This window comes from Crinia signifera, chromosome 12, assembly GCF_055691185.1.
Source record: "Crinia signifera chromosome 12, ASM5569118v1, whole genome shotgun sequence".
In the NCBI taxonomy this organism is placed as follows: Eukaryota; Metazoa; Chordata; class Amphibia; order Anura; family Myobatrachidae; genus Crinia; species Crinia signifera.
Window position 1 is genome coordinate 65,578,572 of NC_139228.1, and position 72,089 is coordinate 65,650,660.

Genomic DNA, 72,089 nt, shown 5'->3' on the forward strand with positions numbered 1-72,089 from the left:
GAGACAATAGACGATGCGCTCAGAGTTATCCCATGACTTGGGATACGTAACGACACACACGTGGATCCCAGGCATTTAGCATGCCGCCTGCAGGGGCCACAGAGATGATGTGACAAAACAAGTTGACCCTGGCAGGGTGTACGTAGCATGAAAAGAAAGAGTTTTACAACTACAGGTTAGATGTTGCCAATCTGATTCTGCCAGCGCGGGTCAGGGATGCCTGCTTGTGACAAACGCAGTACGGTTGCGGGGCTCAGCCGTAGTGCCCCCTGGTATTTGTTCCTGGTCAGGCTGCCCGAGGGTGACAGAAGTGGACTTTGCACTTGCTTCCATGCCAGTGCACAGCCCGACGTGGTAGGCGGAGGGCACATTGACAGGACGTGGCTGTGAGGAAGGCCACGCTGGTTCCACTTCATCTAACACAATCACAGTTATTCTGCAATGAATGAATGCCACCCTGGGGGACTGTACAGTCTGAGAGGATGAAAGCAGAATTGTTCAGCATAGAATATCTGCCATAGAGTTATTATTACTGCTGCAGTGCAGGATGCAGATCCCTAACCTAACCCTGTGTGACAGTGGGCACAGCACTGTACCAGGAGGAAGCACCCACCTGTGTGCTAATAACCTGTATTCAGTATGGATCGCATATGATAAGCTGTTTGCAGTAGTTATCGTATGCAATCGTTAGCAATGCAAATGCAAGAGGAGGCGCATACTGCCTCCCTACCACCTCCTGCCTCTGTACCATCCCCTGCCTCTATACCATCTGCCTCCATACCACCTCCTGCCTCTATACCATCTCCTGCCTCCATACCACCTCCTGCCTCTGTACCGTCCCCTGCCTCTATACCATCTGCCTCCCTACCACCTCCTGCCTCTGTACCATCCCCTGCCTCTATACCATCTGCCTCCATACCACCTCCTGCCTCCCTACCACCTCCTGCCTCTGTACCATCCCCTGCCTCTATACCATCTGCCTCCATACCACCTCCTGCCTCTATACCATCTCCTGCCTCCATACCACCTCCTGCCTCTGTACCATCCCCTGCCTCTATACCATCTGCCTCCATACCACCTCCTGCCTCCCTACCACCTCCTGCCTCTGTACCATCCCCTGCCTCTATACCATCTGCCTCCCTACCACCTCCTGCCTCTGTACCATCCCATGCCTCTATACCATCTGCCTCCATACCACCTCCTGCCTCTGTACCATCCCCTGCCTCTATACCATCTGCCTCCATACCACCTCCTGCCTCCCTACCGCCTCCTGCCTCTGTACCATCCCCTGCCTCTATACCATCTGCCTCCATACCACCTCCTGCCTCCCTACCACCTCCTGCCTCTGTACCATCCCCTGCCTCTATACCATCTGCCTCCCTACCACCTCCTGCCTCTGTACCATCCCCTGCCTCTATACCATCTGCCTCCATACCACCTCCTGCCTCCCTACCACCTCCTGCCTCTGTATCCCCTGCCTCTATACCATCTGCCTCCATACCACCTCCTGCCTCTGTACCATCCCCTGCTTCTATACCATCTGCCTCCATACCACCTCCTGCCTCTATACCATCTCCTGCTTTCATACCACATCCTGCCTCTGTACCATCCCCTGCTTCTATACCATCTGCCTCCATACCACCTCCTGCCTCTGTACCATCCCCTGCTTCTATACCATCTGCCTCCATACCACCTCCTGCCTCTATACCATCTCCTGCCTCCATACCACATCCTGCCTCTGTACCATCCCCTGCTTCTATACCATCTGCCTCCATACCACATCCTGCCTCTATACCATCCCCTTCCCCTATACCATATGATGCCTCCATACCACCTCCTGCCTCTATACCATCACCTGCCTCCATACCATCTGATGCCTCCATACTACCTCCTGCCTCTATACCATCCCCTGCCTCTGTACCACCTCCAGCCTCCATATCACCCATGCCTCCATACCATATCCTGCTTTCATACCACCCCCTGCCTCCATACCACCTCCTGTTTCCATACTAACTCCCGGCCTACATACTACCTCCTGCCTCCATACCACCTCCTGCCTGCATACAACCCCCTGCCTCCATACCATCTCCTGCCTCCATGCCACCTCCTGCCTCCATACCACCACACATCTCCATATCACCCATGCCTCCATACCATCTCCTGCTTTCATACCACCCCCTGCCTCAATACCACCTCCTGCTTCCATACTAACTCCCAGCATACATACTACCTCCTGCCTCCATACCACCTCCTGCCTGCATACAACACCCTGCCTCCATACCACCTCCTGCCTCCATACCAACCCCTGCCAGGTCCGGCAACAGGGGGGGTCAAAGGGGACAGCTGACCGTCACACAGATGCTGGCCTGGTGCTGCTTGAGCAGGAAGAGAGGCTGCTGGCCTGCTGCAGTTCCAGGAAGTTCCAGGCAGGGATGCCCAGCAGTAAGACTGCACCCTGCTGGTGTTTTTGAGGTAAGAGTAAGTGGTGTGTGTGCATACATGTGGGGTGGGTTATTGTTAGGGGGGTGGGGGGAGGTAAGGGTAAGGTTACACTGCCGTTACAGCATACCAGGGTTGGCACTAGTGATGAGAGTCAGGATTAGGCTGCAGGGGGGAGGGGGGGTGGTTATGGAGCATGTCATGTAATAGAGCACAGCCCGGGGCATGAGGGACTGCGTAAGTATGAGAGCAAGAGCCGTGTGGAGGGAGCGCATCAGTGTGATAGAGCGCAGGCTGCAGGGTGAAGGAGTGCATCAGTGTGATAGAGCGCAGGCTGCAGGGTAAGAGAGCATGTCAGTGTGAAAGAGCGCAGGCTTCAGGGTAAGGGAGTGGGTCAGTGTGATAGAGCGCAGGCTGCAGGGTGAGGGAGCGTGTCAGAGTGATAGAACGCAGGACGATGGGTGAGGGAGTGCGCCAGTTTGCTAAAGCGCAGAGCACGGGGTAAGAGAGTGTGTCAGTGTGATAGAGCACAGGCTGCAGGGTAAGGGAGCGTGTCAGAGTGATAGAGTGAAGGATGCGGGGTGAGGGAGTGCGTCAGTGTGATAGAGTGCAGGCTGCAGGATAAGGGAGCATGTCAGAGTGATAGAGCACAGGATGCGAAGTAAGGGAGCTTGTCAGAGTGATAGAGTGCAGGATGCGGGGTGAGAGAGTGCGTCAGTGTGATAGAGCACAGGCTGCAGGGTGAGGGAGCATGTCAGAGTGATAGAACGCAGGACGCTGGGTGAGGGAGTGTGTCAGTTTGCTAAAGCGCAGAGAGCGGGGTGAGAGAGTGCGTCAGTGTGATAGAACACAGGCCATGGGCGAGTGAGTGCGTCAGTCTAAAGTGCAGACCGCGTTGTGAGGGAGCATATCAATTGATAGAGCGCAGGGTGAGGGAGTGTGTCAGTGTGCTAAAGCGCAGACCGTGGGGTGAGGGAGTACATCAATGTAATAGAGCACACCAGTTCAGTAATGGGCATGCACTTCCAGTATATGTCCCAGCAAAGGGGGGGATTGTGTTTGAGGGGGCCCTCAGAGATATCAATGTATTGGGCCCCAAAATTTCTGTTGCCAGACCTGACCCCTGCCTCCATATAATCACCTGCCTCCATACTACCTCCTGCCTTCATATCACCCCTTGTATTCATGCCACCTGCAGCTTGCATACCACCCCCAGTCTACATGACACCCCCTGCCTGCATACCACTCCTTTCTGCATACCACCTCCCGCCTGCATACCACCTCCTGCCTCCATACCAACCCCTGCCTCCATACCATCCCCTGCCTCCATACCACCTCCTGCCTCTATACCATCCCCTGCCTCCATACCATCTGATGCCTCCACACCACCTCCTGCCTCTATACCATCCCCTACCTCCAGCCTCCATACCACCCCATGCCTCCATACCTCCACCTGCCTGCATAACACCTCCTAACTCCATACCACCTCTTGCCTCCATATCATCCCCTGCCTCTGTACCACCTCCTGCCTCCGTACCAACCCCAGCCTCCATACCACCCCCTGCATACAACCCCCTGCCTCCATACCACCCATTGCCTCCATGCCATCCCCCGCCTCCATACTACCTCCTGCCTCCATACCACCTCCTGCCTCCATACCACCTGCTGCCTGCATACAACCCCCTGCCTCCATACCAACCCCTGCCTCCATACCATCCCCTGCCTCCATACTATCCCTGCCTCCATACCATCTTCTGCGTCCATGCCATCTCCTGCCTCCATACCACCCCATTCCTCCATATCACCCCTGCCTCCATACCACCTCCTGCTTTCATATCACCCCCTGCCTCCATACTACCTCCTGCATCCATACTAACTCCCAGCCTACATACTACCTCCTGCCTCCATACCACCTCCTGCCGCATACTACTTCTGCCTCCATACCAACCCCTGCCTCCATATTATCCTGTCTCCATACTACCTCCAGCCTTCATACCACCCCCTGCATTCATGTCACTTGCAGCTTGCATACCACCCCCCAGTCTACATGCCACTCCCTGCCTGCATGCCATCCCCTGCCTGCATACCACTCCTTTCTGCATACCACCTCCTGCCTGCATACCACCCTCTGCCTCCATACCAACTCCTGCCTCCATACCATCCCCTGCCTCCATACTACCCCCTGCCTCCATACCACCCCATGCCTCCATATCACCCCTGCCTCCATACCACCTCCTGCTTTCATACCACCCCTGCCTACATACCACCTCCTGCTTCCATACTAACTCCCAGCCTACATACTACCTCCTGCCTTCATACCACCTCCCGCCTTCATATCACCCCTTGCATTCAGGCCACCTCCAGCCTGCATACCACCTCCTGCCTGCATATTATCCCCTGGCTGCATACTAATTCCAGCCTCCAAACCACCCCCTGCCTGCCCACCACCCCCTGCCTGCATATCACACACTGCCTGCATACCACCCCTGGCCTGCATACCACCTCCTGACTTCAAACCACTGCCTGCCTGCAAACCCCCCCAAAAGAACAAATATTAGCAATGGCTTTGGGGGGGGGGGGGGGGGGTGTCACTGGTGGGCGTGACTTCTAGACTAAAACGAGGCCTAACAAGATTCAAATTTCTCCATAACTAGCCCCTTAACAGTATATACCACCAAATAACATAAAAGGATAATGCTCAACCAATCAATAAAACAACCAACAATAATCTACATTAAACATAATCAACATTAATCTACCTATCAACAGGTTCCTTCCAACTTCCTAACAACTAAGCAATCGCATTAAATTAGGGCTTCATGCCTATTCAGCATGAGCTAATCTCATATAAATGCAGAATATTTTGCCTTTAGTCCACCCAGCAAAGCCAGCTGACCTGGGGAAAGGGGGTGTGGCCTCACATGTTTGCGGATATGACCTTTTAGTATGCGGGGCATATCCAAGGGACCCAAACTCCCATTTTCAAAGCTGCAGGGGGGGGGGTCGGAGAGATGCAGGTTCCCCCCGCAGAGTTTCTTGGCTGCAGTTTAGGCTTCTACACTGTGATAGAAGCCAAGTGCAGCAGTTAATGTTACTGGGTAGCACATGGCTCCTGTCACTGAGCAGAAGTTGACATTGTGGTGTCACTCCTTGGACGGTGAATCCTAGGTGCGCCCAGCATCCACCTAATGATGCAAATCCAAATTACAACCCTCAGTCGGTACTTTAGTTTAGTTTATTTTGCCCATGGTCAGAAATACAGTAATTATTAGTATAAAAAAATATAAAAAACCCAAAAAGCACAAATATAATACAAAGTAAGTTCTGTCTCTTTAAAAGGCTAAACATGAAATCATTTCCCCAGTATTTGATTTAGCGCCAAAGCAGACGCATGGAAAGAGAGAAAATTATATTTTCCGTAATTTCAAATTACTGGGTTTATTTGGACATATGTATTAGAATAATTTGAAATAATTCATTACTGTTGTCTTATTGACCAAATTAATTATATCCTTTGCAGTCCAGTATCACGAGGAAAGCCCTTGTTTGTATTACAGATGTATTAGGATGAAATTTAATTTTTAGTGTAAATGTATGCTCTCCAACTCAAATTAAATGCCCTCTCTGTAATCTCCCATTTGTTTATTGCTTTCTGTGTCAGTACAATTACTTTTGTTCCAGAATTTGTTTTCATAGTGAGGACTGTGATTTCTCTGAATGAACGGCGTTAAAAGTTTGTTAAAAAAAAAAAAGGATTTTTAATTAATTTAAAAAAAGTAAAATAGCAAATTCTGAATCAGGGAAGCATAAAATTAGGCTTGGACATTAGTGAAAATTGGTCACGTGATCCAGAATACACACGGGGTAAGATTCTCAACCCACTTGCGAGATCATTACCTGGATGGAAAAATATTTTCATTATTGTACATTGCAGAGTGTAGTACGCACATATTCAGGATGGCCACACTTATGCTAATGTGAATATCCATTTAACTAGTTCTAGATTTAAGCCTGTGCAAGTAGAAATTTGTGGTTACATTGATTTTATGCTGACCTCCAAAACCATTAGTTGCAACTGCCCTGTGCTGGGCGCAAGAGATCCATCAGAAATACAGTAGGTGCCCGGCCCTGCCCCCTTCTCTATAGAGTGAGGATTTCTAGCTACACGCCCACAGCCCTCTTTATACACCCCAACAAGGAAGAGTAGTTCCATGGGATTGCATTGTCACCTCCAGCCAGTAGCACACGCAGGTGGGGTTTCTGAGTACCCAGAAACCCCCCCAGGAGTCTAAGGGCCCGAGTCTGAAAGCTGAGGGTCCCCTCTTTCCATGGGTACAAGAATTTTAAAAATCGGCCCTTGGGAACCAGATATATCTGACTTCAAAACATTGGTCCCCATCCAAGCCTGTTAATTCCTCTTCCCAGTCAGATATTTCAGGTTCTGTCTGACTTAAAGTTTTTATGAGGGTAAATTCCAAAAGCTGGGACTCTCCCCCTTTGATGGACACTAGTACTTGGTCTCTACTTTTCCCAGAACCAGAGATATCAGCCTTCGAGCAGCTGGTTACTGCTCCAGCTCCACACACCTGGTATGTAGTTTTATATACTCCTTGGCAGATTGCTCTGCCTCCTGAATTCTGATCCCATAGTCCCCAATACCATTTGGTAGGTGGGATTCTCTAGTTTTTAATTCCATTAAAATACAAGAAATCTATTTCTGGGAACTGGAGATATCTGCAGTCAAGCAAGCTGTCCTCCCACCAGAAAATTATGAATAATAAGCCCACTCCACTATACACCCCTCCTATGCATATTGAACATCCTCTACCACCCTGAAAGTTATGTATCAGGGCCCCTTCATTCAGCCCAATGTCCCTTCTCCCACCCCATCTCCCACCATCTGTGCAGTAAAGGGGTAATTAGTGGAAATTACTGATCCAGGCCCTACATGCTGAGCGGTTGATATAATACCCCCTACCACCCGCGGGACATCAAACCTTCCCCTACCCCTACCGCTGGAGGATCGGTAGAGGCCCCAATACATTGCTATGCCCAGGGGTCTACACTGCTGTTATATATATATATATATATATATATATGTGTGTGTATTATTATTATTATTGTTATTTATATACATTTGGTCTATCTATAATACTTTAACTGACCCGGCATATACTGGGTCACCTAAGTGTCCATCTCCGTGCTTTGCTCCGCCCCTCTGGAAACCCCCTTATGAAAATCCTGCGTTTGACACTGCCAGCTCCTTTACCAAAAGCCTATTTCATTCAATAATAGATCTTGCCCAGTGCTTAAAGTGGTTTTGGAGAGGTGGGGAACTCAGTTCCCTCTGCCACCTAATTACCACTCTCTCCTCCCCTCATTAGGCAGAGCCAGAGCCTGTGGTAGGGTATTTGGCACCCCCCTTGCAAACTTTAATGCTCCTCTGTTTGAATTACTGCGCAGGGCCAATGTGGACATTGAACTAGTTCCACCTCACCATCAGAGGTGGTGGAACTTAGTTCCACCCTGTTCCCCCATGCACACTTTAACCCCTGATCTTGCCATATTTTGTTGGAATCAGAGGAGATAAACAAAAGACAAGACAAGACCCCTAAAAAATAAGTCAATCACACAAAGGGGTAAATTTACCAAGGTGAGAGCTTTTAGAAGTGTGACATGTTGCCCATAGCAACCAATGAGAATCTAGGTATTATCATCTAGAAGGTTCTAGATAAAGGATAAGTAGAATCTAAATGCTAGGGGCAAAATCTAACACTTCCAAAAACTCTCACCTTAGTCAATATACCCCTAAGTTCTCTCTCTGTGGACAGGATGCATCAATAGCAAAAATGCAGTCAAACCTCTGAAAATGCCAATGGTGTGACCCCGTTCCTAATATGCACCAAGCTCCAGAAAGCAGCTCTTTCCAGAGCTTGGACCCAATAGGCAATGTCATCTATGGATGGCCTTGCCTAAAAGATGCCCATGGGCTTCTCTCCACATTGTATCTGAGAGGGATCCAATAGGATTGTTTTGCATTGCTGCAATTTGCCACACCAAGACACGGAGAGCCCAACACTCAGGAGGTGGGCAAGAAATGGGAGGCTTGACTCTTCACCCTGGAGTCTGGGGGAGCTCCCTGATGTTTGGGAAACACCCAGACATTTTGGCGGAGTAGACATGTACGACGATATTGGCCGATTTCACATGTACCCGACGAAACGGGCAAAGAAATCGATCGAAGTTGGATGTGTTTGATGTCCCTGCGGGTCCAATGTGTGGCCCCGTGCGCATCAGACCTGAGTCGGAGGTCGGACCTTCGACTCTGACCCCCCTCCCGGCGGCAGGGAACAGGGAGTCACATTCGATACATCACATGTGACCGCATATGATGAAGGTCCCGGGCGGTTCATGGGGGGATCAGATGGCCATACACTGCTGAGAAACATTGCAGTAGTTTATGGCCAGTTTAATGGTAACGTTAATGGTCAGTACTCCTGCACATGTGCCACGAACATATAAAAGAACACATTATTTAAATTTTCCAGTTAAAACTCTAATCCGGTTATAAGAAAGAGACGTTCTGCGGTCTTACAGAGCAGGCCTTTTAGGGTTGAAGGAGATGGATGTAGCCAGCCAAATCTATGAGTCAATGACAATTGGGCAATTGAGCAGTTGTCACGTGTTAGTTGACACATAATCGAGAGATGTTGCCACGTAATATCCTCTTTATCTAAGGGAACGTCTTTGAGGGCTAATCCTTCGTGCTGCTGCATTGGATAATGCTCTGGAGCTGGGGGGGCTCTCACCGGTTTATCTTCTATAACACAATAGCTAGATTTCAGCAGTACCATCACGCTGATAATACCTAAATATCTGCAACCTCCAATGGCACTGCTAGTACGTTCCTTGTTCCATAGGTCTAGCTTTGTCGCTCTTATATTATTAGGAGAACTCTGGTGCCCCTTTAAGGAAGAATATCTACACTGCTTTCATATTCAACAGCGCCGAAGCCGTGTTTGCAATCAAGGCATATTTCCCTTTTGTGGAAAAATAACAGATGTTGATGGAAATAGCCATTGGCTTTGTAAAGAACCCATTTCATGTGTCAGGATAGTTGTGCCTCTCTTATAGGAAATGTCAGAAGCAGGCAGATATCTCAATGTGAAATGACCTTAAGAAAAACCCGACCTCTTCAGGGATGACCTTTTTTCAACAAGAAATATTAAAATTACATCCGTATTCCTTGCTCTAGCCCTTGCAACAATTTGTATATTTTCCTGAGTGTCGTTTTGTCTCATTTTTTTTATCCCTTGCAAAACATGTTCCTTCTTGCGCTGTCTATTAGGCTTTGTCTGCCCAGTCCGAGATACACAATAAGGGCCTAATTCACATTGGCGCTGCTTACGGAGCACTGAAATATCGCACCGCAGAACAATGCAGGATTGTGTCTCCTATCTCATATCTTGTGCGCTGGAGGGGCTCAAGATTAGAAGCTGCAGCACAGTTCAAAATTTAAATAGGGGAACCACACCTATCTCGCTGGCAGTTGGTGTTTCAACAATGCGTTTTACATTAATGAATGTTTGAAAACCAGCGTGCGGTGGATGTACTGCACAGAGCCTACGCACAATGGCGCTTTTGGGATCGGTCAGAAATGTAGCGGAAAAGGTATGGACATTCCTGGACGGTGACTGAGGCAGTGGATGCTGAGTGTGGTCATCCTGTCTGTAGAGGAACTTAGAACATGTATGCGGAGCAGTTCTCCAGAAGTTTGAATCCAACAGAATTTTGTGGATCGAACTGAATTAAAACCCGGCCTGGATTCGGCGAGAAGACCTGCTCCACCGCGAGTCCCTATACAAATCTTCCCGCTGTTTGGGATTTATATTTTTAATCCAAATTTTGGGTTTCGGATTGCAAAAATCACATGATTATTGCTGATGTTATTGATTACTATGACTGATTATCGCGTTTTTATCGAGTTTAAAGCAAACTGAAATCTGATCCGAAACAAACCACTTGAAGTCGGTTATGCCAAAACTGAAGCGGGATGATAAAATAGAACAAAATAAAAAACAAATCTCTAATCTGGAACTACAGGTGTCTCTATGGTGGGGAACATTTACTAAGAGCAACCAATCAGATCTACTTCCTGTTTATTTAGCACCTTCTAGAAGACAATAGAAAAAGTCTGATTTACCCCTATGTGTACGCTTGTCTAGCTAGACTTCGTCTATGTAAAAATACTGTCGGCTGTGTTACGCGTCGTGCAAAAAATGTATTTTCTGCAAACAGTCATGCATTTTGCTCCACATCATTCGCCCTATGTGGTCACCCGGTAGAGGTAACACAGTCATTTACTTAGTAAACAGCTGCTATTTGCACTTTTAGTTGAGGACTGTTGTTGCCCCAGGTGATAGAAATACCTTCGATAAACATAGGTACGGGAAAGTAGTATGTAATCACAAACAGGTGCATCCATAAATAAGTATACAATGTGCATTTTCTAATGAATTGTGACTGCTTACTCCATACAAACCCCTCCCCAACATTTCCCCCGGAACGCCTGTACAACTCTTCCCCCAATTAAACCTATCTGTCACCGAAACCCTTTTTCCGCAATTCCCAGACCCACTCCTGCGTTGAACATCCATAAAGGGATATACAGTGAGACAGAAACATCATAATTAAGGGATTATTTTAGGAAAAGGTTTTTTTTTATTTTATTTTTTATTTGAAGTCATAAAACACCCCATGGCCTTTAAAAACATAAGACGGATCCCTGCAAGCCAGGCTTTCAGTGACTTTCTCCAACATGCCTAAAATATTGCCGCGGAAAAGTCAGAACTCGTCTTTAAAAATCAGCACAGAAGCTTTTAAATTTATTCAGTCTAATGAGGTAGTCTAAAATTTGAGAATGCTAATTCCGTGCAGCCAGGTTCTGTGGTGGGGGGAAACAAAACAAGGATGTCACTCGATGTGAACAAAGTGAATTGCTTATATGACTGACAGTAGAGATTTCTTTCAACATCAGTAAAGAGGACTGAAATGACAGGTAAGGGGACAGATGCCGTATTGCGCTTCGCTCTTACAGTTTGTGTACGGTAACTAAGGGACATGCTGACTTGATATACCAACTTAATAAGCTCAGCAGGGGCTAACTGAGAAGATATACTGTATGCATCTGTACAGCGGTAATCAGTCACCCACTGTATATGGTAACTGCACCAAAGGAAGGTGTTGAGAAAAGAAAAATAAAATATGGGGCAGGGGGCAATATACCTACACGCGTAATTAAATAGGTTTTATCCCAGTGAATTTTATTTCAGATTTTTCGGATATTCACAAATGGAAAACTTCAAATTTCAGATTTTATAGAACCACCATATAACACAGTGGTGTACAAAGGATGTTTATCATTCCCATCAGTCGCGGCCTTGGTCGAGCTTAGAGTATTGTGGGTGGGATGTGTCAAGCCGTTGGGAGAGATAAGGTGGGGAGAGATACAGTACCAACCAAGCAGCTCATAACTGCCAATGTTAAACACAGACTGGCGCATGGGAGTTAGGAGCTGATTGGCTGGTGCTCTTTTTCTCTCTGTGTTATCGTTATTCAAGATTTGAGACATCTCCCCCCTAGGTTGCATTTTACTCAGCAGGGGACCGGAGCACCGAGAGGAAACCCAGGCAAAATTGGGAGAACGTACAAACTAAACTCTACACCGATGGGGTCCATGCCTGGAATCAAGGCTAAGGGGTGAATTTACTAAGATGGGAGTTCTAATGAAGATGGGATGTTGCCCATAGCAACCAATTGGATAACAATATCTTCTAGAAGGTGCTAAATACATAAGGGGGGGGGTCATTCTGATTGACTCGATAAGCTGCCTAGCTCGCCGTATCCACTCCCAACCATGGGAGGGGATGTGTTAGGAAGACACGTCCTCTCGCATGTGTCCACAGCAGGAGAAATCATTCGATGGTCGGCGACAGTCGGCGAAGTTGAGAATGACTTATATTTGCTGCCGCCGGGATGAAGGCAGGGCAGGTGGCTGACGTCATGTGACGCCAACTGCCCGCCCCTGGCCCACCCGCATACCAATGGGAACATCCAGCATTTCCATGGGGATGCCCATGAAATGCTGGCCATTCCCATGGCCGCAACGCCCCTGTCCCTCCCTCTCCTCTGTGAACTGCCCAGCGAGTGAGCAACTCACCGCGGGCATTGGCAGCCAGGGTTTGCACATGCGCAGAAATGCGCTTGTGCTTGCACAAACCCCCCGACCATCAGGACAGGGGCCAAATTTGGTTCACTGCGTGAATCGGCCCCAAGAAATAGAATCCGGATGCTATGGGCAACTATCCCATCTTCAAAAGAACTCTCATCTTAGTAAATGTACCCCAATGAGCTCCGATCAGTGGAGATGTTTGGGGAAATCATGCATGTCAAATCTCAAGACAATATGTCACAATGCACTATACATGCCATAAGGAACTTGGCCCACATTATACTGTAGGTCACCCACCTTGTTCTTGGATGACACATTCCATCTGAAGCACCATTAAAAACATAAGCCAGTTGACAGATGGGCTTTAAACCAGTTACAGATGCGACAGAACTCGGCTTGCATTTAATTGCTTGCCATCAAAGTTTATACCATTGGTGTAATTAGAATGGGTGCAAGGTGTCAATGGCACCCTACACCACACCCATATACTTACCTCTCCATTGTCCTGCATCTTCCGTTACTGAAATAGCTGAGAAAATGATGTGGCAGTTTGGCCAAGCGTAATAGGGAAGTCCCCAGGTGCTATGTTCCCAGAGACCTGCCCAGCTCTTTGCTGGACCCCAAAGAGGAGGGGTCCAGCATAGATCTTGAACTTGAGCCTTCTCCTCTCTTAAGCCGCCTTTGGGTGTCATGGAGACAGTCAGACTCTTCTCATTGATGATCCCAACAATGAAGGCTCCAAACACATCCTCCCCTCATGTCCTGGGCCCTGTGCAGGGGATGTATAAATGATATACAGTACACAAGGGAGGGGGGGGGGGGGGGTGAGCAGCCGTTGTTGATGAAATAAGCACAGATATATATAACACAGGCAGGTGGTCTTATTGGGCAGGGTCTTCACTAGTTGTGGGACTATAAGTTCCAGCATGCCCAAAGGTGGATCTGCAGGGGTTGAACTCTGGTGTGTGGTATGAGGTGGCTCTGGGCTGTAGGGAGTTAAGGCAGATAAAGGGGCATAAGTGGGCTCATCATATAAAGGACAAGCCTACTATGGCTTAAGTCCCGGCTCATGGTCACACCCTCCTCTCCGGGAATCTGAAAATGAAAAATTATTAACCATTGGAATAGCGAACAACAGTGTATAATACGTACTTCCCAACCACTCAGATTTTGTCGGTACAGTCTTGATCAATGTTGGAAGGCATGTGAGGTTGTGGGTCCGATTCCCACCATGGCCCTAACGGTATTGAGTTTTCATATTCTCCCCATGCTTCCGTGGGTATCCTCCTGGTACACCGGTTTCCTCCCACAATCCAAAAATATACTGGTAGGTCCATTGGCTCTAAATATGAACCCTAGTGTGTAAGTGTGGATGTACATGAGTAGAACAGAAGGGTCAAGTGGTTCTTATTTCCCATCACAATCTACAGTATGTGCAACAGCAAAAACATAATGATGATGTACAGTAAGTGGTGATAATGATGCTATGACATCACAGGTAAGCCTACGGTAAGTTAACACTGCATATAATTATATATATATATATATATATATATATATATATCTATATATAGTGGGCTTGCTGCTATTATGGTATCCCCTGACCTGCCTATATTTTGCCATTTGTAAAAGCACATGCTTCGAAGGGCCTGCAATCGTGTCTTTGTCCCTTCCAGAATGCAAGCAATAAATTTGCCTTCAGGTGCGAGTCTGAAATGCTGGAAAAATAGATTTACTTGGATTAAAGCCTCATTGAATCCAGAGTCCAAACAGTCTGTTCTCTCCAGAATGATACGATGCACACGGGTGCACAGGGCATTTTGTGACTGCCTCGTTTTAATGTCTGCTATATATCTGCATTTAGCACTTCCTAACATACTGTACAGCAAATCCCCTGCACTTTATCATCGCCGTTCCTTTTGTAGTGTATTACCTGCTAAGCTCCAGCGCTTGCCCCCCGGCCCTGAAACACGGTAACATCACACAATGCCATGTGCTGTACCCGCTGTCTCTCCGTTGTAAGATACTGCACCTTGTACCATTTTATCTTCTTTTTTTTTTCAGATTTATGTTTATTTATAAACATTTTACATATATGTATATTCATGGGCACTTTTGTAAGATCTGATTGGCACATCCACGGCGAGATTCCGAGAACAAATCGACATGCGACAACGACATTAAATCAGTGTTAAGAGTGCAATACCGCCTGGAAACAGCATTAATGCCGGCGTTCCGGCGATAGATGGTGTGAAATAGCGAAGCTCGAATGGACTTCTCGGACAGACAAGTCATAATAAAGTCTGCTGTTTGCCGCAAGTTTATTGGTGGTTTTAAATCTTTGACTTCAACGGCAGCGCAGAGAGTAAAGAATCCATTCAGACAAGAGTTCAGATGGATAATAGTAAATTATGTATGTCGAAGGCGTATAAAAAAAATGCCAGCTTCTTGCAGAGATTAAAAATAAACCTCTTTTTTTTCCCTTCCCTATTTTGTTTGAAGGTCGGAGGCAGCAGGGACTGCGCATCTGGGCGAGTGAGAGCCTACGACAGCTAAGGCGCTCACAGACGATGACAAAGAGAAGTGTCTCTGCATGAAAATTATCATTTATTTTAATGATCTGTACTGTAGGGCGGTGGGTAAAGGAAGCGCCAACAGAAAAGTATATTTATTGTTATTGTTTACTTAGAGCCAATCGTATCGCTCAGTGCTCTGCCGGGAATATGAACTGATAGTGGCCCCTGGAAAACTTTGTAGAAGGGGTGCGATGTTGGCAGCACCGGAAGTGCTGCCAACATCTGTACTGCGGAGATGGAATCTCTTACTGTACTGCGGAGATGGAATCGCATACCCTCCAACTGTACCTTTTTGGTAGGGACAGTACCGTTTTTTTTATGGCCTGTACATTTTTGGGGGTCTCCAACTGCCCACTGTATGTATAGGAAAGGGGGCATGGTCACACCCACTTTACCCATGGCCACACCCCCTTTCTGAATTTGTACCATTTTTTGCTCTTCAGATGTTGGAGGGAATGGAATCACAGAATGAATGTGGACAATGCAGTGAAATGAGTGCGGTTTGTGGGGAGAATCACATGTCAGCGAACAAAATATACTATACGTTGGCCCACCTGAAATCTTCCCAGAGGGGCCACGTGGCCAATCCACCCATGTTTTTTTGGACACTGGAGAATGCATGGAGATGTTGTTTTATAACTGGCACCTGCTAGTCAAGAGAAGGGGGGTTTCCAGGCAACCAGAACACCCCCCCCCGTGTTTCCTATAGACTCTCATTGTTCCCGCTAGAAATTGATATATTCCAAGAAGTTTTGTTTCTCTACTTGTTCATCTTCAGTCTTTGTTAATGTATGAGATTGAATCATTTTGAACCCAAGACCAACAAGTAGCCTATTTTTCAATACACTAAAAGGGCATTGGCTTTTGGTTTTGTGATGTCGCTATAGTAACAACAGGCGGCGCCCTCCTTATGCTGTCCTGAGCTAGCCGCAATATGCAAATGCCATTCATTACTATCTCTAGACATTTCCTGCATTGTTATGAGCTGAACCTGCATTAACTTATTATGATCACTGGCTCAGTTAATTTTTTTAACTCTTCTGACTCGTCCTGCCCCTAAACGTGATGTGTCTGTGGATCATGTATTTGTCAGCTGCCAACCAGCAGTGATCACTGATGGCATGGACTGCCCCCCACCACCACCACTACCCTAAATTGCATTGACACATGAGAGGAGGTGGTGTTGGTGGCATGGGAAAGTGGAAAACTAACCCAGACACTCTTGGCGGCTTTATACCCTGCAGGGTTCGTGCTCAGAGTCCTGGACAGCACTGATGTGGCGCTACCTATGGCCCTGCTGTCCTCAATACAGCACTAAATAATCCTCCAACAATTAAAGTAAAGTAAATATTCTCTGTGGACTAAAGTTGTACAATTTCTAGGCATCGAGATGACCGAAACATCAACTGCTTGGCTAATCAAGAATTAAAGTGGAACACAGCATCATGCATAGTCCCCCCACCCCCACCCTAATAAATGAATAATATTTTTTTTTTACCTACAGTGCATGCTCATTGACCTCTAGCATCTGTCTCCTACAAGGCAGCGACAATTTTTAAATGGTTACTGGTTGCCACTGCTATGCCACTGGGTATGCCCATAGCACGCCGTAAGATATCACCTCTCCGTCTTTCCAAATATCCGCCGGCCCATCATTGCCCAGCAATGCCCACTTATCTTTCATGACATTTCTGAGAGCGCGCGTCTCAGTCAGTACTGCGCCTCTGCATGTGCACACGCCACAGAACGCATACTCTAAAAAACATCTTCCATTTGTGCTGATAACGTCATTGGGTGCAACTCAGCTACCACTGTCTTTTCGGCTTTTCAAGACTGCAATTATGCCTACAATCCTATTCTATAAATAAGGCCAGGACTTTGCTGGTGAGTTCCTTCTTTTAAATGTTTAGGACAAATCCTTCTGTGGCATAAGCAAAATGTCATGGCCAAATGAGGACTTTGCGTAATTCTTTTTTGGACCACTTCTCAGTATGTCAGTATGCTGAGTTTCTCCAGTCTTAAGATATGGCCTTCAACTTGCCAAGGAGACCACCTCACCTGCAACTTCCAGGCATGGTCCACCTGAGACCACCTAAGCTGACTGGGGAACGTGAGAGTTACCAGTGGTGTGCATCAATGTAATTCCACGTTAGGGTAATTATAACAAGCTCTCTTTAATTAACTGGAGAAGAACAATGGTGTTTGTGTTGGGAACCCTATCACATCTGCAAGTTTCCAGAAGAAACAATTATTAAAATACTGTTCTGTACTTTAAAAACAAGAGAGGTAAAATGTTTCAGCTGTACAGTGGTGTTAAGGCAGATCCATTCATGTCCATTTTACATTGTGCCAAACCAGCATTCCTCAGGAAGTATTTAATCATCGCCTGAGCGTCGAAGTAAAGCCAGCCACTCCGAGAGCCTCCTGGTGATTTATACCGCTATTTTCCTCAATTTACCACCCGTGGTCTACTCTGGAGGTAAAGTAGAAGTAAGTGAATTCAGACAAAAGTCCTTAATCTAACCAACTTTCTTTTCACTGCGCACTTTTGTTACACGGGAAAAAAAAAGGTAACAAAAATAAAAAGAATCTTCAAATTATTACAAAAGGAACCTTATCTGGACAGGTGTTGAACCTATTCATGAAACCAGTAATTAAATATCAGAAGACACCACTGATGTAATATATGATTATGTTTATCAACTGTTAATTAATATTGTAATGCTGGAGAGTTTCCAGCTGGCTCCACTCCTCTATGGATTTGTTTTCCACTAGCAAAAAGAATCCACAAAGTTTAACATATCTGTAGCTAGATACTTCTGAAATAATTAACACAATTTTTTTTTTTTTTATTATTATTATTTTTTTAAAACTTATTGGGCATTCAATGCCAACTTCTACATCTATCTGGAACATTCAAATAAAGTAAACTAGTATGTGTGTGTGTGTGTGTGTATTGCACCAAGACCCCTTGGGTGCGCCAGATCTTATGCAACTCCGTTTTAGTGCTATAAACCCCCTAGCATACAATACCCCCTGTAGCATTACAGTAGCATTACAAGTTGTTCCCAGTAATTGTAGTGCCACTTACACATTATGGCCACAGTTGTAGTGCCTCTTGCACTATGCCCACAATTACAATGCCATTTAACTTTGCCCACAGTTGTAATGATCCTTACTCTATGAGCACAGTTGTAGTGCCCCTCAAATACTATGTCCTCTGCAGTAGTGCCCCTTACACATTGAACTTGCAGTTGTAAGGCCGCTTACACATTAGGCCCACAGTTGTCGTGCTCCTTACACATTATGCCCACAGTTGTAGTGCCCTTACACTATGGCCACAGTTGTAGTGCTCCTTACACCAGGTGCACAGTTTTAGTGCCCCTTATACTATGCCCACAGTAATTTCCTCATCTGCCACCCTGTTGTTTATTTGGCGTTTCTTATCTGTAGTGCGGTGCAGTGTCGGATACAAACACCATTAATACTCCGTGGCTGCTAAAAGCATATCCGGGACCGGGCAAGAACTACCCAGGGGGTGCAGCCAAGGTAGCACGCTGGTTATGCAGCTGAGCCGGGGCACCCACCTATATACGGCACACTACTCAGGTGCATACCCAGCGTATGCTTAATGGCGGCCCTGTGAGTGGCCTTTTCTGCTATGTGAATAGAGATAAAGTATGCTACTCCTCTCCGCAGCTGTGGCACAGAGCGTCTTGTGCCATATGGTGTACGTACAAATATATACACCGATAATAAACTGGCATTCTTCAGTTTTTTACAGTATAATAAAGTCTACACAAGTATATAAATATAAATCTCTATTTTTTCTTTATCAAGGTGGATATGAATTTAATTTTGGAACAGAGTAGACTAATATATTACTGGAAAAGCTGTGGCCAGTATCTTGGGGCCATCTGGCAGAAGTAAGAAAAACTATTAATGCAATATTTTGCTTCCATGCAAGGGAACCTGATAGATTTACCTGAACATTTAATCCTCTTATTCTCTGGTTACTAATAAACTGTGGTAGGTATAGCGTCCAGGAACAAAAGTACATTATAGTTCTAATTGGCAATTCCTCTCAGCTAAATGATTGTAAAATGAGAGGCAGCTTCAACCGTAGGGGCTGCACAAATGCACACAACTGACTTGGGCAAAATCTACTAAAATACACATTTGAGCTCTAAACGAAATTGCTGCAATTCGCAGGCAGTTTAGAAGCTTGAAATCATGAATTTAGTAATGACTGTTTTTGATCGGTTTCAGTCGTGTGAGATTTCAGTCCAGGGGGGAATTGCACCATCCAGTAGCAGTAGCAGTACATTATGGGGTCCCCCGGCCATTTCATAAATTAGCCCCAAACTGGTTGGCCGAAGCCTAGATTTCTGTGGAAAGTGGGGACTCCCCCCCCCCTGTTCCCCCCAAAAAAGGCCACCTGTGGACGTGGGGTTGATATGTAAAATTTGAGTATAATATATTCCTTTGCAATGGAATTACAGGTACAGTACCAGCAAGACTGCCCAACACTTAGAGAACCTCAAGTGCTAGAATGCCTGGATATTAGGGCCCGCTGGCTCCTGTAGTCTTACTGTGAAGAGTAATTAGTGTCCTTTAGTTGAAAAAAAAAAGTTTAAAAATCCTAATCCATACTCCTCGACCTATGGATCAGGTTCCTTCAGTTGTTCGCAATGTTCTGGCAGTTGGCCTCCTCCTAAGCCTTGAGTTGTTGGTGATAGATTGGCAGTTGACCACATATACGTCATAAGTTGTTAGTGATTAGTTAGCAGTTGGTTTCCATCTAAGCCTTGAGCTATGGGTTGGCATTTGGCCACATATAAGTCTTGAGTCGTTGGTGATAATATGGCAGTTTTCCCTCATCTAAGCCTTGAATTGTTGTTGGTGGGATGGTCCTCCATCTAAGCCTTGCATTGTTGTTGATGATGGGCTATCTGTTTTCCATCATCTAAGCCTTCAGGTCGTCTTGATGGGCTGTCAGTTGGCCCCATCTAATGCCATTATGCAATTATATGGAGTGATCCAGAGATTGTTGGCAAAACTGGACAATAATGGGATGGTGTATGGCTACGACCAATCAGCAATGATCAGCATGTTGGACAAGGGTCAGTTTTAGCTAGCAGTTTATGTACTTCCTCATCTTTGTAGGCAATGCTACGCCAGTTACGTTAGCTACAACTTAACCTTTACATAAGGATTTTTGGCGAGGGAACCACGCCACCACCCTGGGTCCACGCCACCATCTATTACCTTTAGTAAAGTTGTGGTGAGCCCTGAGCACAAAGCATGGCGAGTGAACGATGATGCTTAGCAGCACTACATAAATTCCGTAGCGTAAGCGTTGGCCGCAAAGTACCGCAGTTTATGTACTGCTATGGCTGACAGCTGACATTTCCCTGTTTCGGAAGGAGTGTCCCCGAGGGCACCTAGGAGCGCTGGGGGTATTCCACCTGGTGATTTGGATCCCAATTAGACCCAATATACCGGGCAAGGCTGCTGCTGCTTTTTAGAAGAGGATGTGTTGCCTCTTACAAATTTAGGAAAAAAACAAGAAGCCAGTATACAATATAGTATTCAACTATTACTTGTTTGTAATATTGTTAACCCCGGCAAGACTGCGCTTCTTAAAGCGACAGCGTCCCATACTGGGACAAAGTCATTTCTTGTTTATTTCCCTGTTTCCTCAAAGAGGAAGGAGTGGGCAAATGTCTCCTCTATTATTTATTTCTTTATATTTATTTATCAACTGTTATTTATATAGCGCACACATTTTCCGCAGCGCTTTACAGTGAATATTTGAACATTCCCATCAGTCCCTGCCCCAGTGGAGCTTACAATCTATATTTATTACCACATGTACACGCACACAGACATACTAGGGTTAATTTTTGTTGGGAGCCAATTAGCATACAAGTATATTTTTGGGTTGTGGGAGGAAGCCGGAATACCCAGAGTAAACCCACGTAAGCACGGGGAGAATATACAAACTCCGCACAGTTAGGGCCATGGTGGGAATAGAACCCATGACCTCAGCGCTGTGAGGCAGTAAAGCTAACCATTACACTGTCCGTACTGCCTGTACAGCTGTTAGGGAGGAAAGCAGATGATAAGTGCCCATACATTTTGAAATATCTCCCACATTATTGCCACGATATATCATGAGTTTAAACTAATCAGATAAAGGGGGACATTTACCAAAATGGATTCGTAGAAAAAAAGTGTATTCGTAGGGAGAAATACACCTTTTTTTTACGACTTTGTATTTTCGGGATTTACAATCCCAAAAATACAACAATTCGTAGTCCTAAAGATGGAACATTCGTATTTGTATTTACAAATACGAATGTCCTACACCATCGATAGGATACGACAGAAATCACCATTCAAAAGAATGGTGGTTCCTGATGTACTAAGCAGCCGTACTGATAATACGGCTGCTAAGTGGTGTGAAACACCCACGCAAATACGACAGGAAAATAGAACACCATTTTCCTGTTCTATTTGCTTTAAGCCTGCACGGATCAGTCAGATCCGTGCAGGCTTCGGTGTAAAAAAATGGAAAAATTAAATAAATAAAAAAAAAAAACGGCGTGGGGTCCCCCCCACAGCCGTAACAGCACCAGGCTGAAGGAGCCGGGGCCGGTAATTAAAAATCAGGGAACCCGACAAATAGGGGTTCCCCGATTTTTAACAACCAGCCCCAGGCTCCTGCTCTGGGGCTGGTTCCCAAAATACGGGGGACAAAATGACTAGGGGTCCCCCGTATTTTAAGAACCAGCCCCAGGCAAAACCAGCCAGCAGGGTAATGCCACAGCCGGGGGGAAACTTTTTATACAAAGCATTCATCCCTACCGACCAGTCAGCCTGGCCAGGGGCCCTGGGGGAGTGGGGACCCCCCCAATGAAGGGGTCCCCCCCCTCCAGGACTTACCTGACCAGGCTGAAGCCTGGTACTGTCCCCGATGCCCCTGGGCGGTGGGCATCGGGCTGATTAAGTGTAAAAAAAAAGATTAAACTATTGTTTTTTACTGTGGCACTACAAGTGCCAGCAAGCTGGGACTTGGAGAACCACAAGTCCCAGCCTGCTGGGCATTAAAGGGCCCGCTGGCACTTGTAGTTCCACAGTTAAAAAAATAGTACACAAAACACACTGACACACATTTTAAATAAAAGTTTAATACACACATCACAAACACACTGATACTTACCTATCTTGATCCCGTCGGTAGGTCGCTGGCTCCGGTGTCGGCGGCTCCGGTGTCGGCGGCTCCGGTGTCGGCGGCTCCGGGTCGGCGGCTCCAAGGTCGGCGTCCTGTCTAAAGAAAATCCATGTTGGACCTGTGGAAGTAAATCCTACTCACCAGGTCCTCCATGGATGGTCTTCTGTCTTCTCTCTTCTTTTCCAGGACTTATCTTGGTACTCTTTACCTAGCACGGCGCCCATCGCGGGCATCGCGGCCATCAAATGCACTAAAAAACGGGTGCGACGCGATGCCCGCGATTTCCCAAAGGGGACAATGTTAAAAGTGTGATTGGACGCGATTTTACTGTTCAATGCCTCAATGCCCGCGATTTTTCCATAGGAAACAATGTTAAATAGTCCCCTGAAGTGTGAAATGGCCCCCACAATTGTTAACGCCACCCCACGATCAACGTGAACCCGAAGCGTGGCGAGCGCAGCGAGCCCGCGAGGGGCGGCGGTACGCGTCCTCCAACCTTTTCATACCCCCACTATCCACCTCGGCGTGGAGTTGAGAATAGAATAGTGTGGCGAGCGCAGCGAGCCACCGAGCCCGAAGCGTGGCGAGGGGACGCAGATACCTTCACAGGTAAACGCGTCCCTTCGCGGGCTTCACAGGTATCCGCGTCCCCTCGCGGGGCTCGCTGCGCTCGCCACGCTTCGGGCTCGGTGGCTCGCTGCGCTCGCCACACTATTCTATTCTAAACTCCACGCCGACGTGGATAGTGGGGGTATGAAAAGGTCGGAGGACGCGTACCGCCGCCCCTCGCGGGCTCGCTGCGCTCGCCACGCTTCGGGTTCACGTTGATCGTGGGGTGGCGTTAACAATTGTGGGGGCCATTTCAGACTTCAGGGGGACTATTAGGGCTCTGTGGCCCATTTAACATTGTTTCCTATGGAAAAATCGCGGGCATTGAGGCATTGAACAGTAAAATCGCGTCCAATCACACTTTTAACATTGATCCCTATGGGAAATCGCGGGCATCGCGGGCATCGCGCCGCACCCGTTTTTTTAGTGCATGCGATGGCCGCGATGCCCGCGATTTTTTACCCTCGATGACCGCGATGGACATCGTGGGCGCCGTTCTAGGTAAAGAGTACCCTTATCTTCTGTCTTCTGTCTTCTTTCTTTCTTCACGCTGCCGCCGGGACTTTCAGAGCTGGAGAGATGTTGCCTCCTCGACGTCTGGACTAAGAATGAATTCTAGCCAATCAGGAGCCGACTTTACTGGCTCCTGATTGGCCACTAGGCGGCTCCTGATTGGCTAGAATTCATTCTTAGTCCAGACGTCGAGGAGGCAACATCTCTCCAGCTCTGAAAGTCCCGTGAGCTGCCGGCAGCGTAAAGAAAGAAGACAGAAGATAAGTCCTGGAAAAGAAGAGAGAAGACCATCCATGGAGGACCTGGTGAGTAGGATTTACTTCCACAGGTCCAACATGGATTTTCTTCAGACAGGACGCCGACCTCGGAGCCGCCGACCCAGAGCCGCCGACACTGGAGCCGCTGACACCGGAGCCGCCGACACCGGAGCCAGCGACCTACCGACGGGATCAAGATAGGTAAGTATCAGTGTGTTTGTGATGTGTGTATTAAACTTTTATTTAAAATGTGTGTCAGTGTGTTTTGTGTACTATTTTTTTAACTGTGGAACTACAAGTGCCAGCGGGCCCTTTATTGCCCAGCAGGCTGGGACTTGTGGTTCTCCAAGTCCCAGCTTGATGGGGAGGCTTGCTGGCACTTGTAGTGCCACAGTAAAAAACAATAGTTTAATCTTTTTTTTTACACTTAATCAGCCCGATGCCCACTGCCCAGGGGCATCGGGGACAGTACCAGGCTTCAGCCTGGTCAGGTAAGTCCTGGAGGGGGGGGACCCCTTCATTGGGGGGGTCCCCACTCCCCCAGGGCCCCTGGCCAGGCTGACTGGTCGGTAGGGATGAATGCTTTGGCCGGGGGGACTTGTATAAAAAGTCTCCCCCCGGCTGTGGCATTACCCTGCTGGCTGGTTTTGCCTGGGGCTGGTTCTTAAAATACGGGAGACCCCTAGTCATTTTGTCCCCCGTATTTTGGGAACCAGCCCCAGAGCAGGAGCCTGGGGCTGGTTGTTAAAAATCGGGGAACCCCTATTTGTCGGGTTCCCTGATTTTTAATTACCGGCTCCAGGCTCTGGAGGTTATTCTGATCGTAGCGGCCAAACGTGCGTACGGTCGCTATAAACGTACGCTATCCGTACGCGGCCGTTGGGGTTAAGTCCACCCACAAATCAGCCGCATACGTACGGCCAGAAACAACGTCGAAGTGGAGTGGCGTACAATTGAGCGTACGCCAACGTACACGGACGGACCAGCCCTTACACTCCGACAACTTGCGTACAATTGAGCGTACACCACCGTTTACGGACGTCTCTCGTCCGTCTTCCCACCGACTTCTTGCGGCTATCTGAGCGTACGCCAGCTTGCACGGACGGGTCCCTATTGTTTTCAATAGAAAACTCAGCTTATGTCACCGCTCGTGAGAGTGAGCGTACGTCCGTGTACGCTGGCATACCCTTCACATATATGGACCTGCAAATCTTGCCTTTCAACTATAATTATGAAAATTAATTAAGTGATTGAATTAATTAATGTGCAAAATAGTGGGCATGGGCTTAAAACATTGCTGAAACATCCTTTGTAGGTGTTAGATGTGGTTTATGTTATTGTATCATAAATACAAAACCTATGTTTGTATTAGAGTGAACACGTTGACACATGTCGACTTGTGTAGATTGAGTGTGCTACTGTGTAAAGTCTATGAAAGCACGTAGTGAATGTGTCTAACTGTTTAACAAATACCTACCTTAGCATATATAAGCAGGTCTTAAAAAGATTCTTACCTTAAATTAAACAAACCTTTAAATGTAGAGAAGTATAGAAAGATAAGCTTTCAATGTGTTTGAGTGCTGTGTGTGGCTTGCAGGTAGTGAAATCATGGTTTGGACTTAATAGACTGCAGCATTGGTTATTACATTCAGGTGTATGTGTTTGAATAGTAATCAGCGTAAATTAGCAAACCCAGGCGCACGCAGGCATGCGGTATCTGTAGGGGTGGTCTGAGGTGGCGGTTGGCGGCCGCCTGTTTTGTGTCCGAAATGAACGGTGCTTTAGGCGATCGTGCGGTAGTAGCACCGCTCATTTTTGGTGCACACCCCCATGTACTCCCATATTTACGCCCATTTTCCCTCATTATTTCGGCCGCTCCCCTCAACACGCCCCTATGCCGCCCCCAATGCCCGTACACTCGCGTACAGGTTTTTTCGCACGGAGAGACCCGTCCGTAAGCGTTGTGGAGTGTTCGCGTCTGCGCATTAGCGAATGTACGCATGCGCAGATCATGAAAAACCCCGGAACGTACGCGTACGGCCCGGCCGCACCAACCAGAATAAGGCCCGCTCTGTCAGCCTGGTGCTGGTTTCGGCTGTGTGGGGGACCCCACGCCGTTTTTTTTTTTTTATATTTATTTTTCTATTTTTTTTTACACCTTGCAGCCTGCACGGATCTGACTGATCCGTGCAGACTGCTAGAAAAATTCGTATTAGCGGCTGTATATATGGCCAGCTAATACGAATTGTTACACCATCGGAGGGTTACAAAGCAGTCGTACATGACTGCTTTGTAATTTCCCCTCCGGAACACGACTTTGCATACGACTAAAACAGTCGTATGCAGCCGTAGGGGAAATACCAATACGAAAAACTAGGTTTTTCATATTGGTAAATTTCCCCCAAAGTGTCTGTTGGTTTGTCAGGCATTTTACCTGGCAGTCTACGCTCAACATAAGCTGTGAGATGTTGATGTTGGACAAGCTGTTGACCCCATATAGAAGTTGAATTGTTGGTGACAGGTTGGCAGTTGGAGCCTATTTACACCTCACTGGAATATTTGGGTAAGATGACAATGGGTGGCGGATGACTGCCTGACAGGGGTGATCCCGACAGTCAGTATCCCAACTGCCGGTGCTCTGACAGGGGGTATGCCAACTCACAGGGGCTCTTTTCCCTTGCGCAGCAGGGGGTTTATTTGCGCTTGCCCCAGTGGCGTAGCTACGTTTTGGGCGCCCCCCCGCCGTTAGGGGGGGGCGCCCCCCCTCCGTCGCCGCCCCGCCGAGCACCCCTACCCCGCCGCCCCTCCGAGCACCCCTACCCCGCCGCCCCGCCGCCCATGCAAACCCCCCTCAATCCCCCACAGCCTTACCTATCGCGCTGGTCCCGGCGGCTCCGTTCTTCTGCTGAGGACCACCAGAAAATGGCCGCCCCCATACAGCAAACAGTTTCAGAGAACTGTGTGCTATATGGGGGCGGCCATTTTCTGGTGGTCCTCAGCAGAAGAACGGAGTCGCCGGGACCAGCGCGATAGGTAAGTGACAGTCTGCGGGGGATTGGGGGGGGGGTTAATTATAGCACCGCAGCCCCCGGCGCCCCCACATGCACAGCGCCCCCCCGCGGTGGCGGGGGATGCGGTGCTATAGTTACGCCCCTGGCTTGCCCCCTGTCAGAGCACCGGAAGTCGGGATTGGGACACTGACCATAAGGATCCCCCCTGTCGGATCGACAAAACCCACCCAATGACGAAAGGGTGTTTAGGGCTGTTCTTTCTTCCCCATCAAACTTTTTACCTTCTTTCAATAAATAATTAAATAAAGCTGACCCTTTTACCCACCAAAATGTCTCTGTGTCTTTGTTATAGAAATATTTGTGGCTCTATCCATAGGGTATAGAAATGTAGATTGACATCCACTGTCACTTTCTCCTTCCACGCACACTAAGACCCTCCTCTACCCTCCAAAATTTCAAGCGTTCCCTGAAAACTCACCTCTTCAGGCAAGCCTATCATATTCAGGACCCCCACACAACCTCCAGTAGCATTTATATCTAATTGCATCCTATCAGGACTGTCTTGTAATCTGATGGGAATGCCATGCTATGGAATTCTATCCTTATGTATCCCTCCTATTATCCCTATAGATTGTAAGCTTGCGAGCAGGGCCCTCCTACCTCCATGTCGGTTTGTATCTACCCAGTTTGTTTAATCACGGTTGTTTCCAATTGTGAAGTGCAAAGGAATATGCTGCGCTATATAAGAAACTGTAAATAAATAAGCATTTTAATTGTTTGAAACTTATTTCTTGAAATATGGGTTTTCATCAAACACAAATAGAATGTTTCCACTGTTGTAGAATTCCCTTATTAGAGCTTAGGGAAGTTGTGGCCACCCCCTGTTAGGAGCGACGTAGCCTGGCTAAATGGGCGTGGCCAAACCATCTTGGCTGCATGTCTGTTCCTCCTTTGTATCCTCCCACACTCCTGCATTCATGGTATTGAAAGTCATTGAAAGCTTTGACACAGTGCCCCAACTGTAAATACCCAGGGGCATTTTGGGGGGAAAATCAACCCATGAAAGTGATTGTGGTGTACAATATAAGGTCAGGAATATTTTTTATTACTAGAGGACCAGATTAAAAACAGTGCACCGCCAATGTCAATGATATAGTCATAATATACCCGGCACCCAGTTTTTTTGTTCGTTCGAAATGACGTTCTTTTCAAACGGCAACGCTGCAACACCAGCGGAAGGAGAGCATTGATACGTCAGCTTGGCTTTATGTGTGAAATACAGCAATTTTAATGTTGCAAGATTTACTACCAATAAGTATTAGAGATTGATTTTTTTTAACATATAAGTTATGAGTAGGCAGAGTGTCTGGGAAAGAAAATATATCAAGTGCACAGCAAAACGAATATATTTAATAATTTCTTCCTCCTTCAAGGCAGAGGAGCAATCAGGGAAGTGGGAAGCGAGGTTTGCAAACTGTCGCAATATGTGCATTCTGAATATCACATAAAATCCCTGATCTGTTATTTATTCTGTGTTGGCATCAGAAGGAGAAGACAAAGTTTGTAACTAATTTATTTCGGTTCAGATACTATAATATTGTGATATACACAAGGGGGGATGAATTCTACCTTTCTGCATGATATTATATCTCAGGACATTTGGAAGTTTGCTGGCTGTCTTATGATTAGTACGAATGAGGTCACCATGACTCTGTTTACCACGTCAATATTCACAATGTCGTCAGGAATGGGTCGACGCGTATAATATATTGAAGTGGCTACATAGTTAATGTTGACAACTGATAAATGTTGACATTGGGGCTAATTCAGTAGCAAAAAGCCAATGCGCGCTGGGCCGCGAACTGCGTTCACATTGAAAAAAATGTGCCCACAGCTCACGGAGCGTCGGTTGACTTGAACAAGATAGCAACGGTACAGTGACCAACCGTTGCATGGTCGGTGGTGCAGTGTTTTTGGCTTGCGTACTGGAGAACGCGGCCGTTTCTGGTTTATCCAAGCGAGGGCCGCGGCAGCTGCATGCATCACACGCAGCCACTAGGAGCCAAACATGGCCGGCATACGGCGCTACCGGTGATGTGCGAGCGCTTCACTATATAATGTTAGTGTTAGGCTGCGAGGAGGGGGTTAGGTACCTAGAAACTAGAAAGAGGTTAGGGTTATGTAGGGTACACACCACGACGACCCGCTCACGATGCATATCGTGAGCGGGTCGTCAGTGTCTCATCCGACCCGCTCACGGTGACGCAGGGGGGGGGCACGACCCGCTCACGATGTGCACCGTGAGCGGGTCCGATCCGATGGCGACCCGCACCCGGCTGTATGGTCGTTCTTCAGATCCTACCTGCAGCAGGTAGGATCTGAATAACGACCGACCGATGCGCGGGGCCGAGCATCGGATCGGGCCAGAACAGGGAAAAAAAGGGCCCAATCTACCTACAATCTACATCCAATTGGTCGGAATTGGATCTAGATTGAGAGGATCGGGCCCTAGTCGTCCTGGTGTGTACCCAGCATTAGGCTGCCCAGGTGGCGGGAGTGGGGGGACTTTATATTTTATTGGGGTCGCCATGAAAATGCTGGGCGTCCTCCTGGGTATGTGGGCAGGCCAATGCCTGCCGGGGGGGCAGGCGGTTGACGTCACATGATGTCAGCCGCCCACCCTGTCTTGGTCCCGGCATCCCCAAATATAAGTCAGTTGAGAATGACTTATATTTGCCAAGACAGGAGAAATAAATTTGATGTTCGCCGACCATCGAATGAGTTCTCCTGCTGCAAGCACATGCGAGGGGATACAGCAGCGGGAGCAGATATTCGGCGGGGGGCTTCACAGCTTACGGAGTCAATCAAAATGACCCCAATAATGCATAAGTGTTCCCGGCCTGAATTGTTTTTGTATTTTTTTCTCGTTTTCCACAGTTTACAAAAAAAAAAACAGACTATGTATTTATATCTTTCTTCACATTCTTATGGTAATAAATAAATCCTGTGATTTAAAAGGAAATAGTGTTTTTTTTTTTTTATGTGACAGTTCTATGTGGCCGATTCCTCAGTGTTATCTGGATATTAGCAGAAATATGTATTTCTTCCACACAGCTAAGTACACGGTACAGGCAATATGCCCCCCAGAACGGAGGATAATGACGGAACATTGTTATAATAATAGTCGCCAGCGTGATGCTCGATTTCTCCCTTTCTTTAAATGCTAACAAGAAAAAGATTCTGGAATATTCAAAGTAAAATAAGCGTTAGCTGTGCTCTCAGTGTGCGTCCCCTCCATTCCCAGGTAATCAGCTTGTAGATTTCGCTAACCGCGTGGAACTTTTTAGCAACAAATAAAAGAACAAGAAAGCAGATATTTTTTTTTTCCCCTTTTCAATGAGAGCATAAAGACATCAATACATCAATACACAGAAATACACACAGGGATCAAATAATACTGTAACTAATATAGAGCAAGGTTTTATAATATGTAATGTATATATACTTACATGCACAGAATGGCTGTATGTTTCATAGATTGTACTGGTGAATGCTAGAACCTGTGATGAGGCGACGCATTTCGCAGCTATGAACAGTTGAGAGTCACTTTCAGCTCCGCGGGAAGTGGGGAAAGTTTTGTTGTTGTTTTTTTTACAAAAAACTCAGACTTGAGAAGTATATATAACACAGTGTAGGCTTACCATGCTGTCCCTTTACACTGGGACACTTATGAATTACACAGGTTCTGGGGCTGGCTAACTTCAAGCCTGTATTACACCTGGCTTTAATCAGCTACAGAATCTGTTTAATTCATGAGTGTCCTGATTTAAAGGGACAGCATGGTAAATCTATCATAGTGACCAACTCAATGTACTCTACATTCTATCTGTCTACAGTATTTATCTATCTATCTATCTATCTATCTATCTATCTATCTATCTATTTCATTATAATGATATCACTAATGATAATATCATGCACACACTTTGTTGTTAGTGATTTGAGTTCCCACGGGTCATTAATGATGCCCTCTGGCATCTGAACATGTGTCACAACTGAAGGGCTGGCTGAAGTTGTGTGGTGTGTAGCAACCGGAGACGGACCAGAGGTGGAGGGATTAAATCGTGCAGGTTTAATAATAGAATTCATAAATGAAATAATACACACTTGAATACTTTCTTAAAGTGGCAGTTAGTGGTAATAAGAATTGAGCCAGCACGGCACTTTGAAAGAAGAAAAAGTTAATTGAAACAATGACAGTTCACGTACTGCGGACAGCAGGCTGGGGTCTTGAGAAATGAAGAAATCCGGAAAGAGAATGTACTTGATGGTAATGAGGGATCCTTGAAGACTGAAAGAAGCTGGATGATGACAGAAGAATGGGAAGTTGCTTGGAAGCAGACGGCTTGAAGGGCTTAGGCCAGGAAGCTCAGGGATGCAGGCAGAGACCAGACTGTGGAGAGAACTGGCAGCGATGGGGTTAAGCTGAATCGAGTCCAACACAGAGCACTGAAGCAAGGCACCAAGTCAGGAGAGGTGAGTCAGAGAGCCGGAGTCAGCTGGGAGCTGTGAACGCCTCTGGAGACTCTCTGTACTGACACTGAACAGGCCTAGGCAGATCCCCTATATCCCTAGAGGGCGGCTGCCATTGGCTGTCAGGTCAGTATGGGCGGAAACCTCAGACAAGGACCAATCTGCTATTTGCCCTTAACCAAGATGGCGGCGCCGGCCTCCCGGCGCCCCTACAGCACATACCGCTACACTTGCCTGCGTCCCACGCTGCCTGCTGCCCACCAGACTGCCGCTGCCTGCTGCCGCTGAACTGGAGACCACTACACGCTAGCCGACGGCGGGCGCGAACGGGTGAGTAGTAAGCCCGCCGCGCACCGCCGCGGCTGAGTGTGACAGTACCCCCCCTTTCTGGGTGACCCCAGGGCACCTACGCACCTTGTGTGGATTCCTTTTAAAGAATTGTCTCACCAGACGGGGAGCATGGAGATCTGCAGCATCAACCCAGGAATTCTCTTCAGGACCGAATCCAAGCCACTCTACCAGATACTGAAGATGGGTATTGCGGCAACGTGAGTCGATAATGCGCTTCACCTCGAACTCTGTCTCTCTCTCTGAGCCAATCTTGGGCGGTTTAGGCACCTTTTTCTGATATAAGTTCAGTCGTAAAGGTTTCAAAAGAGACACGTGAAAAGAGTTTGATATCTTTAAGGAAGAAGGGAGCTGTAGTCTGTAGGCCACCGGATTAATTACCTGAGTGATTGGGTACGGCCCGATGAACCGAGGAGCCAGCTTCATGGATGGTAACCGAAGGCGTATATGGCGGGTAGACAGCCATACTCGATCTCCAACCTTCAACTTAGGAGCCGCTCTTCTTTTCCTGTCTGCCATCCTTTTATATCGAGCGGATGCTTTAAGGAGAGCGGTATGGACATCTGACCAGATCTTTGCAAACCGTTGTAGGGAAGAAGCAGCTGCAGGGACATCGGGCAATGATAGATCTGAGAACTCTGGAGATCGGGGATGTTTGCCAAAGACAGTAAAAAAGGGAGTGGTGCCGGAGGATGAATGATAGGAATTGTTGTGCGCAAACTCCGCCCAAGGCGGAAGGTCTACCCAGTCGTCTTGAGAGGAAGAGATGAATAAACGAATGAAGGCTTCCATGTCCTGGTTGTGACGTTCTGTCTGCCCGTTGGTTTGTGGGTGGAAAGCAGTGGAGAACTTGAGCTTGACTTGTACAGCGGAACATAGGGCCCTCCAAAACTTTGCGACGAACTGCACGCCACGGTCAGATATAATTTCTTTGGGCAACCCATGGAGTTTGAAGATGGTGGAAATGAAGAGCTGAGCCAACACTGGAGCAGATGGAAGGCCTTTCAATGGGAAGAAGTGCACCATCTTTGAAAACCGGTCAACCACCACCCAAATTACTGTATGCCCTTTGGAGGGAGGAAGTTCGCAGATAAAGTCCATAGACGGGTGGGACCATGGTTCTGTTGGTATGGCTAGAGGTAGAAGAGGACCGACAGGAGACGTTCTGGAGGACTTATGCTGAGCGCACTTTACACAGGAGGCGACAAAGGTGGTTACATCGTGACGAATGGTAGGCCACCAGTATGAATGCAACAGGAACATTAAGGTCTTCTGTGCCCCGGTATGCCCTGCGAAATGGGAAGCGTGTGCCCAGGACAGCACTCTCTTTCGGAGACTGAGGGGAACGAAGGTCTTGCCTGGTGGAGGTGAAGGCTGGACTGTTACTTGAGCAAAGACCAGAGGATCGAGGATGGGTCGAGGAGGAGTGTCAAGATCAGCTAAAGTTTCAAAAGAGCGTGAAAGAGCATCGGCCTTGGCATTCATCGTCCCGGGTCTGAATCTGATTTGAAAATCGAAGCGTTCGAAGAACATGGCCCAGCGGGCTTGACGAGCTGTAAGACATTGGGCGTGCTTGAGGAATGAGAGATTCTTATGGTCTGAGTACACAGTAATTTTATGTCGTGCCCCCTCCAGGAGGTACCGCCACTCCTCCAACGCAGATTTGACTGCCAGTAACTCCTGCTCTCCAATGGGGTAATTCTTTTCTGCTGGAAGAAACTTCTTGGAGAAGAAGGCACAGGGATGAAGCACCTGGTCCTCCCCTCTCTGCGACAAGATTGCCCCCACCCCCTCTGAGGATGCGTCCACCTCAAGAATAAAGGGTTTGTCGAGGTTTGGCTGAAGAAGGATTGGGGCGGAGACAAAAGCATCCTTTAGTTGTTGGAAGGCTTGGGAGGCCTCAGGTGACCACTGACTCGGATCAGAACCCTTGCGGGTTAGAGCTGTAAGAGGTGCAGCAAGGGTGGAGAAGTTCCGGATGAAACGACGATAGTAATTTGAAAAGCCCAGGAACCTCTGGATGCCTTTGAGCGTTGTGGGCGCTGTCCAGTCTAAGATGGCTCTTACTTTTTCTGGATCCATCTCTATCCCAGTGCTGGAGAGGATGTGGCCAAGGAATGGAATGGAATTGACCTCAAAGACGCACTTGTCTAGCTTGCAGAATAATTTATTTTGGCGAAGGCGCCGCAAGACCTCAGCTACTGTTTGCCGATGGAGATGGAGGTTAGACGAGAAGATGAGGATGTCATTGAGATACACCACGATGGAATGATATAGTAAATCTCGAAATATGTCATTTACAAATTGTTGGAAGACGGCTGGAGCGTTGCAAAGACCAAATGGCATCACCAGGTATTCGTAGTGGCCATCTCGGGTGTTGAAAGCCGTCTTCCACTCATCTCCAGATCGGATACGGATCAAGTTATACGCCCCTCTTAAATCCAGTTAGTAAAGATGGAAGCCCCTCGGATTTTGACGAATAATTCGGTGATAAGAGGTAAAGGATAGCGGTTCTTGATCGTGATATCGTTCAGGCCCCTGTAATCGATACACGGCCGGAGGGTTCCATCTTTTTTTTTCACAAAGAAAAACCCCGCTCCGGCTGGCGAAGTGGACGGGCGAATGAATCCCTTATCCAAGTTTTCTCGAATGTAGTCAGACATGACTTTGGTCTCCGGCAGAGACAAGGGGTAGATGCGGCCCCGCGGTGGGAACTTCCCAGGTATCAACTCTATCGGACAGTCCCAGGAACGATGAGGCGGCAGGGTATCGGCACCTCCCTTGCTGAAGACGTCAGAAAAAGAAAGATATGGTGTGGGTAACGACAAGGGTGGAGCTGATGAAGACGAAAGACTGGGACCTCCTACTTCTTGAGGATTAGTTTGATGGAGTGGAATGACACGAGGCATGCAAGTAGTTAGGCAGTTCGTACGCCAGGCTGTGATCTCCATACTGGTCCAATCAATGTGAGGGTTGTGCTTAGCCATGGTAGGCCCAGGACTACCTGGTGTGAAGACTGAGGAAGAACAAAAAATTCAAGAGTCTCTTGATGTAAGGCACCGATGAGAACTGTCACTGGATCGGTTTGAAGGGTGATTTGCCCACTGCTGATGCGACTCCCATCTGCTGCAGTGAGGGCCAACGGATGGGCCAAAGGTTGCACCGTCAAGGAATGTTGCTGGACGAAAGAAGAAGAAAGGAAGTTCCCGGCTGCTCTGGAATCTAGTAGAGCCTGGATCTTGATTTTTCCCTGAGAGCACACAAGGGTAACAGGAATGGTGGGCACAGTTGAAGAGGGAGATGAAAGCAGGACTCCTAACCTGACCTCCCTCAGGGAGGTTAGGAGCGGTCGTTTCCCGGACGCAGTGGACAGGAAGCCAACAGATGAGCGGAAGAACCGCAGTACATGCAAAGATTCTCACGACGTCTACGGGACTTTTCCTCCACGGAAAGCCAAGAGCGGTTGATCTGCATGGGTTCGTCTGGTGGTGTGGTTGTGGAAGGCCCAGGTCTAGGAACAGGAACAGCGTTGGTGGTGAGACGAGGGCGGAGACGATCGGAGCGATTTCTCTCTAGTTGACGCTCCTGCATCCGTAGATCAACTTTGTTGCACAAGGAGATGAGTTCAGCCAAAGTAGCAGGAGAGTCATGGGTAGTTAATTCGTCCTTGATACGACCTGCCAGCCCATTCCAGAAGGCGGAGACGAGAGCCTCTTCGTTCCACTTTAATTCCGAAGCCAGAGTCTGGAACTGCACAGCATATTGTCCCACTGAACAACTACCCTGGCGAATCCTCAGGATCTCAGTAGCGGCAGACGACACTCTGCCAGGTTCGTCGAAGATGCGACGGAAAGAGGTAATAAAAGCTTCATAGTCATTGAGCAGGGGATCAGCACGTTCCCAGAGAGGGGACACCCAGTCCAAAGCCGACCCTGCCAGGAGAGACACAATATAAGCCACCTTTGCCTTGGAAGTAGGAAAGTGAGAAGACTGTAAGGTGAAATGCACATCGCATTGGTTCAGAAACCCACGGCATCCTTTCGGAGAACCATCATATTTGCTGGGGGTTGGTAATTGCATGTGATGAGGAACTATTGGTCCAGGTGTAGAAACAGGGACTGGAACCTCTGGAGCTGAAGCCACAGAAACTGAGGGAGCCGTCTGGGGCGGAGCCAAGATCTGATGGAATTGAGCCACTTGACGTTGGGTAGCCTCCACTTGCTCCAGACGAGCCATGATGCTGTGAAGTGCGTCCGCCATGGAAGCCTGTTCTTCACCCGACTCCATCGGGTCAGTACAAACTGTCACAACTGAAGGGCTGGATGAAGTCGTGTGGTGTGTAGCAACCGGAGACGGACCAGAGGAGGAGGGATTAAATCGTGCAGGTTTAATAATAGAATTCATAAATGAAATAATACACACTTGAATACTTTCTTAAAGTGGCAGTTAGTGGTAATAAGAATTGAGCCAGCACGGCACTTTGAAAGAAGAAAAAGTTAATTGAAACAATGACAGTTCACGTACTGCGGACAGCAGGCTGGGGTCTTGAGAAATGAAGAAATCCGGAAAGAGAATGTACTTGATGGTAATGAGGGATCCTTGAAGACTGAAAGAAGCTGGATGATGACAGAAGAATGGGAAGTTGCTTGGAAGCAGACGGCTTGAAGGGCTTAGGCCAGGAAGCTCAGGGATGCAGGCAGAGACCAGACTGTGGAGAGATCTGGCAGCGATGGGGTTAAGCTGAATCGAGTCCAACACAGAGCACTGAAGCAAGGCACCAAGTCAGGAGAGGTGAGTCAGAGAGCCGGAGTCAGCTGGGAGCTGTGAACGCCTCTGGAGACTCTCTGTACTGACAATGAACAGGCCTAGGCAGATCCCCTATATCCCTAGAGGGCGGCTGCCATTGGCTGTCAGGTCAGTATGGGCGGAAACCTCAGACAAGGACCAATCTGCTATTTGCCCTTAACCAAGATGGCGGCGCCGGCCTCCCAGCGCCCCTACAGCACATACCGCTACACTTGCCGGCGTCCCACGCTGCCTGCTGCCCACCAGACTGCCGCTGCCTGCTGCCGCTGAACTGGAGACCACTACACGCTAGCCGACGGCGGGCGCGAACGGGTGAGTAGTAAGCCCGCCGCGCACCGCCGCGGCTGAGTGTGACAACATGCAGTCAAATAATCCGATAAGGTCTGCATGTTCCTGGGAAACCTCATTGAATGATATCATTAACAATATTGTTCAGAATGTATGCCCTATATTGTCAGTAAGTTCCGACCATATTGTTAGCAATATCATTCGTAAACTATATTGTATAGTCAGTGGGTTCCCAGGTTAAGCTCAGCCACATCTCCTCTGCACAAAGGGCCTTATTCTAGTTCACTCTTTCTGACAAAATCCTTCTTAGATGGACAAAACCATGTGCACTGCAGGTGGGGCAGATGTTACTTGTGCAGAGAGAATTAGATTTGGGTGGGGTTTTACTTCAAAGTGAGATCTATATTGCAATGTAAAAATTACCATGCACAGAAACAAAATAATTCACCCAAATCTAATTCACTCTGCATATTTTACATCTGCCCCCCTGCAGTGCACATGGTTTTGTCCATCTAAGAAGGATTTTGTCAGAAAGAGTGAACCAGAATAAGGCCCAATGAGAGCCAGCTTTGACTATCTGGTTGTGCATCTCCTAGGCTTGGCTCAGCATATGGTGGTAGGAAGGATGCTTGTCACAGTGGAAGTATAGGCATAGCCACAATGGTGCAATTGAGCATTTATTGCATTGCCGGCCACCCGGTGTTCCCACTTTACCTGCAAGAGGGCAAGTGGGTGGCGGGGTATCGGCAGGTGTGGGAGACTTGCCCAGTTTCCACAGTGGCTGGGAGTGACACCTTCATTTTGGCAGCGTCCCCGCAGGTCCAGAAGAGTAGGCAAGTATGAGATGGGACAGACCTTAGCATAACCCGGATGTCCTCCAGGAGGTGACTATTAGGGTGAGGGCAGGATTTGGCAAGGAAGTGTCAGCATATAGGGTGAAGGAGTGGGCACAATTGGGGCATGATGGATTTAAGCGGCGGGGTGGGTTTATATGACATGGTCAGATATATTTTTTTTCTACGTTTTTCAGCTCTATCCAGGAACGGTTATCCAGAACACACAAAGGCTGCTTCTAATTATGACCCAATGAGCAGTGAGTCCACTGTCTGCTGCTGATGGCGCTATGGGCATATTTCAGCAGATAAGCTGCACTCTGTACTAGGGGGGGGGGCAAACTATCTCCCACTAGCCTGGTCTATAAAATGGTGTAGTGGGGAGCCCTAGTGTTCAGATCAAGTGCATTTCCTTTCATGCCACTCAGTCCACTCCGCATGCCCCCTCACTCCCCACATGCCCCTTACGTGGATGGGCAGGGCAGTAGAGAGCCTGACTGGGCCCAGTTACTTTAAGGGAGTGTGGCCTGATTGCAGATGGCGTGGCCATACACCCTTAGAATAAAATACAGAACAATTAGTACTTTAAGCTCCTCCCTGACCACACTGCAGCCCAGCATACAGCATATTGCTGCTGGAAGATGTGCAAGGAGGTCTACACAGGACTGAACTCTCCCTGCAACGGGGAAGGAGGGGGGGTGAGTAAACAGGCTGCTCTGCCGGGAGTTGGGCACTCGGACTCCGCACTCACTCAGAAAAGAGAAGCTGGTAGGCCGGGGAAGAGGGAGCTGTGTGTGTGTGTGTGTGTGGGGGGGGGGGGCGATGGTGAGGCTTAGGAAGGATCAGCGGGTGTTGGAGGAGGAGACCCACGAGCAGCAGTGACTGCGAGCTGGCTGCGAACGTCTCAGTTAGGGGCTGCTCCGGCCATGGATGGGGTTGCTGGGGACATATATAAGTCACACTGCCAGGGACTTCCTCGGGTCTAGCTCCAACATTGCACTGTGGAACCCAGTTAGACTGATCTAAGCATGAAATTATTAGTAATTACAAAATAACAAAATATATTTAGCAGGCAACCCACATAGATCAGCAGTTATAGTTAAGCAGCGCTACTACTGCCATCAACAGTGGGCGTTCTATTTATTTATACATATATAGCAGTGCTACTACTGTCTGTAAGTGTGGGCATTATGTATAAGCCGCACTATTACTGTGGGTATATGTAGGAGTACTCAGGGCATTATGTGTAGCATAATGTGTGTCATAATGTCATATGGGCATTATGGTGCGTGGCATATTGTGTAAGGGGCATCATGATGTGTAGCATAACGTATAGTGGGAATTACTGTGGGTGGAATAATGTGTAATAGGCCTTACGGTGTGTAGCATTATGTGTTATGGGCATTATGGTGTCATTGGTACTTTTGTATGGCCACGCCCCTTACCCATGAAGCCACACACCTTAATTTTTGCTGTGCACACTCTCCCTGTTTTCACTGTGGTGGTGGGGCAGTCACCAATTCCATAATGGCTAGTTACAGCACTGGTGCTGTGTAATGTGAATAAGATTGTGTTACTATATGGTGTCATTTGGAATGGGGTACTATTGTGTGGCCATGCGCTGTCCCTTTGTGAAGTATGGGAGGGAGTAAATTTATAGTTTGCAGGAGGACACCGATCACCCTAGCACCGGTCCTGCTGGGATGTGTAGTTTTACAACAGCTGGAGGGCCAAGGTTGGACATGCCTGATCTAGAGACTCACATAAAATAGAAAACAATTTAAAGAGACTTAAAAGATAAAAAAAATATATATTTTGTGCCAATAAAGAAACATTTTAGAAGTCATTGTGATGTTGGTACAGGTATTGCGGTTATACCCCATGCAAAGGCAGCCTTGCCTGGTGTTGCCGTTGGTGATAGCAGTGTGAGTGATGGCCATAGCACTTTGGTGTTAGATAAGTCCCAAATGAATCCCAAGCACTCAGCAGCTAAATAATCACACCCATGTAATCCACCTGTGCAGCTCTGTTGTGTGTAGGGATATATAAGGGATTATCCCTCTCTTTAACATGACTCCCAGAGAAAGTATTAGTCTGTTTCATAAGAGACTGGGACAGACTACTCTGTTTGTCACAAAAATATATACTGTATAGCTATTAGTAGACTTACTGTACTGTCCCTATAAACCAGGACACTCATGAATTACACAGGTTCTGTGGCTGATTGAATCCAGCCACAGAACCTGTATAATTCATGACCCAGTTGAAAGGTATAGTGGGGCCGATTCAATCTCCTTCGGACGGGATGTGGCTTTGCAGACAGTAGGATAATCGGAGGACCGTGCATGGGCATGATATGCAGTGCGCATGCGCAAGCCCCCTGTGCTCGCACAGGCTCCAAACACCCGTGCTCGTTTGCTGCCCGCTGTTTGATTGACAGCGGGTGGCCATTTCAGGGAGTGCTGTCAGCGTTTTCCGGGAGGGTCCTGGAAAATGCAGACGTTCCCCGGCCATCAGGAGGGAGGGCCGCTGACGTCATCATGATTCCTGGCTCATTTCGATGGTCATTGCGTAGAGCAGCCTATAATTCATTAATAGTACTTGGGGGATGTTTGCAGACCTCAGTATTCAGGTAACCCCATTGGCTGTAGAGACCTTCCTTGAAGCTGGTAATGTCCGTTCAGTAATGGAAATATTGCTTATAAACATACCCAGACAAATGTAAGTGAGCTTCATCAGGAAGTAACAGTAATAACCAGTGATCAAAGTGTACAATTATAAGTGGGCATATGGAAATCCATCCCCCCACCCCTGCCTTCTGTCTCCCGCCTCTTACTCCCCACCACCACCTGTTACCTCACACTGTGCTGAGGTGGAGCAGTACAGATAAGAATTCCACAAGGGCCACCAGCGAATCCAGACTTGCGCACAAACTGCCAGTGAATTGAAGGGGCCTCTCTTTGAAATTGGTGCACTGACTGTGCATCAGTGTCAATCGCAGACCACCAGCCAATGAGAGGCTGCCACTTGGCAATATCTCATTGGCTGGTGGTCTGCAAGGGGTGTGGTATGGGGCTCCGACAGTGGGGATACCAACAGTTAGTATCCAGACGTCGGAATCCCGACTGCCGTGGCTCCAACAGGGGGGCGAAGAAGCAAAGAAGACCTGTGTGTATTTGCTGTGCTTGCCACACTGTGGGCTCGGTGGCTCACTGCGCTTGCCACAGGTTATATTCTCCCTCTATGGGGGTCATGGACCCCACAAGGGAGAATAGCCCCTGTGAGTCGGGATCCCCCCTTTCGGAGCACCAACAGTCGGTATACTGACTGTTGGGATCCCCACTGTCGGAGCCTCATCCAGCACCCGTCTGCAAGATGTGATTGCAAATGCCAGAGTTTGAATAAGCCGCCCCTTCTTGATTGGCAGCCGGTCCGTGAGCCAGGATTGGCTGGTGGCCCATGTCATCACGCTGCACTGCAGGCCTGCAGTGGGGGACCAGATGCAGCCATCCCACTCTCCTCCCAGTTCCCATCCTAGAGGTGGTGTCTTCAAGCAATGCCGCTGCTCTTGCAGCAGTGGGATCCCACAATCGATGCCAACGCTGGTGCATTGGATACACAGGCAAAAATGAAGTGGCGGTGGAAAGTGGCGGTATGTCATACCCCCGTATACCGCCCCACTTCGAACACTGGTAATTACACCAGAAATGAGCCACCAAGTGATGCAAAACTTCAGAAATCGACTACAAATGTGGACCACGAATAAAGGCCAACATCTGGACAAAGCAGGTTATTCAGACCTGATCACAAGGCAGCAAATTCGATAGACTGATTATGCGTAAAGATCATAGCAGGCATGCGCAAGGTCATCCTGCGATAAAATCCTGCTTCTTTTTTACCGCTGGCCTTATGCAAGTTGATTGACTGGAATCCGACGTTTGTGGGCGGTGACCGTCTATTTTCTAGGAGTGTCAGGGAAAAAACAGGGGTGCTCGGGAATTTAAAGGGAAGTCATGTGACGTCAGCTCCTCCCCCGTTTAGACTGTATCTATTGCAGCCGCGGAGTAAGTCCTGGGCTACGCACAGACTGCACACACTGGGAAATCAATTGATGGATTCGCAGATTTGCATGTGGCGGGATTTCACTCTGACAGGGCAGCGTATATCTGATCACTGCTCTGCAATTTAGCAGCTGTGAGATCAGGTCTGAAAAAAACCAAATTTCATATTGAAACCCAATTGAAAATAAACTGTATTCCATGCACTTTTCAATTAAGTATTACAATTGGGAACCTTTATAATCTGGGAGTTTATATATAGCTTATATTCTGCACATAGCAGTTTACATAAAACCCCTGAAAAATGTATTGTATAGATCTGTGTCCAACATGTATTTATATCCATTAAAAGTACCCTGCATCAATGTTGAGACAATATAGCTCTTCTCACCCTTATTTATGTGACATTTATGTGACATGTTTATACTGTCCAGAGACTAGAACCTTGGAGTGGAAAGTACTTGTATTGATTTGCATTAAAACCAGGAGAATGTCGTGTAACTACCGTGCTGCGCAGGAGACTGGAAGCAAGCGCGGCTTTGTGTCTTTACAGACTATTACGCTATTTTTCTTTTGTTTTATGGTTAATTTAAAATACCTTCAAAATATTTTTTGGGTATTTCTGTAGGATGAGTCTTTATGATGTCACGGTCTATGTACTAAGCCGGTGGTTGTGAAACTCAGTCCTCAGAACCCACATTTTCCAAGTCACCCTGCAGTTACATTGTATCTTACCAACTGTCACATTTGTATATCCACAGGAGACCTGGTAAACATGAACTGTATGAGGTCATGAGGACACGAGGCTGATTCAGACCCGTTTGTTCGGCGGGCGAGGGGGTTGAGGGGCGCTGCCGCAATTTTCCGGCAGGGAGACGAATATCTTTTAGTTGCGTTACTTGGAGCGCCCTGCATTTTCTGTGCGCCCCCACAAAAACACTGGCTGTTCCCTTGAAAACGCATGAGTGCCGAAGCCTACTCCCGGCGGTCAACTGACGTCACATGACATCAGTGCCCACCCTCTATACGGCGATCTGCAAGCATCTTCAAAGGAACTATGGACTTACTATTCAGAATGAAGGCTGAAGAAATCATTCACGGAAATGTGGCGGAGCTACTGGGTGGGTGTGGCTTCTGGTAGAGAAGGGTGGGCTAGAGCCACTACCCCTGTTTTCATAATTTTCGGGAGCGTTCCCAGTGCCCCTCTAGACACTGGGCAGCTCCCTCTCTACCCTCCGCTGCTCTGCTCTAGTGATCTGCTTCCTCTAACTGCCCCCCCCCCCAACCACAAGACTTGGCCACCCACGGGAGGGACAGCTGGACAGTTGGGAGGTATGGGCAGCAGCAGATAGGGACTAGGGCTTGGGTGGAGAGTTTGTGGGCTAAAAACTGTCACAGTTCCAAGAGAACGTAAAAACTGTCACAGCTCAAAGAGAAAGTAAAAACTGTCACAGCTCAAAGAGAAAGTAAAAACTGTCACCTCTCAAAGTGAAAGTACATTGCAGAAGCCGTCATTTTGGGGGGCTTCTAGTTTTAATTAGTACATACAAAAAGGCTGATTTTGGTCAAATGAGAAATCATTAGAATCCCTGTTATTTTTAATGCATTTATACATAATAAAAAAACATACAAACAGTTCTAACATTTGCTAATAGTTCCCCTCTTATTGTGTTATTAGGGGTGGGGTCATAGCTGTAATCATTACAAACAATTATCTTTGAAAAAAGGAAATGTTCCAGTATTGTACGGGCCTTAATATCCATACACCGGTGTTCTGTACAGGAAATCTGTAACTCCCAGGTCCCAGGCGGAAATACATGACACTTTTGGTCAGCCGTATTGAACCCTAATGAGCGTTCATTATTGAATTAATGTAATTATGTGTCTGTGGTCACTGTAAAGTTGACTCCATTCCCTATAGGAAGCCGGCAGCAAGTTATATAACAAAAAGATCATTTTATCTGCACAAAAGTCCCTGGCCATTTTAACAATGTGTATTTCTAGCCATGATAGCCCCAGAGACAGAGGCCAGGAGATGTCGGATATTCCCTTTCTAGTTAGCCAGCGTTGGGATTACCCCAGCTGAGCAGAACTGGGAAATAATTACAGCGTGCGTCTTCCAGGCAAGTGACCCTTAGTCTGAGTACGACTCTCTCCAGGAAAGAAATATACTTTATCTGTTCCTTGTCTGGTATTGTCTGCGCCCTCTCTCCAACCGCTCCCATGAACTGTACAGAGTATAATATTACTGAGTGGCTCGGTAGGCACAGCTAATAGTATCTGGATACAGTATATGCAAACAGGCTGAGAGATGTCGCATTTATTTTTAGTTATTTAAAAGGTTTTCTCTCCTTTGCATATTTTTTTAATCATAACTGATAAAAAAAATTTTTTTAAATAAAGCACCTACCAAATATTTTCAGATTCTGGTTGCTACATTCTGTTGCAATATAGTATACAAATAAACACGTATGTTCCCTATCTACTTGTGAGCTCTAAGCCCATCTCAAAGCCCATTTCTTCAATCTTGCCCTCTCATCAAGCATTGTACCATCTGCTCGTCTTGCCCTTGCCTACACCATCCTTAAAAAGTTGATCTTGACACTCTCCGCACTAATGTACAATCTCTCTCCTCCCCTTTGCCTCCAACATTTGTGAGCTAAGCATCTTACAGCCTTACTCTCCTCCCACTCTCCGCTTGACTAATTTCAGTCTGGCTTCCGTCCACTCCACTCCACGGAAACTGACCTTACGAAGTCAATTTGCTATCAAATTCACTACCCTCCTCATCCTCCCAGTGGACCACCCTCTCTTCCTACAAATCCTCGACTCCCATGGTCTGCGTGATACTGTCCTCTCCTGGCTATCTTCCTACCTCTCTGACCCTTCTTTCTTTGTCTCTTCCCATGATTAGACTCCTCTGCACTTCCAGTATGTGTTTTTTTTTGGACCACTTCTAATTTGCCTTTATCCATCCTCTTTAGTTGAGCTCATCAGCTCATCTATTGACTTTTATCTAGTGATCTATTGACCACTAGCCACCCCCCCCCCCCTTCAAGTATCATCTCCCAAAAACCATAATATTCGCAGTCCTGACATTTCCATTGTAGGAATATCTTCACAATCAAGCCCTCTCTCACCCTGGAGAAAACTTATTAATTTACTTTATTTACAGTTTCTTATATAGCCCAGCAGATTCCGTTGCGCTTTACAATAGTAGACAGTGATAAAACAAACTGGGTAACAACAGACAGACTTAAAGGTAGGATAGCCCTGCTGCAAGTTTACAATCTATAGGGATGTAGGGGGGAAACATAAGGACAGGCACCAGTAATAGCATCAGTGGCGTAGCTATAGCTCCGCAGCCCCCGCGGTGGCGGGGAGGCGCAGGGAACATTTGGGCGCCGGGGGTCTGCGGGGCTATAGTTACCCGCTGCTGTCTTGCCTGCCGTCATGGTCCAGTGTCTCTCCGTCTCCCGGCGCCCAGCTCCTGCTGCTATAATGAAAACTGTCACTTAGAAAATGGCTGCCCCCATACTGCAGACAGTTTTCTGTCTGCAGTATGGGGGCAGCCATTTTCTAAGAGTCAGTTTTCATTATAACAGCAGGAGCCGGCGACGGGACCGTGACCGCAGATTCGGCCGGGCAGGCAGGTACGGGCATGGGGGAGGGGTCGCGCCGAGGGGAGGGAGAGGGCAAGGGGAGGGGGGCGCCGAAAAATTTGCGGCGGGGGGGCACATAAAAGGTAGTTACGCCACTGAATAGCATAGCAGTCCCACCAAGTTGCAATTCCAGAAGGGGAGCTATATAATACATAAGTGCCTCAGAGGGTTATGTGTGTGGTACTATAATATGATAGGCTTGCCTGAAGAGGTGAGTTTTCAGGGAACACTTGAAAGTTTGGAGGCTATTGGAGAGTCTTATTGTGCGTGGAAGGGCATTCCATAGGGTGGGAGCAGCCCGGTGAAAGTCCTGTAATAGTGAATGGGAGCTAGTGATCTGTGCAGAACAAAGTGGTCAAGTTGGGAGATATTTTGAGATAAGTAAAGCTATATATGCTGGTGCAGTATGGTTAATAGCTTTATATGTGAGTAAAAGTATTTTATATTGAATACGGTAAAATACAGGCAACCAATGGAGGGACTGGCAGAGCGGATCAGCAGACGATGGGCGTCTTGCTAGAAAGATCAGCCTAGCAGCAGCATTTAAAATGGATTGCAGTAGCAAAAGTCTGTTCTTGGGAAGACCAATTAGGAGACTCTTGCAATAGTCAGTGCAGGATATTTGGAGACAGATTGAATGTGGGGAAGAAAAGACAGTTCAGAGTTGTGGATGACCTCTAGACAACGAGCTTGTGGGGTAGGGTAGATTGTCAAGTTGTCAACCGTTATGGAGATATCAGGATGGTAACTGTTCTTGGGTGGTGGAATAAATCATTCCACTCAATGGTCATCTCTTGACTTGACCCAGCGGCTGCAGCAACTGGACTGTGATGCCAACTTGAACACATTTTGCACCCAAGAATCAGAATGCTTCACACACTCCTAAGCCTGCCCATGGACTCCCATTGGCTAGTTTTACAGGATTCCAGGGGCGGGTTTCAGAGTGTGTACAGATTGCTTATTTCAGCGCTGCCAATCCCCACATGTATGTTTATATGTGCTAACAATTTTTTTTTTACCTGTTTATTGATTGGCTCTTTTAAAATTTTAAGGACATCCCTAAAAAGACAAAGTCCTCCCTAGCTCTCTTGATTATCTAGACGCTTATACCTCTCTATGATCAGGTAACAGGGCTCTATTCCACTACTATTAAATTGGAAGCACCCCGTGATTATATCAGGTACAGCTGTACTCACTGTTGCATGCACACTGGCAATGGGCAGAGCTCGTAGCATAGTATGATTTCATACAGCTCCCCATCTGGTGATTGTAATCTGCAAGCTGGGAGCAGTGCAGAGATGCTGGAACAGCTTCATCACATTCCCGTCATTGTGGAACTAAGCATGAAGACTTATGTCTCTACCATGCAACATATCAGCCTCACTGTAGTAAAGATCAAGCTAGCTGCAGTCACATCGCACAGCAGTACCATCAGATAGAATAGAATAGAATAGAATCAACTTTATTGGCCATGTGTGCTTGCGCACACTAGGAATTTTTTGTGGATTACAGTGCAGCATCAAGCAGGGATGAAAGGGGGGGGGGGGGAGGGAGACATTACATATATTACATAAAGACATTACAAGCATTTAATTTCTAGCTACGACTATGGTGGTCAGGTCGCCAAGTAGGGACATGTTGTTTGGCTGTTGATATTGGGATTGCATTCGCTTTGATTGGATTGTTCAGGTGATGGACGGCTAACGGAAAGAAGCTTCTTGCGGATCTGGACGTTTTGACGGGGATGGACCTGAACCGTCTTCTGGATGGTAGGATGTCGAACAGGTTGTGACCAGGATGCAGCTTGTCGTTTGCGATCTTCTCAGCACGTTTCCTTACCCTGGATGAGGACAGACCTCCCTAGGTCCTAGTGCCCAGTATGTACATTGAACAAATAAACTCTCAGTCTGTATAGGTTGAGCACAATTCTTTCTCGAAAGCAACAAAGTTGCACACATTGTACATCGTTACATACTTTCATTAACTCTTATGAAGCAGAACAGTAAAAGCAAAATCCTGTAGATGCACAACCCCCCCTCCCCCCATGATCTGGCTGCACCTCCTTTCAGGAATACATGTCTGGTCTCTGGAATGTCTCGCTGCTTCTTCTGTCAGCGCACTGTCCCCGTAAAACCACTGAGCACCATCGGCAAGTCCCAACAGAAGCAGCTCTTGTGACCACAGCTTCCTGGGCGCTATCCCGTATCATTGAAGTCTTTGTTATGTATCATAGAGTCACTTTTTGGGCTTAGGAGATCTTCGTTTACTTAAAAAGGCTCCACACTGGGAAGAGCAACTCATATCCTTAATTACTGTCCTATTGTTGGTCGGATTTATACATTATGACAATGTTACCTGAGGGTTTGTTGACAGACTGCATCAGTTCACCTAATTCTGGCTGTAATCCCAACCTTTTCTTCTTCTCCGTCCTGGAATGCAGACAGAAAAGGGTTCACCTTCTATAAACTAGCTTGTGTAAACCCAAATTACATCCCTGTGGGACTAAAGAAGGACAACGATTAATCTTGCTAAGCTTTTCAATGACAACATAAAAAAAAATTGTATTTATAGTCTTCAACGCAACAAAAAGCAACAACAAAAAAAGATAAAATAATAGAAAAAAATAAAAAAAAATTCAATAGGTAAAGTATTTGAAAAAACTTTTGCCGATTATTTCCAGGGGTTAAATGTGAATCATAAAGTAAGTCCTGGGCAGATGTTTGAGTAGAAAAAGGGCAAATCGGAACATTACATTAAACGTTGGCCATTATTCAGATCTGATCGCAGTGCAAATATATTCTCAAAATGGGCAAAACCATGCTGCACTGCAGCTGGGGCAGATTTATCATGTGCAGAGAGAGTTAGATTTGCGGTGAAACTGAAATCTAAATTGCAGTGTAAAAATATTGCTGCCAGTATTTACCCTGCACAGAAACTAAATAACTCACACAAATTTAACTCTCTCTATACATGTTACATCTGCCCCACCTGCAGTGCACATGGTTTTGCCCATTTTTTAGATCAAATTTGTACTGCAATCAGATCTGAATAAGGGCTATAGACCGGAATGGCAAAAAATACCCCATGCTGTAGTCCCGGAAGTTGTGGACAGTTTGTCAAGAATAGGTGGAAAAAATACAATAAAACAACAAGAGTGACAATTGGTGCGAGGCGCAATGCTGCCTAAGATAACTATCCCTGAAGATACACCTTTACTTCAACAATATAAAACACAAACAATAGGGATAAGTAATCAATGGCGCAAAGGAGTTGATACTTAGATATTCTTCGGTTCGGGCTTTTTTCTTTTCTTTTATGATGTTATTCTCAAATGAGTAAGGTTCGTCACATCAAGGTATATTGTATGTGAAGAAATACAAAAAAAATGAAAATAAAAGTTATAATTTTACATCAATGTGTCTTTTGTCTCTACAAACAAGATAGAGTGCTCTAAGTGGTGAATATTTAATTAAGAGGCTGGGTCACTTCAGGCGTACCAGAACTCACTGGATAAATGATGGTTTCCCTCTCATAAAGGTTTCTTTTATCCTGAAGGGACTCAGTCTCAGTGTCAACTATTTCTCCAAGTACTTGATAGGAGAGGCTTCTCCAACCGTGCTCATACAAAAAAAGAGATCACTGTCTGTGACTTTTTTCAAACGTGAAAAATTATATATATGTGAGGGCTGTACAGAACATAATGGGTTGTGACAGCGTACCTCACTTACTTAAATAGTGAGAGATAAACATGTATAAAGGTTTCTTTTCCTTAAGAATAATGGAGAGGTGTACCCCTACTCACGATGTTATGTGGTGTTTTCAAACCTATAAAGGTTTCTTTCTCTCCTATGAACCTCCTCACGGAATTTATGATTTCAGTGCTCCCAGGTGTATAGAAAGAAAACAATTTTGATGTGATTAAAATATATTCAATAGGTGATGTATTCTGTAGATTAATCACCCTGAGGTTTGAAGGCGTACCTTACTCACCCCTAAAGTTGGGGGCACAAAAGCCCGTAGCAGTTTCTTTTATGGATATATACCAAGAAGACTCCTTTTATATATAACCAGAAGGCCAATATAGGTAGAAAATTTCAAAAACGTTTTAATTCATAAAAATGTTTGACATAAGTCCCATGGGCAGGTCATGAAGACATGTACAGAACATCCACAAAAATAGACAAAGTCCACATGAAAAAACAAAAAATTCAAAAAACTTTTAAAATATCCTTTTTAAAAAAATCCTTAAAAAACATGACATACATACATCCGTGATGGTGGCTGTTCACAATCCTCTGGCAGGATCTACGCATTTCGGTCGTGATGACCTTTATCAAGATATGCCAGAGGAGAGTGAAAAGCCCCTATTTATGTGATGAACAGCCAATCACAGGGGACAGGAAATGACATGTGTAATTTCGTTTTTCCTTTTGTCCCTAATTACATTCAAATTTAAGATTTATGCATGCATAATACAAGGTATATATATATTAATTCCTTATACATAAAAAAATTCGCAATTTTGAAGGCACAATTGATTTTATAATCCAAACGATGCTACTATTGTGTCCGGTTGCCATGGGAACCCGTCTGGCGCCGCCGGATCTTTTTAGGCTCAAAGTCACAAGTGATAAGTAATCAAGTGTGTTCCTGGGCTTTGTTATATGCAAGCCGATATATGTGTAACATGGGCTTAAATAAAAACAGGGTGAGACGATGGGAATAACGTGGTGTGATTCTCCGGATGAGCGGCTGGAACGCAAGCCGCCGGAAGTTGCCAGGCGTTATTGGATACTGCTGGAACGCACTGGTGTCCACATCCGTCCTGTCGTTAAGCTGGAGCGCACGCGACCGGAAATGGTCGGGCGCTATTGGTTATTGCTGAAACGCACGAAGCGCTGACATTACTTCCTCCTAAAGGAAAGGGGAATTATTAGGAAGCGAGCCTTGGAGCGCACGCGACCAGAAGTGGTCAGGCACTGTTGGTTAGTGTTGAAACGCACAAAGCGCCGGCGTCACTTCCTCTGATCAAAGAGAGAGAATTTATCAGGAAGCGGGCCTTGGAACGCACATCAGGAAATAGATGTTTGCATTCCACTTGATGTAGGCGGATCGTCGCCGGGTTACCATGGCAGCCAGATCCTATATTGAAAAAACTAAATATATACAAAATTAGCACATTTTGTACATCATACTGACGTTGTGCATTCTAAGATGTACTTTACTATATCTGATCTGATCTGATCTCCAATCTATAACACTTAAATCTTCAAAGTATCCCCATGTGCATATAGGATTGGTTCACCCTCATGTGTTTTCATATAGGACTGGAAGAGGGATCCAAGCAACCCCATAAATCAATATTCAAAGAAAAACTTTTTTTTCCCCTCAAAAATTGGCAAAAGGAGAAGGATAAGGGGGGACAGTCTGTATTGAATTACAATGTCTGCAGTTTTTTTGTCCAATGGGCCCAACATTGACTATAGGAACCATTTTAGTTCGAAGTCGCTGTTGAGCCCACTGGGCATTAGAGTTTTACAGTTATATATCAGATTCATTTGGAGGGATCCAACAAACCTATACCCTTACAAAAATTCATTATTGAGGGTATCCAGTTTATCCTACAGAATAATTTCTTTTTGTTTGATGAGGAATTTTATTTACAGAAAACGGGTACCGCGATGGGCACCAGATTCGCCCCGAGTTATGCAAACATATTTATGGGCGCATGGGAGCTCTATACCATCTGGGCTCCCAATCCATTCGGGGCGAGTCTGGTGTCCTATGTGCGGTACATCAATGATATTTTTTTGTATGGAGAGGAGAGGGAGATACCCTCGGGCAGTTTTGTACATACCTCAACAATAACAGTCGAAATATAGTACTTTCTTTTGATGTCCAACCAATCCAAATTAATTTTTTGGACATAACTATATATGTTGAGGATGAAACCTTAAAATTTAAAAACTACATTAAACCGACCGATTCAGGGGCCTATATCCCATACTCCAGCTGTCACCACGAACACTGGTTAAATTCAATACCCACGGGGCAGTTCAAAAGACTTAGAAGGAACTGCCTTGACGATTCTATTTATACCACTAAAGCTATAGAAATGAAAGATAAGTTCTTAGCATGTGGGTACAAGGACAGCACTATCACAAAGGGTCTGGAACAGACTCAACAAGAAAAACATGGAGAGGAGCGGGGAATTGAACCTGTAAACAAACCTGATAAAAGAAAAAATGATAATTATGCGTATGCTTTCGTCACTACATTTACTGACGAACATAAGAAAATAGAACGCATTTTTAGGAGACATTGGGACGTCATCCTTAAGGACCCAATTTTTGGTAAAATTGTCCCGACAAGACCTAAACACATTTACCGAAAAGCTCCCAACCTTCGCCAAAACTTAGTGAGTAGCAATTTCCAATCCAATGCCCCCAAGCCAGGGATAAAATCAAAGGGCTTCTATAGATGCGGGGCCTGCCAAGGGTGTAAAAACATCAAGAACCCAGGTAGCAATAAAAAGGAGGAATACACCATCAATAGCTACAATGTTAAGGTTGGGGAGTTTATAACCTGCAGTTCGAAAAATGTTATATATATGATAATGTGCAGCTGTAATAAATATTACATAGGACGAACCTCTAGGCCCCTAAAGGTTCGCATTGGCGAACACTTGAGAAACATAAAAAAGGGCCTGGAAACTCATGCCTTAGCTGCCCATTTTAAGGCAACACACCAATGTTCCACTAATGAAATTAGGGAATTTGGTGGCCTTAGAATCGTCAAAGGAAACCTTAGGCAGCCTGACTGTACGGTGGCCCTGGCTAAGGCCGAAATGAATCTGATATATAACTGTAAAACTCTAATGCCCAGTGGGCTCAACAGCGACTTCGAACTAAAATGGTTCCTATAGTCAATGTTGGGCCCATTGGACAAAAAAACTGCAGACATTGTAATTCAATACAGACTGTCCCCCCTTATCCTTCTCCTTTTGCCAATTTTTGAGGGGAAAAAAAGTTTTTCTTTGAATATTGATTTATGGGGTTGCTTGGATCCCTCTTCCAGTCCTATATGAAAACACATGAGGGTGAACCAATCCTATATGCACATGGGGATACTTTGAAGATTTAAGTGTTATAGATTGGAGATCAGATCAGATCAGATATAGTAAAGTACATCTTAGAATGCACAACGTCAGTATGATGTACAAAATGTGCTAATTTTGTATATATTTAGTTTTTTCAATATAGGATCTGGCTGCCATGGTAACCCGGCGACGATCCGCCTACATCAAGTGGAATGCAAACATCTATTTCCTGATGTGCGTTCCAAGGCCCGCTTCCTGATAAATTCTCTCTCTTTGATCAGAGGAAGTGACGCCGGCGCTTTGTGCGTTTCAACACTAACCAACAGTGCCTGACCACTTCTGGTCGCGTGCGCTCCAAGGCTCGCTTCCTAATAATTCCCCTTTCCTTTAGGAGGAAGTGATGTCAGCGCTTCGTGCGTTTCAGCAATAACCAATAGCGCCCGACCATTTCCGGTCGCGTGCGCTCCAGCTTAACGACAGGACGGATGTGGACACCAGTGCGTTCCAGCAGTATCCAATAACGCCTGGCAACTTCCGGCGGCTTGCGTTCCAGCCGCTCATCCGGAGAATCACACCACGTTATTCCCATCGTCTCACCCTGTTTTTATTTAAGCCCATGTTACACATATATCGGCTTGCATATAACAAAGCCCAGGAACACACTTGATCACTTATCACTTGTGACTTTGAGCCTAAAAAGATCCGGCGGCGCCAGACGGGTTCCCATGGCAACCGGACACAATAGTAGCATCGTTTGGACTATAAAATCAATTGTGCCTTCAAAATTGCGAATTTTTTTATGTATAAGGAATTAATATATATATACCTTGTATTATGCATGCATAAATCTTAAATTTGAATGTAATTAGGGACAAAAGGAAAAACGAAATTACACATGTCATTTCCTGTCCCCTGTGATTGGCTGTTCATCACATAAATAGGGGCTTTTCACTCTCCTCTGGCATATCTTGATAAAGGTCATCACGACCGAAATGCGTAGATCCTGCCAGAGGATTGTGAACAGCCACCATCACGGATGTATGTATGTCATGTTTTTTAAGGATTTTTTTAAAAAGGATATTTTAAAAGTTTTTTGGATTTTTTGTTTTTTCATGTGGACTTTGTCTATTTTTGTGGATGTTCTGTACATGTCTTCATGACCTGCCCATGGGACTTATGTCAAACATTTTTTATGAATTAAAACGTTTTTGAAATTTTCTACCTATATTGGCCTTCTGGTTATATATAAAAGGAGTCTTCTTGGTATATATCCATAAAAGAAACTGCTACGGGCTTTTGTGCCCCCAACTTTAGGGGTGAGTAAGGTACGCCTTCAAACCTCAGGGTGATTAATCTACAGAATACATCACCTATTGAATATATTTTAATCACATCAAAATTGTTTTCTTTCTATACACCTGGGAGCACTGAAATCATAAATTCCGTGAGGAGGTTCATAGGAGAGAAAGAAACCTTTATAGGTTTGAAAACACCACATAACATCGTGAGTAGGGGTACGCCTCTCCATTATTCTTAAGGAAAAGAAACCTTTATACATGTTTATCTCTCACTATTTAAGTAAGTGAGGTACGCTGTCACAACCCATTATGTTCTGTACAGCCCTCACATATATATAATTTTTCACGTTTGAAAAAAGTCTCAGACAGTGATCTCTTTTTTTGTATGAGCACGGTTGGAGAAGCCTCTCCTATCAAGTACTTGGAGAAATAGTTGACACTGAGACTGAGTCCCTTCAGGATAAAAGAAACCTTTATGAGAGGGAAACCATCATTTATCCAGTGAGTTCTGGTACGCCTGAAGTGACCCAGCCTCTTAATTAAATATTCACCACTTAGAGCACTCTATCTTGTTTGTAGAGACAAAAGACACATTGATGTAAAATTATAACTTTTATTTTCATTTTTTTTGTATTTCTTCACATACAATATACCTTGATGTGACGAACCTTACTCATTTGAGAATAACATCATAAAAGAAAAGAAAAAAGCCCGAACCGAAGAATATCTAAGTATCAACTCCTTTGCGCCATTGATTACTTATCCCTATTGTTTGTGTTTTAGTTTGTCAAGAATGTGTCTGCAGCAATCACTACATGGGGTGGACCTGCAAACTACTGACCTCAATAAGATCTACTTGCTGTCAGTATACTGTATATAAAGTAATCTTTGCTTGTGTGGATGTCTGTTATTGTATCACGCACCGAGTGTAAAGCGTCTGGTCTTTCCTTTTTTGCCCCTGTCCCTGATGTCACATTGAGATAGAACATACCATAGACTCTTTCTAGATCACTAAGTTATACAACAGTGAAAAGGCCGTTTAAATGAATACAGTAGTTTTGGCATCATCCCGGGAAGATCAGACAAACCGCAACATCGATGCAAAGCAACATTTTTGTGCTTGCATTTCAGGGCGAGGACCCAGCAAATCCTTGCGAAGCTTCAACCCAAGCTGAATTAGCCCCAATGTGCGCAGTTCTTAATAGGGACCATGTAAAAACCGGACCCGGACTAAACCCCGGACTGAACATCAAAATCGGCAGTCCGGAGCTTGTAGTGTCCGGTCCGGGGGGTGTCCCGTCCGGGGGGTTTCTTGTCCGGGGGGTTCCCTGTGATAACTATCATCAGGGACATGGGGAAGGGGAGATTGCTGCCTCCCCGTGTGGTCTGGACCGTCCGGTGTTTGCTACATGCCCGGACCATACAGGGAGGCTTTATTCTCCCTCTCCTCCACTCCCTGGTGACAGGCGTCACAGGCAGCCCCCTCAGGCAGGACACCCCCGGACAGGACACCCCCCCCCCCCCCGGCATACTGCAGAATTTGATGTCCGGTACGGCGGTCCGGGGTTCTTGTCCTGGTCCGGTTTTTGCCCATACCCGTTCTTAATAAGTCACAGACAGAGGGAACCTCAAGTGGCAGTAACAAGATTAAATAGATCACTGTCCCAAAGAGCTTGCAGTTTTATTGGACATTGATTACTCATCAAACTTGATGTATTCATTAACTCACTAATTCATTAATTAATATACAAAGTGAGCGCTCGGTTTTCCAGCACGCTTAGGCATACATCCATAACATACTACACGCCTGCAGGATACAGCAGCACAAGGGGTCCTGGTAACTGCCTGGACTAGTTGGCTCGTCGCTACGTATAAAGTTGATGTATCACCATCGTTACGGTGACCGGCATGAAGGACTCTGCATGATAGGACCTCATAAACGCTCTTGTATTTATAGCTTTGAACCCCATATATTATCTTCGGGTAGCGTTACCCAAGGTGGAAAACGTCAGATTTCCACACAGACACTGAAGTGCTCATTGCAACAGGTGCTAAGAGCCATTAATCTACATTTATTTTTGTCCTTTATATCTAGTAAAAAAAGCCATTTACAGTCCACATTTCAATCCCCAGTCTGACAGATTTTATCATGCTAAAGGTTAAAAAGCGATTTCCTGATGGTTATAAAATTTGGGCAAATGAACGGTACAACTTTCCTTCTAAGGAATCCTCCTGCAGGATTATTGGAATGCTGCTTGCATTATAGTACTAAAATCGGTGCCAGATTAAGCCTTCGGGGGGCCCAGGGCACTTTAGACCGGGGAGCCCCCTTGAACTTGTCATTACTGGTCGCAAACTGCATGGGAGAATATTACACTGTCAAAACACAGAGTAAAGGCAGTATAAACTTTGTCAATGGGTAACTACTTACTCTGTAAGACTGTAGGAGACCTCACAGTCCTTGTGCTGATTAAAAACCCTCCCATGACTAGGCTGCTGCTGTCCTCCATGGGCCTCAGAAGCATGTAATGAGCTCCACCAATCAGAGCTCAGCATAAACCTCTCAGTCTCTGCCCTCTTGTGCAAAGTGTCATGGAACTTAATCATCTCCAATAATGCACTGCACACTTATGAAGCTGCAGCACTACCCAACTCCCATGCACAAAACCTTTAGCTAAAATATATATATATATATTTAATTTTTTTTTAAAATACATGCCAACCACAGGGGGCCCCTAGCTAGAGGGGGGCCCAGGGGTACTGACCCCTTTTTCCCCTGCTTTAATCTGGCTATGACTACACTTTGTCCAGTAATGTATATGGCAGTGGCGTAACAATAGTTCCGCAGACCCCTCGGTCGCTTGGAGGCGATAGGTAAGTTTGGGCGCCGCGGGGTCTGCGGAAGCTCTTTTTAATAGGGCCGCTGCCGAATCTCTGCTGTCTGCACTGAGTCGCGGTGCTCCTGCTGTTAGAATGTCATTTGTAAAATGGCCGCCCCCTCCACAGCAGACAGTTATTAAGGATGCTAGAGGAGGTGGCGACCTCCTGTTGCATCCTAAAAAATGGTCTGCTGTAAGGAGACGGCCATTTTGTATGTGACATTCTAACCAGAGGAGCAGGAGCGCCTGGACTGCAGACAGCAGGTCCAGGAAGCCGGAACTGCAACAGATCGTCAGCATGGTGGAAGATGCAGCGGTGAAGGGGTGAGTGAGGGTGAGAGGGGGGTGGAGGTGGGGCTGCAAAAAATTTAGTGGTGGGGGAGTGCCCCAATTGTAGTTACGCCTCTGGTATATGGATAGTAGAAGCAGGGCTGGAGGAAGGACTTCATGGTCCTGGGGCTCAAAATGTTCAAGGGCCTATTATGAGAAACATATGAGTTAAGGCCATGTACACTCCATATTCTATGTGTTGTCATGATATTGTCTACTTACTCTCCTTGACCTCTTTGCTGCTTCTGATACCCTCTTCTTCTCCAAATCCTTCACTTCCTTGGTCCTTCTCTGTCTCCTCTCATGGTTCCACCTCCTGTGCACTTTCACTAAATGTAGGTGTCCTTCAAAGCTCTGTCCTTGGTCCTCTCCTTTTCTCTCTCTATGGGCCAGATGTATCAAGCTTCAAAAAGTGATAAAGTGGAGCGTGATAATCAACCAGCCAATCAGCTCCTACCTGACATTTTTCAAACCCGCCTGTAACATGGCAGGTAGGAGCTAATTGGCTGGGATTGCAGACAAGTATAGATGTGGCTGCGGGGGGGCTACACTCCCACAAGTTTCTTGCCCCGGGGCCCTCATGTACCGTAGCAATACATCTAAATAAGACATACAGGGTTAACATGACAGTGACTGACAGAATTCCCACCTCAGAACGAGGAATATGGCATTCCTCTGCAATAGCGTTCTCCACTATTCTCCTTTACAAGGATTTTACAGTGAGCTGAATAGATAATATCACAAGAGGTTCCGGTGACATGCTATAATTGCATATATGACCGAAAATAAAAAGCTACATTCATTCTGTGACTCTCGGAAGATGTTAAACTCAAATTGCAGATAATATGTGTATGAAGCACATGTGGTTTGCTGACACCTCAGGAGCGATGTAATAAGTTTGGGCTGTGGTAAGGGTTGTAATGACGCAGACTTTGTCAATGCTTCTGTGCAGTATAGACAAATGCAAATGCTGTGAGACCACCTAAACATTCACAGATTTGTCCTGTTCTGTCTTGGCAGCTTGGTCCAATTCAGATTTTTTTTATTAAAGGGGCAATCATTTACAAGGCTAAAACATGCCTTGCAAATGATTGCCCCTTTAAAAAAAAAAGTCTGAGTTCTTATTGAATGGTTAGGCTGGATTCTTAGTAATGTCACTGGTTCCTAGTAACTGGATAGGCTGCATTTTCAGTGATGTCACTGGTTCCTATTGACTGGATAGGCTACATTCTCAGTGATGTCACTGGTTCCTAGTGACTGGATAGGCTGCATTCTCATTGATGTCACTGGTTCCAAGTGACTAGATAGGCTGCATTCTCAGTGTTGTCACCGGTTCTAGTTACTAGATAGTCTACATTCTCAGTGATGTCACTGGTTCCTAGTAACTAGATAGGCTGCATTCTCAGTAAAGTCACTGGTTCCTAGTGACTGGATAGGCTGCATTCTCAGTGATGTCACTGGTTCCTAGTTACTAGATTGGCTGCATTCTCAGTAATGTCACTGGTTCCTAGTGATGGGATAGGCTGCATTCTCAGTGATGTCACTGGTTCCTAGTGATTGGATAGGCTGCATTCTCAGTGATGTTACTGGTTCCTAGTGATTGTATAGTCTGCATTCTCAGTGATGTCACTGGTTCCTAGTGACTGGAAAGGCTGCATTCTCAGTGATATCACTGGTTCCTTAACATTCACAGATTTGTCCTGTTCTGTCTTGGCAGCACGGTCCAATTCAGATTTTTTTTATTAAAGAGGCAATCATTTACAAGGCTCAAACATGCCTTGCAAATGATTGCCCCTTTAAAGAAAATGTCTGAGTTCTAATTGACTAGATAGGCTGCATTCTCAGTGATGTCACGTTGTCCTAGTGAATGGATAGGCTGCATTCTCAGTGGGATTCAGTACTGAATCCCGGCGGTCGGGATCCCGGCGTTCAGAATCCCGATGCCGGAATCCCGACAGCCAAAATCCCGACAAGGGGGGGACGTGGATCGCCCCCCCTTGCGGGCTCGCTGCGCTCGCCACGCAGCGGGCCCGGTGCCTCGCTACGCTCGGCACACTAATTTATTCTCCCTCCAGGGGTGTCGTGGACACCCCAGGAGGGAGAAAGTGTCGGGATTTCGGCGGTCGGGATTCCGGCGTCGGGATTCTGAATGCCGGGATCCCGACCGCCGGGATTTTAACTGCATCCCTCTCAGTGATGTCACTGATTACTAGTGACTAGATAGGCTGAATTCTCAGTGATGTCACTGGTTCCTAGTGACTGGAAAGGCTGCATTCTCAGTGATGTCACTGGTTCCTAGTGACTGCATTGTTATTCAGCTCACCTGCCCTCAGGTCTTAATGTATGTTTACATACAGGGCGTGGTTCAGAGATACACGCTAGCTGATGTTCATGATGTTAAGCGATTATTACTAATGGGCATGTCGGTGTTCTGACGGCAGTCGGGATGCCCGCATTAGTATACTGAAAGCTGTCATAAATTCCTCTACAAAATCCTTATACTATCACTACTTATTAGAATGATTATATTAATACTATTTAATTAATTCAATTAAATAATAATAATATTATTAATGTTTAGCAGTAAAAGTAGAAATAACAGAACAGTATCACAAACGCCGTTATATTGCGTTGACAGTCATAAATGGAAACACACGTTACTTGAGACTGTCCTCTCGAACCCAAAGGGTTAACGGGAGTTGAGTTAAATTTTCAGGCTGCTCCCGGCTCTTATAGTCAATATAAAAATTAGGGTGGAAACACTAATTAGACCCTGTCAGAGAAAATGCAGCTGTTGGGAGAATTCACCGTATGCAAAGCAGGTTAAACTACCCCAGCAATGTCACCATCTCAAGCCATTGACAGCAATTTCCAATGTTAGGATTCAAAGGAAATGGGACGCTCTCTCTCTATCCCCTCAAAAAAAAATTCTGTATGCTTAAGAAAAATAATAGATAGAAACAAGACTGGTTTTATCAGCCATCCCATTCGGTTGCTGCATTTTTAGAAATAGTATCTAAAACCGGGGTTGTTAATGTCAGGCAGAATGTCAGGCCGTCAGGAACTTGACTTGTGCGTTACTGAAGAAGGAATAGGTGAAAGTCGCTGGAAAGATGATCAGCGGCAAAGCCAAGGAATGGAGATTTATACAATATCATATAGAACGAGCCCAGAATTATTCCGAAAACACGGACGGATCTCGGCTACAGAAGTACCCGTGCCGTTCTGTGCCCCGAATTGTGCAAGGGTTGGATTTTACTTGTGAGGTGTTTTAGTTGTGGAAGGGTCAGAGTTACACAAACTTACACAGACTGGGAAATCATGTGATGGTGAGTGAATTGCGTATGGATGTGCGAGAAGATAGCAATTCACTTGCAAATTTGCATGGGGTGTGGTTTTCTTTCTGTCTGGGTGGTGGCTAACCGCTCACAGTTTTCTGCAACTGTCACCAATAGCAGCCGCCTACCCGGCACTGCAGCATTCGCTAGCGCTCAGATTTCCCTGGATCCCAGTAAAAGGCCTAGATCCAAACTGTTGCCCTCCAGGTGTTAAACTACAAGTCCCATCATGCCTTGCCACAGTTTCGCTATAAGGGAATGCTAAAACAATGGCAAGGCTTGCTGGGATGTGTAGTTTTACAACAGCTGGAGCGCCACAGTTTGACCATGCCTGGCCTAGAGTGTAGCTAACAGCACTATTACAAGCAACAGGAGACAGAGCACATATGGAAACACAAAGACCAACGAGACATAACCAACCATAATAAGAATAGACAGGGACAGGCCAAAGTCAAGCAGAAATTGGTCAAATGACAGGTACATGTCTGGGCAAGCTGAAGATCGGAGCAATGGTCAAAAATACAGACAGTGGTCAAAGTGGTAATCCAAAACATAAACAGAGGTCATACACAGAGGGTCTAATAATATATTCCAAAAATATAGCTACAAGCACAAGATGACTAGGTTGCACCAGCAAGGTGACAATGGCACTGAGTGTATATTTAAGTGATTACCGGCCAATCAGCTCTTGGGTAGAAGTCATGTGATTACAAGTGGTGCTGCTCAGCTGTGACTGATGAACAGTAAGGAGCCTGCCAAGGCAAATTAGTCCGCTCATCTGCAGAAAGCAAGGCGGTATGTGGTTGCCTAGCAACCTTAGTATACAAAATTTCTGAAGTAGTGATATAAAACTACCTGAGAGTCATATATAACTTAGGGGCAGATGTACTAAGAGAGAGATACATCACGCCCGTCGCCTGATGTTATCAGTGAGGAGCGCAGAGAGAGGTGAGATAATACTGTTAAGACGATCCTACCCAAGGCTTAATACATATGCCACTAAATATTATTAAAATATTCGTATTTAACAAACACTGCAGACTATTTACTAAAGGGCCCCATACATCAGCAATCACAATTTATGGATTTCCAGATCCAGGGATTTTTTGGCCAGATAAATGGATTTTACAATCTATCTGACTTGCCCACACATTACAGATTTATTTCAGTGATCGGCAGATTTTTCCATCTAAAGATTGCATCTTCATATCTGGAAATTGCCCAATCGATTGTCATTTCAGCTGTTCATAAAGTAAATAGATGAAGAAGACGAATTGGGAATGCCCACACATTTAAGAAAGATCTGCAGATAATACCAGATTATTAAACATGTTTAAAAACCTGATTAAGCAATCGATTGGCGATTTTGATTGGGATTGCCAAAAGGGGGAGCCCACACATCTAAAATTAATTGTGGCAATCATCTCCATATCTGAAAATTGTCACAATTAATTGCTGATGTATGGGGCCCTTAAGTCTTGGAGGGAGATAATCTGGAAAGACATAAAGTACCAACCAATAGGCTCTTAACTGTCATGTTAGAGGCTGAGTTTGAAAAATGTCAGTTGGGAACTGGTTGGCTGTGCCTTTTTGTCCATCCACTTGTCTCTTCAAGGCTCCCATGCAGTTGAAAATGATACCCGCGTTACTCCGTCCATCAATAAAACTTCAAGCCACTTCGGGATCAGACGGACGATGTAGAACTTTGGACAGGTTCTACGGTTGGAGGGCTAGCGAAATCATTTCCAGCCTCGATTTCCTTGTAAAGATAACAGAGAGATGTAAATTGATAATGTGCCATGTCTATTGATTGAATCTTGTCACAGTCTTTTGAAAGTTGAAAAGCTTGAATCTCCTTTGTAACAGAGGTAGGCATTGAGAATCGCATATTACATTAGAAGCCCTGAATATTCTCATTCTCTAATAATAATAAAAAAATATATAAAAAAAACGAATGTGCTGAAATTCTTCAAACGACTCATTCTCTTGCTCTAGGTCTTCTTGTCTTCGGATAAAGCCCCCTTCAGAATTTTTAGATCATCTTCTATCACCTAAGATAATAATCTGATTCTCTTGTGGAAGTTGGAACAATGCTGAAGTCCGTAGGAAGGAGGATCGGCAAAAGGGAAAAAAAAAAAAAATTCCCGTATTCTGTAATATTCCATATTTAAATTTTTACATATGAAAAGGGTTAATTGCCTATTACTCAAAGTTTTCCGAGAAAGCTGCACTTGTGTGTCAAAGTCTATTTTCACTCAGCTCAACCTTATTTTAATGACATGAAACTGGACAAATGTAAGAAACCACCCATGGCACAATTTCTGCCTATGAATATTTCAGCAGGTGCCTCTTGGCTAAAAGTCTAGATAAAAGCCTTGCTCGAGGCAAATTGTGAGTGGGAAGAAAAGACTTCTAAGTACCAGGAGATTATGAGAAAAGAAATTGCGCACACCCTTGGCCATGAGAAAGAGAGGGAATCGGATTCGGATCAGAGGGTTATCTCAGCTCCTCCCCAACACTACCAACTAGTAATGCCCGGGAATGAGGTTGTTGCCACCAGTAACAGCTCCAGAGGAGCGGTTGAAGCTCAGTTCAAAATTCAAATCAGGGAGCCACACCCATTTCCACTAACTGTCATTCCAAACTGACTCACTGGCAGTGGGTGTGGCTCCCCTATTTGAAATTTGAACTGTGCTGCAGCTCCACCTCTGGAGCCACCGGTTGCGCATGAGTACAATACACACTACCCGTTTATTGAGTGGTTTAAAGGGTCTGCAGTGTCTAACTAGATTGACACCAAAAGGTCACCATGCATATAAGGTCTATGTGGGAATGGTCAACACATCCAAAGGTCAACATGATGTTTCACTTTTCTTGGTGTCAATGTCAACACTAGACACACAAATAGTGAAACGCACGACTCGCTTCACCCAACATACTTAGCGGCTGGTTCATTCACTCCACTTCCGGCGCACTCGGTGCACTGTACCGATCCCGATCAGAGTACATGTGGCTGGTAAAGCACAAAAAAAGGTCAGAAAAATTGAAAAAAATCATGACACGATCATGTGTTCACCAGTGTCATGTTGACCTTTTGCATGTGGTGACCTTTTGTCAATGTCGCTTGTTGTACATGACAACATTATGGTGTTGACCTATTGACTGTTTATCTAGACCAGGTTGGCCAACCTGGTCCTCAAGATCTAGCAAAAAGATCCACGTGTTCCAGACCATGTTGCTGCACCAGCTGGGGCACAGGTGCAGTCATTACCAACTGTAACATTTTAAAACTTGTTTTATTCATTTCTAACATTCTACAGATCCACAGGTGGCCTGCAAAACTGATCTGGAGGGCAGGTTTGGCCGCCCCGATCTAAGTATTTCACTGTGCCATAGCAGGGTGACTTTATCACTCTCTCCAACTTTGGTACATACGTCCTCTAGCATGTTTTGCCTTTCTGCATATCTCTAGGCAATTCTGACGTGGGCGGCCAGTGGCGAAAGCAGAATTTCTAGAGGGGGATTTCCAAATGCCATCCACTGTCTGCCACAAGTTTTGTTTACTTAGATGGGAATTTTAGTTGAACATGAGACGTTGCTATAGACAACCAATCAGATTCCATCTATTATCTTCTAGAAGGTGCAAAATAAATAAGTAGAATCTTATTGGTTGCCCGCAGCAACATCTCATCTTCAAAAGAACTCTCATCTTGGTAAATTAACCCCTGCATGTTTGTGACCAGACATACTCATGGGTGACAGGCATGTAGTGGTACAGTACCAGTGCCCACCTCGTCCCTGCCCCAGACGCATGGTGCCCCAAGATGGCACATACATGGGTCACAGGAGCTACCCTACAGCGTTGAACAATAAGCGTATAAGACCACTAGTCTCCGGCTTGTGGCAGCAATAGAGAAATAAAAGCCTTAAAATGCATTTTTAGGTGAAAAAAGAGTAAATTGCCAGCTCCGAGGCTAATGGCACGGCCGGGACGGTATTATCCAGCATCCAACACCATTTCTGTTTATCCTTCTTTTTACGAGACAGTAAAAAGTGCACTAGTTAAAGTATCATTTTGGTTTTCTATAATAATTTTATAGGATGAAGAGCTTTCACATCATGGATGCGGCAGTATAATTTCTCTGAGTCTATAATAATTTTAACTGTAGAAGACTGAATAAATGCATAGCCGTCCTCCTGTGATGTGAATTTTATACATTGCTTGAATGATACTTGTGAAATACTTCTGACTGTAAAAAGTGACATGGATCTTAGCTCGCGGGAAGAGTTTTTAGTTGACGGTGTGTGAAAATTTCGGCAGATACTCAAACCGCCCTCCCTGGCACCAGTTGTGCATGTACTGACCAGGCACTTGCATACCTCCCAACTTTTAGACTCCGGCAGGAGGGACATATGCTCGCGTCAAAGGCGCGTGGCCTATAATTTGCATCATCCCGCAAGGCCATGTCCCCATATTGACGCTGTGGGGGCATGGCCCAAAGGTTCTCAGAGGCCATGGCATTTAGCGCTGCTCAGTCACTGACAGGGGGGACTATCAACTTCCCCCACCGCGGGACACTGCCAGCCCCGGGAGGGACGTGGGAACGTCTCCAAAAACTAGGACATTCCCACGGTAAGCGGGCCAGTTGGGAGGTATGCACTTGTAGTAGACATTTAACAAATTAGGCAGGACTCCGCATCCCCTTCTTGAACCAGCATGCCTGTCCGCAACACTGTCCGCACAACTCAAACTCTACATTGCTTCATGGGAAATGTGACCTTTGTTTATGACAAATTATACTTGACTAGTTATAATGACGGGTTCTGCAATGTACTTTCACTTTGAGCTGTGACAGTTTTTACTTTCACTTTGAGCTGTGACAGTTTTTAGCATACAAACTCAACGCCCCACCCCAGTCCCTATCTGCTCCTACCTCCAATCTCTGTCTTCACTGCTCCCTCTTTCCATATCCAAAAACTTTGAAACAGATCAGTGTCCCGGCAAAATTGCTTTCACTTTCTGTTATGACATCTTTAAGCAGACAAAGGAGTAATTTGGTTCGTCGAGTGGCTTCTAGTGTTCTTTGGCGGTATAAAGTGTGCACACCCTGGAGAGTTGGATATACAGATTGGACTATGCAGTGGCCACTGATAGCCGGTGTCCAGCGGTGTTTGTATGAATACCCAAGTCCTTGGCCTGCCTATTATGAATACTGTACATTAGAAAGACCTGGTCAATCTTCCCGTTAAAGGACCTTGTATTCATCCTGACACATTAGCAGACATGGTCGATACTGGAGCATACTGTTGTAGCTTAGTAAGCTAATGCTATCCAGTCCATAGGTCGATAGTCAATAGGTTGACAACATATGAAGATGGCCGACGTGCTCAAAAGGTTGAGACATCAAGGTCAACAACATTTTTTTTGGGACAATTTTAACTTTTTGAAGGCTTTACCATCCAAGTGGATTGGGAACAGTAAAACCAAAGCATGGCGAGCAAAATTTACAAATTAATATAAAAAAATGCATGTCTACCTTTTTTCATGTGTCAACTATTCCCTTGTCGATCTTTTGCTGGTATTGACCTTTTGTCTATGTTGACAATATTCATCTTGACCATTTGAGGTGGACCTAGACACTGTCCACCTTTAACTATATACCATAATCAATGCAAATACGCCAATCACTTTGGGTTCTATCATAGCCTAGAAATAATTTAAGTAGTCCGTTTATATAACACAACTTGCAGTGGCGGATCCAGAGGTGGGCTACAGCCAGTTCAAAATTCAAATAGCTGAGAAACACCAACTGCCAGTGAGTCAGTTTGGAAAGGCATTTCGTGGCAGTGGGTGTGGCTTCCCTATTTGAATTATGAGCTGTGTTGCAGTCCCGCCTCTGGATCCGCCACTGGCAACTTTTTGATTTTATAATAATTTGGATTTCATAGACCAGAAAAATCAAGAAAAAGTTACACCACTGACAAATAAACCTGTAACTTGTTAATGGGGCTGGTATAAAGCTTCCCCCGCACCTCAGGCATCCCCCCAAGCCTACACTGCCACCAATACCCACTTTCCAGCCCCTCATAATAAAATGTGGGGGTGGCATATTAGAAGTTCCACAGCGGCCACTAGCATTAGGTCTAATTCAGACCTGAACAAATTTGTTGGGCAAAACCATGCTGCACTGCAGGTGGGGCAAATGTAACAGGTGCAGAGAGAGTTAGATTTTTTTTTTGGGGGGGGGGGGGGGCATTTTGTTTCTGTGCAGGGTAATTACTGGCTGCTTGATTTTTTTCACTGCAATTTCTATTTCAATTTGAGCACACCCCACCCAAATCTAACTCTCTCTGCACATGTTCCATCTGCCCCACCTGCAGATTTTTCCCATTTTGAGAACAAATTTTCCCTGCAATCAATTCTGAATTAGACCCATTAAGTAGAACGAAGATGTCTTTTTTTCATAGCCATCCTTAATTTTGCCACAGGCAGACTCGATGCGCCCCTCATCCCCCCCAGATACCAGCACCCTAGGCAGCTGCCCAATTGGTACACTCCACTCTGCTCATCTAAAGATTGGTAATTGCCCTAAACACACCCCCTGTCTTACCAACCTGACACCAGGGACCGATATGAATACCACGTATTTATCTCTACTCTTCAGAAATGTAGATTTCATTTATACAGTGTCAGACATCTTACTTTTAATAATATTGACACAGTAATATACACTACAGAGGTAATACTGAATTATTCCTTTAAAGAAGCAAAAGCCGCGCATCGCTAGCGAAGTGGGACCTTAGTACCTAGCTCCCTTGATTTTTATCTTACCACTTAACTATAATGATCATTAATTTAATATTCCCTTTTATGCCATTATAAATATGCCACTTCTCGCTGGCTTTACTGCTTACATGTGATTAGAGGCCCCTTCCACCTTCATTTGCATAGACATCTCAGGTATGATTAGCTTGTTGTAAAATTCTGATAAATCCTTGAATAGATGTCTATCTGGCCTGTTCCTAGAGCTTCCTAATTATAAAACGCGCTCGGTAAGGGAGAGCCACACAGGGTGATTAAAACCCAGTAAAGTTTTATATTCCGCAGCTAAACTTCCAGTGTTGAGCTGTGTGATGTAGCCCATCACCTTAGGAAGATGTGTCATTTTATAGCGCTTCATAAAAGCAAGTGTTTTTTTATTTTATTTTATTTCATAGACCTTTTAGCTCGGTACAAAAGAAAAACATTTGAATGGTGAGCTGGAATCCCTTTGTATTAGTCGCAGGGAAAAATACAATGTAACCAAAAGCGGCTTGTTGGAAGAACAAACGGATCACATTTGTTTCATTTAAAGGAAGTAAATTTATTATTCTGCTTTATAGTCTAAACCGGTATAAGGTAACATTTCTTACCGCTACAGAGAACGGACACAATCATTTAAATACAAGGATTCGGTATGATTTACCTACAGGGCTGCGGGTGTCCGTAGACTAGTGAAGAGGTAAATGCCGCCCAACAGAACAAGAGCCCCTCTTGGTCCCACCTCGTGAATCCTGGCATTTGCATGTGAGGGGATGTGTACACTTACACATCCCCTCGCAAATTTGCAACCAATGCTTTTTACCCCCTGGTATTTGTTGTATTTTTCCTAGAGCAGGGGTGGCCAAACCTGTCCTCAAGAACTACCAACGGTTCATGTGTGTCAGGCAACCTGTGGATCTACTGTATAGTAGGAATGAATGCAGCAAGTTTGAAAATGTGACCGTTATACCCCTTTTCCACTATACATCAAGGTGCGACCCGGCTTGACCCCTTTTCCACTTGCATCTGTGATGTCACCGGGAGGCAGGGCCTGAGAGCATCTCCCAGTGGTGGCTTTTGTATTGCAGTGAACAGGACCCGTTTTGTATGGACCAGGGTTACACGTTTACACTACACTTGTACTCAGGAGCATCCCGGTCCAACCCAGCAAATTACCTGAGTTGTATTGCCGGTTCAGTCTACCCGGAATTTGTGCTTCCACTAGCAAAATAAAAAAACAGGTAGATGCGCGTCCCTGCGCAAAATCCTGGGTTATTTTTGCTAGTGGAAAAGGGCTATTAGAAATGACTACAGCTGTGCACCAGCTAGGTGATCTGGAAAAATTGGACCATTGGAAGATCTCAAGGACCAGTTTGGGTACCCTTGTCCTAGATGATGCCTGTGATCTTGTGAAGTGAGGAAACTAAAATTATTTTGAGTGAACAACACTATCAAGTATAATTGAGTCTTATCACATATAATTAGTGATAAATAAGGTACTCTTTACTTAGATGGGCGCCCGTCGTGGTGATCGCGGGTACATTTATGTCTGCCCGCGACGCGACCGACGCGATGCCCGCGATTTCCCATTGAAACCCATGTTAAACATGGAAATCGCGTCGGTCGCGTCGCGGCTGGCCATAAATGTACCCGCTTGCCCGCGACGCGATGCTCCCGATTTGCCATAGGAATCAATGTTAAAAGGCCCGATGGACACGATTTTACTGTTCAATGCCTCAATGGACACGATTTGGCCATAGGAATCAATGTTAAATGGGCCACAGAGCCCAAATAGGCACAATTAACCCTTAAAATGTCCCCCCAAATTTTTAACGCCACCCCACGATCCACGCCAACCCGAAGCGTGGCGAGCGCAGCGAGCCCGCGAGGGGCGGCGGTACGCGTCCTCCGACCTTTTCATGCCCTACTATCCACTAGGGCGTGGAGTGAGAATAGAATAGTGTGGCGAGCGCAGCGAGCCACCGAGCCCGAAGCGTGGCGAGCGCACGCGGATACCTTCACAGTTATACGCGTCCCCTCGCGGGCTTCACAGGTGTCGGTGGCGATGCGGACACCTGTGAAGCCCGCGAGGGGACGCTTTTACCTGTGAAGGTATCCGCGTCCCCTCGTGGGGCTCGCTGCGCTCGCCACACTATTCTATTCTCACTCCACGCCCTAGTGGATAGTAGGGCATGAAAAGGTCGGAGGACGCGTACCGCCGCCCCTCGCGGGCTCGCTGCGCTCGCCACGCTTCGGGTTGGCGTGGATCGTGGGGTGGCGTTAAAAATTTGGGGGGACATTTTAAGGGTTAATTGTGCCTATTTGGGCTCTGTGGCCCATTTAACATTGATTCCTATGGCCAAATCGCGGGCATTGAGGCATTTTACATGAAAATCGCGCTCAATCAGCCTTTTTAACATTGTTCCCTATGGGAAAATCGCGGTCATCGCGGGTAGCAGATTTTTATGTACCCGCGATTTACCCGCGATGCCCGCGATGACCGCGATTTTTACCCCCGACGCCCGCGATTTCAATCGCGGGCGCCCATCTAGGTAAAGAGTACCATAAATAAAGTTCACATTTCCCATGATGCAAGAGTTTGACCAGTGTAGTGGGCACAGGATATCTCACCAGGCACACTGGGAGTTTGAGAAGGGAGAGGGGGGCCTAGCCTATTTTTCAGTCCCAGAACCTACAATTTATGATGGCTGCCCTGCACTGAGTATATTAAATAATTTTTGCAAAAAATCAAATCTGCTTTTTGCTTTTCAAGGGGCTTTCGAGAAGTTTTATTTTGCAAAGTTGGGGGCTTGTTTCACAAAACCTGGACCACATGAAAAAAGGGTGTATACCAACCAATCAGATTCTTGCTTTCATCTTAGTTGGAAAGTGTAGAAAATGAAAGTTTACATTGGATTAGTAGCTTTAAGGCTATTTCACTCGCTCTGGCTGACGTTGGGCGGCGGAACTGCGCACGGGCAAAAGCTGTGGCGTACACAGAAGTTTACAATGGATGGGATGGCCATTGCCCGGCAGCTGTCCTTTCCAGTGGTGGCATCCGGCTGCCCCGTAATTACATTATTAATAATAATAATAATAATAATAATAATAATAGTGAGTAATAATAACAAGTCTTATATAGTGCATAAATATAAAAAAAAACATGCAATGAGAAATACCAGCAAATACATATGTCTTAGATGGACAGAGCTGCACTAATAGATAATATAATTATTCCCAAATCCGTAATTAATTATCAGGTACACAGATAAACTGACACTTTTATTCCTTTTTTAAATATTGAAAATTAATTGAAAAAGCTTTTTAAGAAAAGGTAATTAAACGAATATGCTTTGAAACAAGGGGCATGTGCAATTCCATTTTATGTGTAAATTATACATGGGCCCGTAGGGGCTTCTGTGTTATTATACAGTTTAGCATTTCAATAGGCAGAAATTTCCTCCTAGTACGGAAGAAAACAGGAAAACTTCGGAGCTGAACTGGAGACCGTAATGAAGGTCATACTTTTTGGAAGGGAGCGGGGATAAGAGGGTTGTGGCATGGACTGCGTGCTGAAATGAAATGATAAAAGTGTACATACTGTACTGTAGAAAAGGGAGACATTTATAAGAGCTTGGAAAAAGGTAACAAACATGGAGAGCAGGGCCGCCTTGATGCCTACTAGCACCCTGAGTAAAACATTTTTAAGCACCCCCCCCAAATGCGGCAACCGTGCTCCATTATACATATGCCACACACTGTGATGCCCATTATACATATACCATACACAATTATGCCCATTACACATTATGCCACACACTGTGATACCCATTATACATTATGCCATACAACGTGATGCCTATTACCCATTATGCTACACATCGTGATGCCCATTACACATATGCCACACACTGTGACACCCATTACACATATGCAACACACTGTGATGCCTATTACACATTATGCCACACACTGTGACACCCATTACACATTAGGCTACACACTGTGATGACCATTACACATATGCCACACACTGTGACACCCATTATACATATGCCACACACTGTGAGGCCCATTACACATTATGCCACACAGCATGATACCCATTACACAGTATGCAACACAACATGGTGCCCATTACACATTAGGCTACACACTGTGATGACCATTACACATATGCCACACACTGTGACACTTACCATACATATGCCACACACTGTGATGCCCATTACACATTATGCCACACATCATTATACCCATTACACATTATGCCACACAACATGATGCCCATTACACATTATGCCACACACCGTGATGCCTATTACACATTATGCCACACATCATGATACCTATTACACATTATGCCACACACCATGATGCCCATTACACATTATGCTACACACCGTGATGCCCATTACACATATGCCACACGCTGTGACACCCATTACACATATGCCACACACCGTAATGCCCATTGCACATATGCCACACACTGTGATACCCATTACACATATACCAAAACACTGTGATGCCCATTACACATTATGCCACACACCATGATGCCCATTACACATTATGCCAATACATGTGATGCCCATTACACATTATGCCACACACTGTGACACCCATTACATAATATGTCACATAAGTGCCGCCTACCTACATGCTCATTGCTAGTGGGTTCTTTCTCAATGCCAGGGGTTACATGCTCGATGCCAGGGGTTATGTGCTCGAAGCCATGCTTGATGCCAGTGGCTTCATCCTCGAGGCCAAGGGAGTTTCATGCTTGTTGATACGGAGGTTTTATGCTCATTGCCTATCGGGTTTACATGCTCATTGCTACAGGGGAGCCAGCGACGGTGGGGACAGCAGCGGGCACTTTGAAAAACCCTACCGCTGTCCTCAGCCACCACTGCCAGTTCGGATTGGCTGCCGGACGACA